The sequence below is a fragment of the Ranitomeya imitator genome, chromosome 6, assembly GCF_032444005.1.
Source record: "Ranitomeya imitator isolate aRanImi1 chromosome 6, aRanImi1.pri, whole genome shotgun sequence".
In the NCBI taxonomy this organism is placed as follows: Eukaryota; Metazoa; Chordata; class Amphibia; order Anura; family Dendrobatidae; genus Ranitomeya; species Ranitomeya imitator.
The window spans coordinates 147,728,154-147,799,115 of NC_091287.1; the positions used below are offsets into that span (position 1 = coordinate 147,728,154).

The 70,962-nt window shown below is 46.1% G+C and overlaps 4 protein-coding genes across 11 annotated transcripts; 3 read left to right on the plus strand and 1 right to left on the minus strand.

Annotated features, from left to right (window-relative positions):
* The first annotated feature begins 899 nt into the window (after window positions 1–899).
* Window positions 900–4,870, plus strand: LOC138642191 (uncharacterized). 6 transcript variants are annotated; one of them, XM_069730196.1, is made up of 5 exons: window positions 903–1,141; window positions 2,301–2,386; window positions 2,857–2,977; window positions 3,101–3,211; window positions 3,658–4,870. In XM_069730196.1, exons 1-5 carry the CDS (start codon window positions 991–993, stop codon window positions 4,041–4,043), a joined length of 855 nt encoding a protein of 284 aa, XP_069586297.1. In that variant the 5' UTR covers window positions 903–990; the 3' UTR covers window positions 4,044–4,870. The 6 variants fall into 6 exon arrangements, with proteins under 6 accessions (XP_069586295.1, XP_069586296.1, XP_069586297.1 ...); XM_069730194.1 differs by having other exon boundaries at window positions 900–1,141; window positions 2,857–3,211; XM_069730197.1 differs by lacking the exon at window positions 2,301–2,386 and having other exon boundaries at window positions 906–1,141.
* Window positions 4,871–11,302: 6,432 nt separating this feature from the next.
* Window positions 11,303–16,484, minus strand: MRPL32 (mitochondrial ribosomal protein L32). Its single transcript, XM_069730198.1, has 3 exons — window positions 16,068–16,484; window positions 15,073–15,242; window positions 11,303–11,733 (listed from the first exon to the last, which is right to left on the minus strand). The coding sequence occupies exons 1-3, from the start codon at window positions 16,177–16,179 to the stop codon at window positions 11,482–11,484; spliced, it is 534 nt and encodes a 177-aa protein (XP_069586299.1). The 5' UTR covers window positions 16,180–16,484; the 3' UTR covers window positions 11,303–11,481.
* Window positions 16,485–16,517: 33 nt separating this feature from the next.
* On the plus strand, window positions 16,518–31,087 carry PSMA2 (proteasome 20S subunit alpha 2). Its single transcript, XM_069730200.1, has 8 exons — window positions 16,518–16,625; window positions 21,015–21,091; window positions 24,052–24,184; window positions 24,287–24,409; window positions 26,536–26,617; window positions 29,737–29,810; window positions 30,641–30,698; window positions 30,782–31,087. The coding sequence occupies exons 1-8, from the start codon at window positions 16,585–16,587 to the stop codon at window positions 30,896–30,898; spliced, it is 705 nt and encodes a 234-aa protein (XP_069586301.1). The 5' UTR covers window positions 16,518–16,584; the 3' UTR covers window positions 30,899–31,087.
* A 26,886-nt stretch (window positions 31,088–57,973) lies between these two features.
* C6H7orf25 (chromosome 6 C7orf25 homolog) lies at window positions 57,974–64,077 on the plus strand. Of its 3 annotated transcripts, none has more exons than XM_069730201.1 (2): window positions 57,974–58,088; window positions 62,629–64,077. In XM_069730201.1, the coding sequence occupies exon 2, from the start codon at window positions 62,645–62,647 to the stop codon at window positions 63,914–63,916; it is 1,272 nt and encodes a 423-aa protein (XP_069586302.1). In that variant the 5' UTR covers window positions 57,974–58,088; window positions 62,629–62,644; the 3' UTR covers window positions 63,917–64,077. The 3 variants fall into 3 exon arrangements, with proteins under 3 accessions (XP_069586302.1, XP_069586304.1, XP_069586303.1); XM_069730203.1 differs by having other exon boundaries at window positions 58,047–58,100; XM_069730202.1 differs by having other exon boundaries at window positions 58,085–58,223.
* Window positions 64,078–70,962: the final 6,885 nt, after the last annotated feature.

The window sequence follows — 70,962 nt, forward strand, 5'->3', positions numbered from 1 at the left end:
AATAATGCAGCAAAAAAAAAAAAATGTTTACTTTACCTCTGACAATAAAAATCGAGCAAAGCTCGAACGGCAGGGATACGGGCCTATTCAGAGGTCACTGATTTTTTTTGCACATAGTGTTTTTGATCAAAATTTCATCAGTGTTTGGTCAGTGTCAGTTTCTACCACCAGAATTGGGACAGTCTGATCAGCTTGTCTCATATGGAAAAAAAAAACGGAGGTTTCTCCAGCTTCTCCTACCCGTCGGTGAAAACGGACAGCACAAACTAAGGCTTGAGGTCTTTATTCTTACAGCAGTCATGAGCAGCCAAAGTCAATTCTAAGATACTTGGTAAGATAAGAATGGATGAGCATGGAGCCTCCTGACCCTGAAGTCTGGGATCTCAGCTGATTTTCAGTCTGGAAGACACAAGTGCTGCATTTTTTCCCTTTCGCCACGACAGCACCCCACTGGAGAGAGGGATCCGCCCCGCAGGTCTGGAAACCTACCGAGAAATAAAAAGGGGGCGATCCGCCTCTCCTCCTCAGTTTAGGTTTCCTGATCCTGCGGGAACATCTAGGAACAAGGACTACACATACCTGGGCTAGCATGCCGCCTGCGCGGTGTCCGTGAGAACGGCAGGGGCTGCAGCTCAGAAGCAGCGTCGGGGGAGTTCCGTTAGACGGCTCCCTCCTCGTCTGGTGGATCGAGCAGACGGCCGGGTCCGGGGAGGGCCGCCCGGCGTTTTCTCCTGCGTGCGGTGCGGCCAGGAGCCGGGTAAGGTGATCTCCATTGCGGTCCGGCGCTAAACCCCGGACCGCGCATGCGCCGACCGCCGCAATACTGGCTACCCCGGAACTGAAGGAGTCACTTCCGGGGCGCCTAGGCCGGATCTGGGGCGGGGGAGCCAGCGACGATCCGCGCATGCGCATTGCGCAGCGGAAGAGAGAGAGAAAAAAAAGGGGCGCACTATTTAAAACGCCAAGAAACAATAATGCGGCGATGCAGAGATGTCATCCCCAGGTGCCATGGACCCCACAGCTGGAGATCCAGTGCCCCCCACCAAAGATCACACCAAAGGATCCTCGGAGACCGCTCGTAAGAGTGACGGTTCCAGAACAGGATCTCGGCCTTCTGATCCGGTACTATTCGCTTCACTGGGTGAGTGTTAAAACTCTGCCTATTAAGCTGACGTTGTCTCCCTATCTCTCTCTCTCGCTACTTATTACGCCCAGTCTAAAAAACGACAAAAATCCAAGCATAAGGAATGTGCCTTGTGTAGCCAGCCATTTCCGGACTCATACCCCAAAAAACTGTGCAAGGACTGTTTTAAGGAAACAACTCAGGGAGCGACAGTGTCCGTTACGGACTTATGGGCCATTATTAGGGAGGAGCTAAAAAATATGACCCAGGAAAAACCGCGTAAAGCTAAGTCCAAAACACCAACACTTATGTCAGACTCCGAAAGTGACCAGACTGTACTGTCAGAAGCCTCCCTATCATCATCATCTTCCTCATCAGAAATTGAGGGGCATTCTTGTTTCCCCTTAGACAGTGTGGACAACTTGGTAAAGTCAATCCGCAATACCATGGGGTGTGAGGAGGTAAAGGGTGCGCAAACCACGCAGGAAATTATGTTTGCGGGTTTGGCAGAGAGAAAGAGGAGATGTTTTCCGGTTATACCAGCGGTGAAAGCATTAATTAAAAGAGAGTGGGAGAAGCAGGATCAAAGAAGCTTTTTGCCCTCCGCGTCTAAACGTAAATATCCGTTTAGTGATGAGGAGCTTCTTACATGGACCAAAGTTCCTAAGGTCGATGCAGCCGTAGCTTCTACCTCCAAGCAATCCACTCTGCCTGTGGAGGATGCGGGACTTCTGGTCGATCCATTAGATCGTAAAGCTGAATCATCCCTTAAACGATCTTGGGAAGCGGCTACAGGAATTTTTAAACCTGCAGTAGCCAGCACCTGCGCTGCCCGGTCAATGATCATTTGGATTGATCAGTTGGACCAGCAGATCGAAAATAAAATTTCAAGAGAGAAACTACGAGCGGCCATCCCCTTAATACGTGGAGCAGCAGCTTTTATGGCGGACGCATCTGCCGACTCTCTTCGGTTAGCAGCGAGATCTGCAGGTCTTGTAAACAATGCAAGACGCGCACTTTGGATGAAAAGTTGGAAATGGAACGCGCAGTCTAAATCTAAAATATGCGCAATCCCATGCGAGGGTGAGTACCTCTTTGGTAAAACCTTAGATGAGATACTCAAAAAGGCAAAGGACAGGAAGAAGGCTTTTCCTGATTCCTCTATTCCCTTTGACAGGAGAGCCTTTAAGAGGAGACCGTTTGGTAAAAGGAGGCAAACGGATAGGTCTACAACATGGACTGCTAAAGAGGACAGGCAAAGAGGTACCATGTTTAGAAGACCCAACCCCCCAAAAGACAATAAATTCTGAGGATATACCAGTAGGGGGCAGACTAAAGTTTTTCGCCACCCAATGGGAAAAAGTCATCCGAGATGGAATTAAACTACAATTCTCTCGTGTTCCCCACGAGTCATATATTATAACATCCCTCAGCTCGCCTGCACAACAGCAGGCTCTAGAGCTGGAAATTCAAACCCTATTATCAAAGCGGTTTTTAGTCCAAGTCCCCGAGGGACAGGAAAGCAGAGGATTCTACTCTCCCTTATTCCTGATTTCTAAACCCGACGGTTCTTTCAGGACCATCATAAACCTTAAAAAACTCAATTCATTTGTTGAAAACCATACATTTAAGATGGAATCCATTAGATCCACTATAAAACTCCTCTTTCCAAACTGTATGATGGGGGCCATTGATTTGAAAGATGCTTATTATCATCTCCCTATCCATGACAGATACCAAAAGTACCTCAGAGTAGCAGTGACAATCAACGGCGAGATTCATCATTTCCAGTATACAGCCATGCCCTTCGGCCTTTCAACAGCACCGAGGATCTTCACCAAGATAATGCTAGAGGTGATGGCCTACCTTCGCCAAAAAGAAACCTTAATTGTTCGCTATCTGGATGACTTTTTGGTCATTGGAAATTCAGTTACTCAATGTGCTGATCGTTTGGCTCATGCAATTTCCTCTCTACAGGATCTAGGCTGGATAATCAATACCAACAAATCCAGACTCACTCCGCTATCCTGTCAGGCGTTCTTGGGGTTCCATCTAGACTCCGTATCTCAAAAGTGTCTCCTGCCTCAGGTAAAAATACTACTGATCAAACACAAAGTCCTAGCGGCAATAAACAATCCACGTATATCCCTAAGACAAGCTATGTCCTTACTAGGATCCCTTATCTCTTGTATACCTGCGGTAAAATGGGCTCAACATCATACCCGTACACTGCAACACCAGATTGTACAAGAAGATAGACGGTTATTTGGTCACCTAAATGTAAAAATAACCTTATCTCAAGAAGTTGTGGCTTCCTTAACGTGGTGGCTGAATTCAGACCATTTGATGAGTGGTGTTCCATGGATATAACGCCATCTCATACCATAACCACGGACGCCAGTCCTCATGGATGGGGCGCTCATATGGGGAATGATTTTTGCCAAGGGTTATGGAACATGGAGGAAAGCTGCTATTCCTCTAATGTTAAAGAATTAAATGCAGTAAAATACGCCTTATGCCATTTTCTCCCACAGCTACGAGGGAAAGACGTCAGAATCCTTTCCGACAACACCACCACAGTGGCGTATCTAAACAGGCAAGGAGGCACGCGATCAGAGACTCTGATGTCTTCTGCTACAGAAATCCTGAATCTAGCAGAAAGTCACCTAACATCCCTTACTGCACTGCACATAAGAGGGGAAAACAACCAGCAGGCAGACTTCTTAAGTCGACACACCTTGAAACAAGGAGAGTGGTGCCTAAACCAGCAGATTTTTCAAGACATAGTATCCCTATGGGGTCGGCCTCAAGTAGATCTCTTCGCCACAAGAAAAAACAAAAAAGTCCGGAAATTTGCCTCCCTATCTCTAGCGGATCATCCGGACATTCTGGACGCTCTCCAAGCCCCTTGGCAGTTTAGTCTAGCATATGCTTTTCCGCCGATCATACTACTACCCCAAGTCATTCGCAAAATCAGAACCGAAGGAGCGAGGGTGATACTAATAGCTCCATTCTGGCCGAAGAGGCCTTGGTTCTCGTGGCTGCAAACCATGTCGGTCTCAGACCCTTGGGTCCTCCCCTCAACACCCAATCTTCTCTTCCAGGGTCCGTTTTTCCACCCTCAAGTGGACAGTCTACATCTCACGGCCTGGAATTTGAGAGGCAGATGCTAAAATCAAGGGGGTTCTCGGAGGGATTGATAAACACACTCCTCCAGAGTAGAAAACCTTCCACTACAAAAATTTACACAAAAATATGGAAGAAATTCCTACAATTCCATACATCTTCAAACACGTCAGAAATTCCGATACAGTCTATCCTGGAATTTCTTCAAAAAGGGAGAGAACTAGGTTTAACTGCAAACACCTTAAAAGTCCATGTTTCAGCACTAGGAGCTCTCTATGGCCATAACATTGCGGGGGATAGATGGGTATCCCGATTTATTACAGCCTGCGAACGGATAAATCCAGTTAATATACCTAGAGTTCCTCCCTGGGATCTAAATTTAGTTTTACAAGCACTAACAGATTCTCCATTCGAACCAATAGATTCAATACCAATCAAAATCCTATCGCTAAAAACGGCCCTCTTGGTAGCACTGACTTCAGCCAGGAGAATCAGTGACATCCAAGCACTCTCTATAGATCCACCTTTCCTGCTAACTTTTCAGGATAAGTTGGTCCTTAAACCAGACCCTTCCTACCTTCCCAAAGTAGCTAAGACATTCCATAGGTCTCAGGAAATAATCTTGCCTACTTTCTTCAGTAATCCTTCCACTCCTGAAGAACAAAAGTACCACACTCTAGATGTTAAAAGAGTAGTGTTAAAGTACATTGAAAGAACCAGTAGCTGGCGACAGTGTAGGGCTCTGTTTATTTCCTTCCAGGGTCACAAGAAGGGTCATGAAATAACAAAAAGCACGTTATCCCGATGGATCAGAGAGTCTATCAGACTGGCCTATTCCGCGAGTAAAGAAAACCCTCCGGAAGGCATAACAGCGCACTCTACCAGAGCTATGGCATCCTCCTGGGCAGAAAGGGGAGAGGTCCCAATTGAGACTATATGTAAGGCGGCAACTTGGTCAAATCCCTCTACATTCTATAATCACTATAGGCTTGACCTATCGTCAACTTCTGACCTAGACTTTGGCAGGACTGTCCTCAGCACGGTGGTCCCCCCCTAGGTGATGGTCTCTGTAAGATCTCCAGCAGTGGGGTGCTGTCGTGGCGAAAGGAAAAAAGCCGGATTACTCACGGTAATACTCTTTTAGTGAGTCCACGACAGCACCCTCTTACATCCCTCCCTATATTAATATAGTACTTACTATTGAGTAAAATTCTTTTAATCATATATGAGCAAATAAGTTTGAAAATGGAATAAATGATATTTGCCTAATACTGGCGGTCCTCCGGGTACTCTGAAATCAAAACTGAGAAGAGGCGGACCGCCCCCTTTTATTTCTCGGTAGGTTTCCTGTTCCTGCGGGGCGGATCCCTCTCTCCAGTGGGGTGCTGTCGTGGACTCACTAAAAGAGTATTACCGGTGAGTAATCCGGCTTTTCAGTACCACTCTACTGACCGGCGCACCACAATTCACATCTACATGTTATTTAATGTCGTGGATAATGGCCACATATTTCACTCTTTGGATTACAGAGGTTGACAAAGGCAGGGTATCCACAGCACGTGAAAAGCAGAAACCTCAGAGATCGCAGCACATTTTAGTATGAATAATACAATTGCAAATTTGCTGCAGAATCTCTGACGGAGAAACAATTGTTAATGAAGTACAATGGTTAATCAGGAAAACTTACCCTTGGCATCTTTCTGCAGAAATATGCTCTCAGTACTAAAGGCAGGCACTCTAAGCTTTTTGAGAAATACTTCAATGAATGTCATCTTCTCCTCTCTAATATTAACCGTAGAGTTGGGTGGATCGATTGGCAGGACTCTGGTCCATAGACCAGATCACTAGCCACTGGCTGATGGCAGGATCCTCTGTGGCAAGAGATTCACGAGTCTCTCATGCAGTGGCTAGAGACTACAGACCTGGATATTGGACTGGTGTTTGGGGAATCAATTCACCCAAATCTAACAGGTTAGAATTATTGGGCACATTTTCCATTAAAAGCAGGGGCCTCAACAATTTCAGATAAGGTCATCTACACTGGACAATACTTTGTGAGAAGATTTCCCAATGACATTTTCATCGCTTTGTAATGCAATTTTTTAAGGAAGTGTGGTGACTGAAAAACAGCAATTATGACGCTTCATTTGTCTTTTCACCATTTATTGTGAATACTTTTATTTTTTGACAGATCTGCCACTTTTGTACACATAAAAAATAAATAAAAACACTTTGTATCTAAGTTATTTTTGAATGGAGAAAGGGGGCAATTTAAAATGTAATTTTGTTAAAACTTTTCTTTTTCTTCCTTTTAGGGGATATGAACAGATCATTTACACTATATACTGCAAGTATACACCATGTCCCAAATTATTATGCAAATTACATATTTCTCGGATTTTCCTAAATGGTCGGTGCAAATGGCAATCAGTCTAATAAAAGTCATCACCCGTTAGAGTATACATTGAATTTTATTTTAGAAACCTCCCAATGATAACAGTATAATCTCCAAAATTAATAAAACCTCAAAATGCATTGTTCCAAATTATGAGGCACAGTAAAATTTCAAAACATTTGATATGTTTTAACCCCTTTACCCCCAAGGGTGGTTTGCACATCAATGAACAGGCCAATTTTTACAATTCTGACCACTGTCCCTTTATGAGGTTATAACTCTGGAACGCTTCAACGGATCCCAGTGATTCTGACATTGTTTTCTCGAGACATATTGTACTTCATGATAGTGGTAAAATTTATTTGATATTACCTGCGTTTATTTGTGAAAAAAACAGAAATTTGGCGAAAATTTCGAACATTTATTCCCATTAGGGAATAAAATCGTCAACTCGTCCCGCAAAAAACAAGACCTCACATGACTCTGTGGACTCAAATATGGAAAAATTATAGCTCTCAAAATGTGGTAACGCAAAAAATATTTTTTGCAATAAAAAGCGTCTTTCAGTGTGTGACGGCTGCCAATCATAAAAATCCGCTAAAAAACCCGCTATAAAAGTAAATCAAACCTCCCTTCATCACCCCCTTAGTGAAAAATTAAATTTTTTTATTTATTTCCATTTTCCCAATAGGGCTTGGGTTAGGGCTAGGGTTAGGGTTGGGGCTAGGGTCAGGGTTGGAGCTAGGGTTAAGGCTACAGTTAGGGTTGGGGCTAAATTTAGGGTTAGGGTTGGGGCTAAAGTTAGGGTTAGGATTACATTTACGGTTGGGAATAGGGTTGGGATTAGGGTTAGGGGTGTGTCTGGGTTAGAGGTGTGGTTAGGGTTACCGTTGGGATTAGGGTTAGGGGTGTGTTTGGATTAAGGTTTCAGTTATAATTGGGGGTTTCCACTGTTTAAGCACATCAGGAGCTCTCCAAACGCGACATGGCGTCCGATCTCAATTCCAGCCAATTCTGCGTTGAAAAAGTAAAACAGTGCTCCATCCCTTCCCGAGCTCTCCCGTGTGCCCAAACAGGGGTTTACCCCAACATATGGGGTATCAGCGTACTCAGGACAAATTGGACAACAACTTTTGGGGTCCAATTTCTCCTGTTACCCTTGGGAAAATACAAAACTGGGGGCTAAAAAATAGTTTTTGTGGGAAAAAAAAAAGATTTTCTATTTTCACGGCTCTGCGTTATAAACTGTAGTGAAACACTTGGGGGTTCAAAGTTCTCACAACACATCTAGATAAGTTCCTTGGGGGGTCTAGTTTCCAATATGGGGTCAATTGTGGGGGGTTTCTACTGTTTAGGTACATTAGGTGCTCTGCAAACGCAATGTGACGCCTGCAGACCAATCCATCCAAGTCTGCATTCCAAATGATGCTCCTTCCCTTCCGAGCTCTGCCATGCGCTCAAACGGTGGTTCCCCCCCACATATCGGGTATCAGCGTACTCAGGACAAATTAGACAACAACTTTTAGGGTCCAATTTCTCCTGTTACCCTTGGAAAAATACAAAACTGGGGGCTAAAAAATAATTTTTGTGGAAAAAAAAATATTTTTTATTTGCACGGCTCTGCGTTATAAACTGTAGTGAAACACTTGGGGGTTCAAAGCTCTCACAACACATCTAGATGAGTTCCTTAGGGGGTCTACTTTCCAAAATGGTGTCACTTGTGGGGGGTTTCTACTGTTTAGGTACATTAGGGGCTCCGCAAATGCAATTTGACGCCTGCAGACCATTCCATCTAAGGCCGGCCTCACACTAGCGAGTTTTACGGACGTAAGAGTGCAGAAAATACGTCCGTAAAACTCGCAAAACAAACGGCAGTTATTCTCTATGCCCCTGCTCCTATCTGCCGTATTTTACTGATCAGTATTATACGGCTTTCTACGGCCGTAGAAAATCGCAGCATGCTGCGTTTGTCAGCGTATTACGGCCGTAATATACGGACCGTATTTTTCAACGCTGAGTGTGAGGCCGGCCTAAGTCTGCATTCCAAATGGCGCTCCTTCCCTTCCGAGCCCTCCCATGCGCCCAAACGGTGGTTCCTTCCCACATATGGGGTATCATTGTACTCAGGACAAATTGGACAACAACTTTTGGGGTCGAATTTCTCCTCTTACCCTCGGGAAAATACAAAACTGAGGGCTAAAAAATAATTTTTTGGGGAAAGTTTTTTTTTTTTTTTTACGGCTCTGCATTATAAACTTCTGTGAAGCCCTTGGTGGGTCAAAGTGCTCACCACACATCTAGATAAGTTCCTTAGGTGGTCTACTTTCCAAAATGGTGTCACTTGTGGGGGGTTTCTACTGTTTAGGTACATAAGGGGCTCTGCAAACGCAATGTGACACCTGCAGACCCATTCCATCTAAGTCTGCATTCCAAATGGCGCTCCTTCCCTTCCAAGCCCTCCCATGCGCCCAAACAGTGGTTCCCCCCACATATGGTGTATCATCACACTCAGGACAAATTGGGCAACAAATTTTGGGGTACAATTTCTCCTGTTACCCTCGGGAAAATGCAAAACTGGGGGCTAAATAATAATTTTTGTGGGAAAAAATGTTTGTTTTATTTTTACGGCTCTGCATTATAAACTTCTGTGAAGCCCTTGGTGGGTCAAAGCGCTCAAAACACATCTAGATAAGTTCCTTAGGAAGTCTACTTTCCAAAATGGTGTCACTTGTGGGGGGTTTCAATGTTTAGGCACATCAGTGGCTCTCCAAACGCAACATGGCGTCCCATCTCAATTCCTGTCAATTTTGCATTGAAAAGTCACACGGCGCTCCTTCCCTTCCGAGCTCTGTCATGCGCCCAAACAGTGGTTTACCCCCACATATGGGGTATCAGCGTACTCAGGACAAATTGTACAACAACTTTTGGGGTCCATTTTCTCCTGTTACCCTTGGTAAAATAAAACAAATTGGAGCTGAAGTAAATTTTTTGTGAAAAAAAGTTAAATGTTCATTTTTATTTAAACATTCCAAAAATTCCTGTGAAGCACCAGAAGGGTTAATAAACTTCTTGAATGTGGTTTTGAGCACCTTGAGGGGTGCAGTTTTTAGAATAGTGTCCCACTTGGGTATTTTCTATCATATAGACCCCTCAAAATGACTTCAAATGAGATGTGGTCCCTAAAAAAAAATGGTGTTGTAAAAATGAGAAATTGCTGGTCAACTTTTAACCCTTATAACTCCCTAACAAAAAAATATTTTGGTTCCAAAATTGGGCTGATGTAAAGTAGACATGTGGGAAATGTTACTTATTAAGTATTTTGTGTGACATATCTCTGTGATTTAATTGCATAAAAATTCAAAGTTGGAAAATTGTGAAATTTTCATAATTTTCGCCAAATTTCCGTTTTTTTCACAAATAAACCCAGGTACTATCAAATAATTTTTACCACTATCATGAAGTACAATATGTCACAAGAAAATAATGTCAGAATCACTGGGATCCGTTGAAGCGTTCCAGAGTTATAACCTCATAAGTGGACAGTGGTCAGAATTGTAAAAATTGGCCGGTCATTAACGTGCAAACCACCCTTGGGGGTAAAAGGGTTAAGATTGATTTCAGTGATCCATTGAGCCTTGAGACACAATACCATCCAAGAGTTTATTTGAAAAACAAAACAATTGAATCTTTTTGACACTTAAATCCATTTTGCATAATAATTTGGAACATGGTGTATATGTAGCATATCGTGTAATTAGGTTTCTCCTATGAAGCCAAGCCCCTGGTTGAGCTTCACCGGAGGACTAACATAACAGACATGGGGGCCTTCAGCAGGCCTCTGGCTGCTATGGATACTCATAGGCTCTCCGTAATCAAATATTGATAGCAGCAATCAGATGTGACTTTGACTGCTGTTAGAGGCAGATGTTGGCTATGTAACAGCCGGCATCTACTACGTATGGAACCTGCTCAGCTCCTAAGCCCGCTCAATACAGTACTCTGTGACAAAAATATATAATCAGCTTGCCAAGGGGTTAAAAGTGTGCTCAGCTTTGGGAAATCTTTGTGTTAGAAGTGTCCTGTGACAATAAGCTCATCACAATATTTCCATCAGTTGGAAACCCCAATGTGCAGATGTAATGCATGACAGGTCAGGTCCAGAGCGAGACACACTCCTAATAACTGTTCTCTACGGTGACCGAGAAATGAGGACCCTGAGGCAGGAGACCCAATTTATTCTAAATTCTCTAATAAAATATAGTAAAATGAGTTTGATCCAAGAAGTATCGTTTCTCCTTGCGGAGGACTAGAACTCTAGTGCCACCTATCGGAGTTAGGATTGCTACTTCCAATAGGTGGCACTAGATTTCTAGTCCTCTTCCTCTCTGAAGAGACAATTTGCAAAATGAGTTTGCAAACTTGAAGAGGAGACATATCACTTTTAGTTGGCAAAATGTTTTTATATGACTTTTTAGACAATTGTAATTTTTGGTATAATCTCAAGACCCTTTCCCAACTTCTTGTTACTGGACAGAAGGAGGCTGGGGTTTTGACCTTTACCTTTTGGCTAAAAGGCGTTTCTAGATATTTATAATTTTTTGGAGGAAACAAAAATGAACTATACTCATACAACTAAATAATGCAACCCAACTACAGTCTGACAAAACAGTCACTGGTGCAATTTTAATACATGTAGCACTAAAGACCCAATGTTACATACAACAGCAAACTAAAAATATGACAGTTTGGGGAATGAGAGCACAATCTAAGAGTCTACTGAGGAGTTCATGTTGGAGGCCTTTAAGACACTGTATAGTAGAAAAAAAATAAAACGGTATCAATATGAAAACCATGACGGGCGTTTAGATTTCCGCTCAATAATCCTCTTCCCCGCATCTTCAGGATGAGGCTTTTCACCTTCATAGAGAACTACAGTTTCCACAGTGGGAGCTTTGAAAGGCCCTCCTTCCACGACTTTTATCTCCTTCCTGATGAGATGCGTTTCCTGGCGAACTTTCTCATAGCAGAATCCACATAGTACGTGTTTCAGTTTCAGGTGCCCGCATTTTAGACATGTGTCAATGTTATTCTAAAAATTAAGGGAAAAAATTAATTCTTTCCATCCAAGCGAAGATGCCTTTAATTGTCATGTGAATATTACACTACAAATACTGGGATCTAAGGGGTATCGTTTCTCCTTATGGAGAGTGACATACCATCTCTGGCTTGTCAACGTAAGGAGGTTTATTCGCCATGCAATGCTCCTCTGGGAAATATAATATGCAAATTGCCTCTTCTGAGAAAAAGAGGACTTAAACTCTATAGCGCCACCTGTTGGAAGTAGCGATCCTACAAGTCACAATCAACCCTTTAACGAGTCGTGCAATATGACTTAGGATAAAAGCCAAATCAATATCTCAATTCGCACTGACGAGGGCCAACAGCCCGAAACACTGTGTCTGTGAATTGAGATCACTTTGATCAAATTGAGATTAAATTGAGATCTCTTTTTCTCAGAAGAGGCAATTTGCATACTACAAATACTGCCATCTATATGGCTACGTTCACATTAGCGTTGTGCGCCGCTGCGTCGGCGACGCAACGCACAACGCACGCAAAAACGCACCAAAACGCATGCAAAAACGCTGCATTTTGCGACGCATGCGTCGTTTTTTGCCGAAATTTGGATGCAAGAAAAATGCAACTTGTTGCGTTTTCTTGGTCCGACGCTTGCGGCAAAAAAGACGCATGCATCGCACAACGCAACAAACAAAAACGCATGCGTCCCCCATGTTAAATATAGGGGCGCATGACGCATGCGTCGCCCGACGCAAACTAGCATAACGCTAATGTGAACGTAGCCTATGAGGATGTGCTGCATGCTGTACTGATAAATGACAATTACGAAACCTAGAAGTGGCTTTTATTCAAGGTAGTAGGGCTGAACAAATCCCAGCCAACCAAGGAAGCACTTGGGTTACAGTGGACGGTACATTACATTTGACTTGTTTCTCATTGCTGTCTGAGGAAGTTCTCAGTGATGAATGAAAGAAGCAAACATGGGCCCAGAAAAATAGTTACTGTATATACTTGAGTATAAGCCGAGAATTTCATCCCATTTTTTTAGGCTGAAATTGCTTATATTCGGGCCGGTTTAAACTCGAGTATATACGGTATACTCCTAAGCTCACATTGAGATTTTGGAAGAGTTTTTGGAGAAAAAACTGAGAGGAAACTCTCTAAAATATTCTTCAAAACCTTGGAGTTTCTGTTTAGCGTCTGCTTGAAAAACTCAGTAAAGACCAAGTGTGAACACACCTTAAGGTTCATAGTAATTTGATTATCTCAAGTCATGATAACTCCAGGTGGAGTCCAGAAATGGTCACTGTTGTGAGTTCTCTTGTCGGGCTCCCTCCTGTGGTCATGAATGGTACTTCGGCTGGTTCTGTCCATGGACTTTCTCTGGTGGCTGTGGGTGTTTCTGAGTTTCCTTCCTCAGGTGACGAGGTTAATTCGTTAGCTGGCTGCTCTATTTAACTCCACTTAGATCTTTGCTCCAGGCCACCTGTCTATGTTCCAGTGTTGGTCTAGTTCACTCCTGGATCGTTCTTGTGACCTGTCTTCCCAGCAGAAGCTAAGTGACTGCTTGTTTTTCTCTGGTTTGCTATTTTTCTGTCCAGCTTGCTATTTCGATTGTTCTTGCTTGCTGGAAGCTCTGGGATGCTGCTCTATTTAACTCCACCTAGTTCTTTGTTCCTGGCCTCCAGTCAATGTTCCAGTATTGGTCTTGCTCTCTCCTGGATCGTTCTTTTGGCCAGTCTGCCCTGCATAAGCTAAGTTCTGCTTGTGTTACTTTTTGTTTGCTATTTTTTCTGTCCAGCTTGCTATATTGGTTGTCTTGCTTGCTGGAAGCTCTGGGACGCAGAGGGAGCACCTCCGTACCGTTAGTCGGTGCGGAGGGTCTTTTTGCGCCCTCTGCGTGGTCTTTTTGTAGGTTTTTGTGCTGACCGCAAAGTAACCTTTCCTATCCTCGGTCTGTTCAGTAAGTCGGGCCTCACTTTGCTAAATCTATTTCATCTCTGTGTTTGTATTTTCATCTTTACTCACAGTCATTATATGTGGGGGGCTGCCTTTTCCTTTGGGGAATTTCTCTGAGGCAAGGTAGGCTTTATTTTCTATCTTCAGGGCTAGCTAGTTTCTTAGGCTGTGCCGAGTTGCATAGGGAGCGTTAGGCGCAATCCACGGCTATTTCTAGTGTGGTTGATAGGATTAGGGATTGCGGTCAGCAGAGTTCCCACGTCCCAGAGCTCGTCCTATATTATCAGTAACTATCAGGTCATTCCGTGTGCTCTCATCCACCAGGTCCATTATTGTCCTGACCACCAGGTCATAACAGGTCACTTCATAGTATCAAATTGCCTAAAAAGGTGTGCCGTTACCGATGCAATCCTAGATTACCCCAACGATTAAACCTTCAATACACTTTATGGTCCTGCTCTAGGAGATAGCACGTTTTTAGCTTATGTGGGGCACGGTAGTAGTGGGCAACCCCTTTCAATGCATGTGCAGAGGGGAGTGGAGCAAGGGAACCAGTTACATAGGTAAACCACATGACCACCACCATCTTTGTAGCTGTGGATGCAGCAGCATCATGGGGGAGCTTACAGAGAAAACCAACTGTTGTGTCCTGATCCAAGCATACAAAGGTACTGTTCCTGCAAGGCCTTAGCTGAGAGGGGTTCCTTTTGGCTTACTTAAAAGGGTTATTTCTATCTCATAGATTTACAGAACATCCACTGGATATGCCATAAATATCTGTTAGTTGCAAGTTACAGAAGAGGACCAACATCTATCAATGAAGAGGAGGCCATGACATAGCATGTGTGCTTGGCTATTTTCAGAACTCCCATACAAATGAAGATAAAGAGCCCTCTCTCCATTCACAGAAGGCAGGAGAAGAGGTTTGGGGTCCATAGGTTTTGAGGTATACGAATGTTCCAGAATAAAGTGATGTACGTAGCATTTGAGTAAAGCCAATACATTCTCTTGGTGCCATGATGGCACTGAGTAACACCACTTTGCTAGAACCATTAGTGCCAGACTCATGACTGGCGTTCCACTCTTCCATATGAGAAACAGGAGGATACTATGCTGAGATACACGTCTGTTAGATAATCCTCATCTCATTTCCTCTATAAATGTAAGTCGCATAATGCAATTTGCAGAGGAAAAGAAACAGCTGTCCTTAGTGCAGGTGGCTACCCAACCACACAGAATCTATTGCTAATAAGCATATCCTGGTTTATGGCCATGATCACTTTCTACCAGTGACACACTGCACCCATAAACACCTCGACAATATCTACATGCAAAAAACAAACAAACCCAAAACATACTGGTAAAACTAAAGGTGCAGGTTTTACAATACCTTCTCTTTGAGAAGTTTATTTGGATTTCTTCTTCGGCAGCGATTTACTTCTATTGTTCTTCTGGATTTAGGGGCAGCCATCCAAAAGATACTATCAAGAAAACTGGGCACATTGGCATCTTCATCGGATTTCTCAGAGGGACAGGATACTGGCGCTTGGACCGCTAGAGCTGCAGCAAACATAAAACACACTGATGGTGAAAAGGGAAGATGAAAGGCAGGTTCTGAGCTCCTGCTACAAAGCAAGAGCCAGTCTGGAAGCACAGGGGAATATTTGGGAGCAGCCCAAGATACATCCTGTAGGTGTTATACAAGGTGGAGGATAAAGAGGAAGAACAGACAAGAGAATCTTTTCTTACTGGTAGAGATGCACATGCCCCTTGTATGCAGCCATGCACCCACCTAGGCCTCGCATGCAGCCATGCGCCCCACGTAGCCCTCGCGCGCAGAGGCGCGCCCCGCGTAGCCCTCGCGCGCAGAGGCGCGCCCCGCGTAGCCCTCGCGCGCAGAGGCGCGCCCCGCGTAGCCCTCGCGCGCAGAGGCGCGCCCCGCGTAGCCCTCGCGCGCAGAGGCGCGCCCCGCGTAGCCCTCGCGCGCAGAGGCGCGCCCCGCGTAGCCCTCGCGCGCAGAGGCGCGCCCCGCGTAGCCCTCGCGCGCAGAGGCGCGCCCCGCGTAGCCCTCGCGCGCAGAGGCGCGCCCCGCGTAGCCCTCGCGCGCAGAGGCGCGCCCCGCGTAGCCCTCGCGCGCAGACGCGCCCCGCGTAGCCCTCGCGCGCAGAAACACACCCCGCGTAGCCCTCGCGCGCAGAAACGCGCCCCGCGTAGCCCTCGCGCGCAGAAACGCGCCCCGCGTAGCCCTCGCGCGCAGAAACACGCTCCGCGTAGCCCTCACTGCACCCCATGTAGCTCCCGTATGTAGCAAAGCGCCCCCTGTAGCCCCCACATGCAGCACTAGTTTTTCACCTCATTCACTCCTGTAGTATGGCTTTTTTTTACCTGGATGGAAAGGCTGCACTCCTAAAACCCGCAGAAGACTTTGTTCTGCTCGCAGGCTCCATGTCAGCAACAACCTGACAACTCCTGCAGCCGGTGCCCCGGACAGCGCCATGTTTCTGATGACCTCCTGTCTGTCACCCAGTAGTATTCTGTTATGCGCATGTGCGCTTCAGCCTACTACGTGAGTGACGCCGCCAACCACAATGGGGTGCCGCCGCCCACCGTGGAACACGTGTGTGCAGCACACTATGTGTACCGTGCACTTTCCAGTTATTACACAAATGTCATAGACATCCGTCTAGCGTCTACAATGTATATATACGATATGAATAGTAGCGGAATGACAGCGTTATGTGACGCAGCATGGACGAGGCTAGAGCACACACTAGTTACAGCTCTGTGAGGACTACAGTCCCCAGCATGCAGCGCGCCTCGGGCGGGATGTGACGTGACGTAGTGACGCGTGACGTAGTGACGCTCGCCGTGCTGCTCACACTAGAGGAGGAGCAGAGAGAAGATGGCGGAGCGCGGTTACAGTTTCTCTCTGACCACTTTCAGGTGAGTGGCTGCTGTGTATGGCGGCGCTGCTCTGCGGCTGAGTCCGCGGGGTCAGAGCCGGTCCCGGCAGCCTCCTCCCCGGTACCCGTGCGGCTGAGCCCCGCGGCTCTTTGTGTGCTCGCTCGGACGCACTTTGCACAGTCACTGCCCGGCCTGAGTCCCAGCGTGGGCTGTGCGGCTTCTGTCCGCGGTGTGTGGCTGGGGACGGGGGAGGACGGAGGCATGTGGGGCTGGTACCAGGGTATTGCTGCCTGCCGACCGTGCAGTCGCCCTCCCCTGTGCCCTGCAGGAGGCGGTGTTGTGCCCTCCTCTGGGGCCGCAGGTGACCGGTGGAGGCTCTCTGCACTGGACATCCGTTTTCCATCACTTCTGCCCTTGTCATTAACTGGTTTTCTAGTGGCTGGTCTACTCATCTGGGAGTTTAACTGCTGAAAAGTGTTCATCCTGTGCCTGCAGTGTGTGAACATGGTGTAAAGAAATGACTGTTCTATATCCACCCTGCCGTGCAGCCTTGCTCTGTTCTTTCACACTTCCGTTTTGTGCTGTACGTCGTTGTGCAGTATAATGACGTATCGACAGACATCACGAAAATAGTGAAAACCGTGTGACGCATCCAGTGTAATGACGGATGCGTCGTTTGTGTTGTTGCCACGAGAGAGAGACTGACTTTTTCCCGGACTTGAAAATCCTTCCGGGCATGCTCAGAGGGAAAAACGTGATACGTCGCTGGATTCCAGTGTCTGACGGTCAGCGACGGATCCTGCGCCCATAGGCTTCCATTATAGCCGACGACGGACAGCGCAGGACCCGTCACTGACTGATTTTCCGACATGCAGAAAAAATGTTCTTCTGAACGTTTTCTCTCTACGACGGACCGCTATTTTCCGACGGATCCAGTGCACGACGGATGGCCATCCGTCACTAATACAAGTCTATGGGAAAGTGCAGGATCCTGCATTTTTAAAAATTGCGACGGATTGCGATGTGACACAAAAAACGGAAGTGTGAAAGTAGCCTAAAGGAGATAGATGGGGAATACTGGGAGTTGTAGTTCCTTACAGCTGTTTGGAGGCATAACACCGCCCCACCACCAAAAAAACACATACTTTCCTCAAGGCTGCCCCCTGCATTGTCAGTGCGATATTGCCATGTGACAGATGCAGCCTTAGGCTACTTTCACACTAGCGTTAACTGCAATCCGTCACAATGCGTCGTTTTGCAGAAAAAACGCATCCTGCAAAAAGTGTTTGCAGGATGCGGTTTTTCTCCATTGACTAACATTACGCGACGGATTGCCACACGGCGCAACCGTCGCGCGACGGTTGTGCCGTTTTTCGGCCAACCGTCGGCCGCAAAAAACGTTCCATGTAACATTTTTTGCAGCCGACGGACCGTCTTTTCCGACCGCGCATGCGCGGCCGGAACTCCTCCCCCACCTTCCCGCACCTCACAATGGGGCAGCGGATGCGCTGAAAAGCAGCATCCGCTGCACCCGTTGTGCGGCGGAGGCAACGCTAGCGTCGGTAACCTCGGCCCGACGCACTGCGACGGGCCGGGCCCGATGCTAGTGTGAAAGAAGCCTTAGGGTACCGTCACACAGTGGCATTTTGATCGCTACGACGGCACGATCCGTGACGCTCCAGCATCGTAACAATATCGCTCCAGCGTCGTAGACTGCTGTCACACTTTGCAGTGTACGACGCTGGAGCGATAATTTCATGACGTATGTGCGATGTAGAAGCCGTTGGTTACTATGCGCACATCGTATACAATATCGTGCACACCTTTGTTACACCATGCGATCATGCCGCCACAGCGGGACACTAGACGACGAAAGAAAGTTTCAAACGATCTGCTACGACGTATGATTCTCAGCGGGGTCCCTGATCGCAGGAGCGTGTCAGACACAGCGAGATCGCTGGAACGTCACAAATCGTGCCGTCGTAGTGATCAAAATGCCACTGTGTGACGGTACCCTTACACTATGTGAGGTAGTGTCACATGACCACCAGGAATTGCAGGGCTGGTCAGGGAGGTCAATGAAATTTTGATTTAATTTGTTGGGCTCTTAAAGGAAATCTCCACATTTGATTGATCATGTCCTATTAATATGGGCACACAGGTTATAGACTGAAAAGTGATATCTGTCTCATGTCAGATGCTTTGTTGTTGAGACACCATCTCTTATAACTATGTAAATGAGTTCTTCCAGGGTCTGGGGTGTAAGCTGGCCAGAAGATAACTCTGCCTCCTTCGTTATACTATCTTCTGACTCTCACGTCGTCCCTGTGACATCAAGAGCGTGGCTGGAAACCTTGCACGTTCTGCCTTCTATCCCTTATCTTCTATTAAAATTGGAATGTTGTTTGTAAAAAATCAGACAATTTTCATCTTATTCAAAAGCCTCTCCATTTACAAGAACAAAGGGAATTTGAATTTTGTTTGCTCATTGTCTGTTACCAAGCACCACTACAGCCTAGCAGTGTGGTTGAGCATGTGCACTGCTTACAGGAGATATTAAATAGAGCCCTGTAAGCACTGATCTAAAGCTGGCGGGGTTTCTAGAGTGCACGGTGCGGCCAGCGGTACAACTATACTGCTGATCCGAGCAGTCAGTCTTCAGGAGTGCACCACGCACGGCAAACAGAAGGTCGAAAGGCAGGTGAGAGGTCCACTCCTGAAGCTAAGTGAGAGCATCTGCTATAAATGGATTTATATTTGGCTAATCTGGTGTGGATTTAAAAAGAACACTTGCATTCATAACTTTCTGCCTTGATCTGCACAGGGATTAACTCAGTCCTGAGTACACCAATGTGCAGCATTCCACCATCGAATCTGTAACAAAAACCATGCGATTCTTCAGATGTTGTATTTTAGTCTATTCCTGATGAAGGGGCCTGAGTAGTCTCAAAAGCTTGCAATTTGTCACCATCTTTTCAGTTAGCCATTAAAAGGTATCAACCACTGAGGACTCTCCATTCCAAATATTTTTCTAACAAAAATGTATTCACTTGACACTTATTGTGTTTTTTTTTTTTTTTTTTTTCCTTTTTTCTTCTTCAATCCAACACCTTCTGCCATTCATAAGTGGAAGGGAATTACTACACAGGCATGACACAGCGTTTCAGCTTTCACTTTCACTCTATGCAGGAGGAAGGGGGAGGATGGGTGAGCAGTCGGCGCAGAGCTGTGCTGTAAAATAAAACTGCTGGAAATTATAGTGGTGTGACATTGCATCTAATGACTTCCTGTGGTGTGGCACTGTAACTGCGACAGTCACAAATGTTTCCAAATGTGCTGCATTCTCTGTTGCACATAACCTAACCTCCAGTAATTCACTTTTCTTTTCTTCCAGTTTCTAGTAGATCTACTTTTGCACAATTTTTCACTCTTGCATTGCATACATCCATGTCACAATACTCATAAAGCTGTTTTCTATTCTTCTTCAGGTGAGGCCAGGGTCACACTAGACCGTAATACGGACGAGCGCTATGCAATAAAACGCCTAGCACTTGGACCAATGTTAATCTATTGTGAAGCGCCCATCATCTGTTGTTTTCTCGGCAGTATTATACGTGCGAGAGAAATCGCAGCATGCTGCGATTTTCACTATATATCGGCCGAGAATGAAAGTCTATGGGTGCTAGAAAAACTCACACACCACACTGACCATCAGTGTGAGTAGCGAGAAATATGCACCGGTGTCCTATAGAAAAGCCAGCAATTCAGTGCGGTGTACAGTAAAATCACACTGACGGGTTAAAATAGAATAGATAAAATAAATGTCTACAAAGATGTATAGATCTATTCTATAATTGTCTGCTATTGCTAAATCATTATCAAACCCGACAGGATATGAGACATGGTTTACATACAGTAAACCATTGCATATCCATTAGATTTTTATAGATCCCTCACTAATAATGTTAGAAGTGTTTGTGTGTAAAATTTGGGAGCTGTTAAAAGGTTAATTCACGGAAAAAACTGGCATGGGCTCCTGCGCAATTTTCTCCGCCTGAGTGGGAAAGCCAGTGACTGAGGGCAGATATTAATAGCCTAGAGAGGGTCCATGGATATTGGCCCCCCCTGGCTAAAAACATCTGCCCCCAGCCACCCCAGAAAAATCTGTAAGATGTGTCTATTCCGGCACTTAGCCCCTCTCTTCCCACTGCCCTGTGGCATTGGCATATGTGACTTTATGTGCATAAATCTAAATAAAATCTTGTGATCATTTTTATAACGTTTATCAAATCGTCCATGCATTTACTAGAAGCTAATTGGAGAGATGTAAACTAATCAGTTGGCCATGGAATGACTATGCATTGCACTGTACATCTTCTCTTCCTGAGGTATAGAGTCTTCTCCACTAACGGCCATTTCTTTCCTTAGTCCTTCAGGTAAACTTGTACAGATTGAGTATGCATTGGCTGCGGTAGCTGCAGGAGCGCCTTCTGTTGGGATCAAAGGTATGGTATAATGCTGGTCATCTGTCCTGTAGCTTACAATGCATACAACCTTCTGGAAGGAATCTCATCGTCTGCCTAAAGGCCCCTTCACATTAAGCGACGCTGCAGCGATACCGACAACGATCCGGATCGCTGCAGCGTCGCTGTTTGGTCGCTGGAGAGCTGTCACACAGACCGCTCTCCAGCGACCAACGATGCCGGTAACCAGGGTAAACATCGGGTAACTAAGCGCAGGGCCGCGCTTAGTAACCCGATGTTTACCCTGGTTACCATCCTAAAAGTAAAAAAACAAACACTACATACTTACCTACCGCTGTCTGTCCTCCAGCGCTGTGCTCTGCACTCCTCCTGTACTGTGTGTGAGCACAGCGGCCGGAAAGCAGAGCGGTGACGTCACCGCTCTGCTTTCCGGCTGACCGACGCTCACAGCCAGTACAGGAGGAGTGCAGAGCACAGCGCCGGGGACAGACAGCGGTAGGTAAGTATGTAGTGTTTGTTTTTTTTTACTTTTAGGATGGTAACCAGGGTAAACATCGGGTTACTAAGCGCGGCCCTGCGCTTAGTTACCCGATGTTTACCCTGGTTACCAGCGAAGACATCGCTGAATCGGTGTCACACACGCCGATTCAGCGATGTCAGCGGGAGAGCCAGCGACGAAATAAAGTTCTGGCCCTCTAGCCCCGACCAACGACATCACAGCAGGATTCTGATCGCTGCTGCGTGTCAAACTAAACGATATTGCTAGCGAGGACGCTGCAACGTCACGGATTGCTAGCGATATCGTTTAGTGTGAAGGTACCTTAAGGCTGGCGTTTTAAACGGCCGAGTGCAATGCGATAAAAAATCGCATTGCACTCGGACCAATTTTAAGCTATGGGGCAGCTCCCACCAGCCGACTATTTGTCGGCTGTTTTCCTCGGTCCGAGACAATCGCATCGGATGCAATACGCCAGTGTGACGCCGGCCTTAATGTGGCATTCTGAGATTGACTGATTGAAAAGAGATTTATAGTAAAGTCCTGTTATGCTGCGTTTCAGATAAAATGATCTGCCTGGGAACCATAGCCAAAGACTAGAGTAGTCTACTGCTGACCCCAGTCAGCATTTCCCAGCACCGCTGCAAGTGATTGACAAGTCGCTTGCTATGCTAGGTAAATCACCTGTCAGCACATGGATGAGCCGGGCAGAGCCACATAAGGTCCCCTTTAACACTGACATATGTGGTCATGAAAAATAGCCCACTCTAGTAGTCATATCAAATCGTTTAATAACCTAGATTGTCATTGAGTTTTCATGAATAAATGTGTTTGCCACAGTGGCCGATCACAGGGCGACATTCATTTCTTATAGGTCTCTTAACCTATTCCAGACTGCCTACTGTCTTTTAACAGCAGGTGTCTGAGCTCTTAAGTTTAAAGTTACTTTTACATTGCTGCATTAATGCTCCTACAGGAGGAGCAAATCTGTTCCAGCTGCCAGTCATGGTTCCTAGGAAAAGCGGACTTATTTTTTGTATGATGCAATTACAGAAAAAAAATTATAACCCCCTCTAAAAAGCCCTGAAAACCAGACTATAGCTCTAATATATCTGCTGTGATGTAGGCCTGCACTCCTACATGTGTACATCCCATATAAACCAAAGACCAATATGGCCATTTCAGTGGAAAAATACAGATAGTTTAACCCCTTAGTGACCGAGCCAAATTTTTTAAATCTGACCAGTGTCACTTTATGTGGTAATAACTCTGCAACGCTTCAACAAATCCCAGTGATTTTGAGACAGTTTTTTCGTGACACATTATACTTTATGATAATGGTAAATTTTGTTCAACATTTTTTGTTTATTTATAAAAAATATCAAAAATTTGAGAAAAATGTTAAAAAATTAGCAATTTTCTAAATTTGAATGATTATCCCTTTAATCCAGATAGTCATACAACAGCAAACCATTAATAAATAACATTTCCCACATGTCGGCTTTACATCAGCACCATTTGTAAAATGTTATTTTATTGTGTTAGCATTTTAGGAGGTTTAAAAATGTAGCAGCAATTTTTCATTTTTTCAAAGAAATTTACAAAATTTATTTTTTTAGGGACTTATCCATGTTTGAAGTGACTTTAGGGGTCCCATATATTGGGAAACTCACAAACGTGATACCATTTTAAAAACAGCACCCCCTGACATATTGAAAACTGCTGTCAGGTAGTTTATTAACCCTTCAGGTGCTTTACAGGAATTAATGGAAAGTGACATGACAGAAATGAAAATGTGTATTTTTACCACCTAAATGTTGGTAACTTCTAAACAGATTACTACAGCCGTCAGACTCTAAGACCACTATTTGGTCATGAATTGCCATGGCAAACATCAGGACAACAAAATCATGATCTGAGGGCACCAATTGTGACAAAGAAGAAGCCCCCACACTCTGTTAACCATTTATAATGATGTAGTCACTATTGACAGCAGCATCTAAGGGGTTAAACAGATTTAGATGGTGCAAATACTGATCGTGGCTGGTACAGCAAGTTGTCAGCTATAGTGTACAACCGACAGATGCTGGATTGTCATCTGTATGGGGAGGCTATTCTCTTATATCTCAGGTCAGTTAAAAGACGTATTGGCGGTCATTAAGGGGTTAAATGAAATCTGCACAGTGATAGGGAGATTCATGAAACTCCTCATGTGTTAATGTAAATGCTGCTTTACTATCCTTTCAATTCTTGTATTGAATCCAAATAAGCCATACATATGAAATAACTGGCTAAATGGTAGTTTGGGCAACAGCTATTTCTCCTAACGCCAATGTATACCCTGCCATGGCAGCGGAGAAGAGAAGCAATAAATGTTGTATTACCAGGATGTAGTATCTCATTGAGATGGTATTGCCCCTTTTTATGTGAATATGAGCTTTGTACTATGCTGAAATGTTCACCTTTCTACATCATTTGTTCCTAGCTGCAAATGGAGTCGTTTTGGCAACTGAGAAAAAACAGAAATCCATATTGTATGATGAGCAGAGTGTACATAAAGTGGAACCAATCACCAAACACATAGGCATGGTATATAGCGGCATGGGCCCGGATTACAGGTAACATATTACTTGCATATTCTATTAATATGCTACATCTTGCTGTGTACAGTAGTCCCCATTGTCCTGTTCTAAGGTCTTTTATTTTCATTTTCTTGTTAGAGTCCTTGTTCAGAGAGCCCGAAAGCTCGCCCAGCAGTATTACCTTGTGTATCAGGAACCTATTCCAACAGCACAGTTAGTGCAGAGAGTGGCCTCTGTCATGCAGGAGTATACACAGTCTGGGTAAGAGCATTCATCTTGGAGGACGTTTATTAAAGAGAATCAGCAGGGGTCCTCTATCTCTGCCATGAAAAGCAATTGAAATGCTATGTAGCATTGACTGCAGCAAAGGTGGCTGGCACTGCACCCACTGCCGTGACTTAATTCTTTCTCTACCCTTTTGGGTGTTGGCAAAAGGGGGGGGGGGAGAATAACGTTTGAACTGCATTGCCATTGAGTTGGTCAGCTTTTGTTCAATTTCATACATCGGTCAGGCAATTTTTACTTTTACACATACCACAAATTTAAAGAGGTGGTCCACTACATTGTGTAAATAGCCCATCAATTTACAACCTTTAAATAAGTGTTTTTGTAAATGCATAGTGCTGCTATATTTGCCTTTTGGGTGGCGCTATCGCTGCTTGCTCAGTCCACATCATGTGACCTCGGCTACAGCTGCCGCTGACATCCACTGATATCATGTCAACGTCCAGACTTCTTTGATTCATTGAGGCATGACCCAGTCGCACGCACCCCTTACCCGGATTGTCCACAGCCCAGTCAGTATTTCACCGCACGTCACAGCCCAGTATTCAGCGTGCGCTTGTGTCCAATGAAAGCAGAGGAGAGAGGGAAAGAGTGCTGGATACTGGGCATGTGAATTGCGGTGAAGCGCCAACGGGGGGGGGGTGCGTGCAACCGGGTCACCCCAACCAGCATCATATGGCAGCAGTATGTGGTTACAAAAATACTTATCTAAAAGGTGTAAATTGATGGGCGCATTATACAGTGTAGTGGACCACCTCTTTAACTGTACTAATCCTAACTGCCATGCTCACGTGAGGACAAAACATTAAACGGGATAAAATCACAAAAATAAGTCACTTTCACATTCTGCTGTACCTGCTTCCTAAAACTAAATTTCACTGAAAATATGGATCGTAACTTTTTTGCTGCTTTTGCACTTGCTGCTTTCTATGGGTGATAAGACACTGAAAAAAATGTGCTGCAGCTTTCCAACTGTCAGGAGGAAAAAGTGAGCACAAAATTTCTGAAATCTGGTAGCTTTTGCTGGTACTGAAAAAGCTGCTTTTAGCTCTTCATGTCTGAGCCTCTTTTCACCTACCTGGTCAGGCCAAATTTTACAATTCTGACCACTGTCACTTTATGATAACTCAGATCCCACTGATTCTGAAATTGTTTTTTTTTCAATTCGGTTTGGGGGCAGATATAGAGCATTATAGAATGCTGTATATTGGTCCTGAAAGGTGGTGGCCGTATCTCATATCGGCCTAACCTGGTAACAGGTTCCCTTTTAAATTGGACTTTGAGAAGTCAACCAAACAAAAGGTCATAACACAATCCCCTTTCTACTTACATTTTAGATGCATATCTTACAGGTTTCACTGCATAACATACCGAACATGTGATAACGCTGGAAATCAACAAAAGTGGCTAAAAATCTTTGTTAAAGAGGTTGTCTGGCCTCACTACTCTGTCCCGTGCTGCATGGGGGAGCTCTGCAGTTCCATCCATGCTTTCCTGTGCGGTGGATTCCTTCTGGGAAAATGGCCACTTGGAGGTGGCGCATGCGCAGATGGAGATCTCGGAAGATGAGATTTCAGCGCTGAGATCTCATCTCCCGAGACTTCCCGGCGGCCATTTTCCCAGAAAGAATCCACCGCACAGGAAAGCATGGATGGAACTGCAGAGCCCCCCTACGCAGCACGGGACACAGAGCACATGGTGTAGCTGGGACGCCAGACTGCTTATTGAATTTTACAAGCTGCGGCGTTCGCTATGTCACAAATCTTTTGCCAGCAGTGACTGGAATAAGATTTTTGTTGAGGTGCACACGAGGTGTATAGCTCCTCATTCATGAAGAGGAGTATGTGAACCACTGGTTTTGATGAATTGGGGTTTTTTTTTTTTTTTTCCTCCCTTCGGCCACATTTCTACCTCCACTGTTTCCATGGCCTTTTCACCACAAGTTCAAGTGAGTGGCAGCTGGGAATACTGATATATACTATGGTACTTTGTATAACCTCCTACCTGCCACACAGCAAATGCAAAGGTTCTTATTGGATGCAATATTAGTAACCTGTGTTTTTTTTTTTTTTTTTTTTTTTCTTCCCCCTCCCAATCCTTAGAGGTGTACGTCCGTTTGGAGTCTCATTATTAATTGCTGGTTGGGATGAAGAACGACCATATTTATTTCAGTCCGATCCTTCTGTAAGTAATGTTGTATATTTTCTTGTGTAACACACAGGACTGTATTTACTTAGTATGAAATTCACTATATCTAACTACTCTAATCCCTTGACGACCTACCGTATTTTTCGGACTATAAGACACACTTTTCCCCAAAAAATTTGCCAGGGCTCTGCTGGCATTTTGTGAAAGCCCGGAGCTCCCCTGCACATCCACTTCTGCAATGCGGTGGCCTCCAGGAAAATGGCTAACTGGGGGTGGCACATGCTCGAATTGAGATCTCTGCATTGCGGTAATTGATGTGCGGGGGGGGGGGGGGGGGGGGGGTTCCGGGCTTTCACAAAATGCTGGCGGATCCCCACATACCAAAGAGCACCGCCAAACTTTCTGCACCAACCTGGGATGGGATTTACTGGAGGCCACTGCATCACAGCAATGGATGTGCATTGGGGCTCCCGGCTTTCACAAAATGCCGGTGAAGCCCCGACCTCTGAACACCCACTGTGACCACGCTCCGTAAGCTGAATTAGGACTGTAAGACGGACCTCCATTTGACACTTTCCCCCCATTTTCCTTCTGGAAATTTGGGGTGTCTCTTGTGGTCCGGTGCAGCTTATAGTCCGAAAAATACACTGTTTTTTTTAATTTTTTTTAATTTTTATAGCAACATCATTAGTCGCCTGACTGTCTTTGATGCGGGCTCTTGCCCTGAGCCCACCTTGTTTCAGGCATATGGCGGCTCTATTCATCAGCTGTCATGTGCCCTAACTGGCATTTAACATGCGCGCTGGAAGCCCATCACAAACCCTGCCCATCACAAACCCTGCCCATCGGTGTCCTGTCACATTGTGGGGCACTGATGGGTTGATGTGCTCGCCATTGCAGAGTGCTGCCCTGCGGCCGGTGTTCATACCAACTGATCATTTCTGCTACACATGGCATGCTGAAGCCCTGCGATCAGAAGATCGAGCTTTAAGTCTCCTAAATTCAAATCTACACACGCACGCGCTCAGAATAAAACTCAGGACAAATTACACAACAACGTTGGGGGTCTATTTTCTCCTGTTACTTTTGGGAAAATGAAAATTTGAGGGCGAAAAGATTTTTGTTGAGAAAGATTTTTACATTTTTTTTTTTTTCACTGCTCTGTTACAAACTACTGTGAAGCACTTGAGGGTTCAAAGTGCTCATCACACATCTAGATAAGTTCCATGCGGGGTCTAGTTTCCAAAATGGTGTCACTTGTGGAGCGTTTCCACTGGTTAGGCACATCAGGGGCTCTCCAAACGCGACATGGCGTCCAATCTCAATTTCAGCCAATTCTGCATTGAAAAACTCAAACGGCACCCCTTCTCTTCTGAGCTCTGCCGTGCATCTAAACAGTGGTTTACCCCCACATATGGGGTATTGGTGTATTCAGGAAAAATTGCACAACAACTTTTATGGTTCATTTTCTTATTTTACACTTGTGAAAAAAAAAAAAAAAAAGGTTCTGAAGTAAAATTTTTGTGAGGGGGGGGGGGGGTTTGTGGGAAAAAAAAAAGGTTAAATGTTCGTTATTTTTCCTTCCACATTGCTTCTGTTCCTGTGAAGCACAGAAAGGGTTGATAAACTTGATAAACTTCTTGAATGTCGTTTTGAGCACATTGAGGGGTGCAGTTTTTAGAATGGTGTCACTTTTGGTTATTTTCTGTCATGTACATTCCTCAAAGTGGCTTCAAATGTGAGGTGGTCAACACCACCATGCGGGAAGTAAGCGGATAATGTGGGGTTGCTACCCGTGGTGGAGGAGAGGAGACTCTCCTCCAGGCCCTGGGAACCATATTTGTGGTAAAAAAAAAAAATTAAAATAAAAAATGATCTACTCACCTCCCAGCGCTGTACGTGGCCGTCAGGTCTCAGGGTTGCTATGCGAGCAGGACCTATGGTGACGTCGCGATCACATGACCGTGACGTCACGAAGGTCCTTCTCGCATAGCATCTTTGGAACCGGACCGCCGCCTGCAGCACTGAGATCGGGACGTCAGAGGGTGAGTATAACCATTTTTTATTTTTAACATTACTACTGATGCTGCATATGCAGCATCAATAGTAAAACAAGTGCAGGAGTAAAACCCGCAGCGGAAACTGCAAGACAAACCTGATAAATCTGCAGGGATAACCGCAGCGGTTTTGCCCTGCAGATTTATCAAATCCGCTGCGGGAGAACCCGCAGGGACCCTTCCTACGTGTGCACATAGCCTTATATCGTAGCCCTGTACGGGTTTGCCTCCCTATACTGCATCGGATTTTCTATTCAAGTGAATACTTGGCAGCGGCCACTAGGGCTACATGCCAACGATCAGGAATAGTAGCGTTTTTGGACTCGGCATTCTAATTACTGCACTTGTGTTTAGGTGTATGCAGATTTACCACGTGTAATGACATTCTAGTGATGAAAATACACAGCGGAGAGTAACATCTCCGCTACAGAAATTCCCATGCTGCGGCTCGTAAACCCACACCACAGGTCAGTTTACGCAGTGTTAAATAGAAGCACAGTGGACATGGGATTTCTATAAATCCCATCAACTGTGCTTGTAATGTCCAAAACGCTGCTATTCCGGATTGTGGGCACGCAGCCTAAAACCGTGTATTCAGGTGCTTTGTTTACATTGCTTATACCCCACCACTGCCAGAGCAGATTTCTGCTGATCTGTGGGGATGCCGGGTGTCTTCTCCCACCGATCTCATTATGTTGACCTAGCTTGGGATAGCTCTTCACTTGCTTGGTCCTAGATAAACTCTTAAAGTGTACCTGACAGCAGATGTATGCTGCGAGGGCATCCGCTGCGGAGAAGTTGCCGGGGACACGACTGTCCAACTAGCGTGGCTCTGTCCATGACTGTTTTTAATGTGTGGGGTTTTTTTTCCTCCTTCTGAAAGTGTTTGCATTCAACCAGGTATCTTTGACATACAGCTAGTGACTGATGCATGCTGCCTGATCAACAGGCAGCATGTATCGGCTCCCTTTAAGATGAATATTTGACATGGAATGTGGTTGTATAACATCAAATACCTTGTAGCAGAAAATCCTCTAATAGTGCTTAATTTTCATTGACTGCTTTTTTTAAAAAAAAAATAATTATTTCTCTTTTCAGGGGGCTTATTTTGCATGGAAGGCTACAGCAATGGGAAAGAATTATGTAAATGGAAAGACTTTCCTTGAAAAAAGGTACAAATGATTCTTACTGGTACATCTTTTCACAGTAAAGTGTTAAAGTTGAGAGGATTGGTGGGGGAGGGGAAAGATAAGAGCCTAGTTTAATTAGAATGAATGGGTTTTACTATGAACTCAGTGAATTGCTGCTTGTCTCTCACAAAGGTAAGTTTACAGTGGTGTTCAGAAATCTTTTTCACAGCCATAATTTGCTGACCAGAGTCGGGATGTACTTTGTGGGTGGAGTTTGTACGGCCCCCGAAGGATGGTATATCCAAATGGCCCTTGGCAGAAAAAATATTCCCCTGCTCTAAGGGGTTAACGTAAATGGTGCTGAGATTACAGCAGCTCCACAGTGCCAATACTGGTCCTGCTTAATTAATCCAGGACCCTATATAAGTGGCGCTGTTTTCAGTGGGTGATGTGACATGGTTTCTATATTCTGGATGTTTCCAATAAGTAGTCGCTGTTTGGCTGTGGCCTTTACTACTTTGTTAGCGAGGATGTCCGCACTGACTGAATATTGATGAGCTGCAGCCAAAGAGTAACTGATCATTTGCTACTTCGGGTGCATGGCCAGTGTCCCATCAATCTTTGAGAACCGTGGCACCAATATTGCTGGATTGGCTTAGCTTTTGGAGAATATCTGTTTTTATTTTAATTGGGGTCCTGAAATGAATAAGCAGGGCGTTTCCATTAGTGGACATCTTTATTTATTTTTTTATCGTGTGTTTATTAAATAAAGAAGAGTTCTAATTACTTAATCCAAAGGGTATTTAACACGCTAGACTGCGCACACATGGCGAAAGTAAACTTTCAGCAAAGCATTTGTATTTTCCTTTCAGATATAATGAAGACCTGGAACTTGAAGATGCCATTCACACAGCTATCTTAACACTAAAGGTATTGTCATACAGTGAGTGAAATGGGATTGGATGCAGTGAACATAGCATATTATTGTGATACTACTGTCTGTATTCCAACAGGAAAGCTTTGAGGGCCAGATGACAGAAGACAACATTGAAGTTGGTATCTGTAATGAGGCCGGATTTAAGCGACTCACTCCTGCAGAAGTCAAGGATTACTTGGCAGCTATAGCATAAATGGCTTCCACTTGGGAAGGTCGATTGATGTAGTTTTTTTTTTGTTTGTTTTCTGCCACTAAAGGATACAAAATGATTTTCTTTGCAGATTTTTTTTTTTTTTTGGCATACTTTCTTATTTCTACCTGTTCGACAGATCCTTTTTAAAACTGATATGGATCTAAAAACAATAAACGGTATTAAACAGAATTTCGACTACTGTCTTTTCTTGTTGTCATTTCTCTGATCTGTAAATGGTGAAATTGCAATAAGAAGGGAACAAAACACCATATGTACCCCAAAATGGTATAGTTAAAATCAGCGCAAGGTGCAAAAAAAAAAAAAAAACCCTCACCCCATATTTCACAAAAATGAAAACCAGGGTGGATTTGATTTAAATCTAACTGATTTAAATCACGATTTAAATCACTAGTCAGTAAGGCTTGATTTAAATCAGTGATTTAAATCAAAGTTTCTACCTAACTGAATTTGACTCCGCAGAGGTCCCAGCCTCTTCTTGACGGCAAAAATGTTACAACATGAACAGAGTTGAGGAAAAGACCTTAATCCTATTGTTCTACATACCTATGAATACAGAATCAACCCCTTCAGTGCCAAGTCCAAGAAGTTAGACAATATGTTTCTGATTGTTTGGAGTGGAATAGATCTGCACAACACAAGAAGAATGTGAATCTAAGTGTGAGGAGGAGGAAGGGCAAGCAGACAAGAAAATGAAAGTGAAACTTTGAGCACAATACTGCAGCATAGCCACAGACAGACAAGTCTGGATCTGTTTGTGTGTACGATCTGAGGTTTATTACAGTCTTTCCTTATAATGGCAGCAGGCTGTAAAAGAGACCCAGTTTGGGAATATTTTAATGAAGCTCCTTCGCCTATCGGTAAGGCAGGCATGCGTGCAAAATGCAAACGATGCAACAAAGAGATGCAAGGCCTGGTGGCGCGAATGAGGCAACATCATGAGAAGTGCGGTGATGAAGATGACTCAAACTGGGTCTCTTTTACGGCCTGCTGCCATTTTATAAGGAAAGAATGTAGTAAACCTCAGATCGTACACACAAACAGATCCAGACTTGTCTGTCTGTGGCTATGCTGCAGTATTGTGTTCAAAGTTTCACTTTCATTTTTTTGTCTGCTTGCCCTTCCTCCTCCTCACACTTAGATTCACATTCTTCTTGTGTTGTGCAGATCTATTCCACTCCAAACAATCAGAAACATATTGTCTAACTTCTTGGACTTGGCACTGAAGGGGTTGATTCTGTATTCATAGGTTTGTAGAACAATAGGATTAAGGTCTTTTTCTCAACTCTGTTCATGTTATAACATTTTTGCCGTGAAGAAGAGGCTGGGACCTCTGCGGAGTCAAATTCAGTTTTGAGAACTGCGTAAGTAAAGCGAGCGTCTGTGATAAGAGGAGAGAAACTGCCCACTAATCCTACAGAAACCTCTGGAAGAGCATGGCATTGTGAATGTTACACATATACAGCCTTTATTCTATTGAGTTAAAGGGACACTGTCACCTGAATTTGGAGGGAACAATCTTCAGCCATGGAGGCGGGGTTTTGGGGTTTTTCATTCACCCTTTACCCGCTGGCTTCATGCTGGCTGCAATATTGGATTGAAGTTCACTCTCTGTCCTCCATAGTACACGCCTGCGCAAGGCAAGATTGCCTTGCGCAGGCGTGTACTACGGAGGACAGAGAATGAACTTCAATCCAATATTGCAGCCAGCATGTAACCAGCGGGTAAGGAAAGGGTGAATCAAAAACTCCGCCTCCATGGCTGAAGATTGTTCCCTCCAAATTCAGGTGACAGTGTCCCTTTAAACAACTCGGCTTTATCTCATGATGGAAGAACCTTTGGATGGTAAAATATTTTCCTCAAAAAGCAGTTTATTGAAAAAAATCCGATTTAAATAAAAAAAAATCGATTTAAATCTAAAAAATCCGAATAATTATTATTTTTTTTTTATTTTTTTAAAAAAAACATTGATTTTTATCCACCCTGATGAAAACATTACCGGTCTTAATTTGTAATTTTCTAACTTTTAATTTTATGGCGAGTTAAGAAAAAAAACAAACTGTACATGTTTGGTATCTGCGTGTAGAATCGTATTGCCAGGTCAGTTTTCTTTATCGCCTCTCATTGGGGGACACAGGAACCATGGGTGTATGCTGCTGCCACTAGGAGGCTGACACTATGCAAATAAAAAAGTTAGATCCTCCTCTGCAGTGTACACCCCACCGACTGGCATTATACTCTTCAGTTTAGCTTCGTGTCAGTAGGAGGTGGACACGGGTCTTTCATTAGACCCTTATCTACCTCAATGTGCGTCGTTTCCTTTACAGGTTTCCCGGAGGGATACAGGGTGAGCAGTCACACCTGTAGTCCCACAAAACGGACTATGAGTACGGCGTGTACTGCCACCCCGTATCCTCATAGATCCCTCTCCAGGACCAAGATCCTAGCACAGAAGCGTGCTCAGAAGTCCGGTCCTGGTTCCGTCCCCCACCCACTCGCCCACCAGAGCCTGTCGGTCGGCGGAGACGAGGACGTCCATTAGCCCCTGGACGTCTCACCCCCTTTTAAGGTTAGTACCGGCGTGGGATGTTTTTAGGTGAGTATTCTCTCCCTTCCCATCCCAGATCTTTGTTAGGGGGGTTCTTGTTAGAGGCTCCCTGTCGTTTTCTTACCCGGTCATTGACTGTATCTTCCAGTGACGGCCGGTATTCTTTCTCCTCCCTTTCTGACAGGGGCCTTCTGTCTCAGCGCGGGGCCCCTTTTAGGCCACCGCGCTCTTATCCCCTGTGGCCGGATCCCTAGACCGGAGGGGACACATCCTCAGCAGCCCTGCAGGCGGTCGCGCCGCTTCTCGCTGCGGCGCATTGTTCTGGCGCCGCAGGGGGTTGTTATCTGCAGGCGCTCGCGCCGCTTTCCCCTGCGGCGCATCGCTCTGGCGCCGCAGGAGGGTGTTTTCTGCGGCGCCCTTCAGCGGCGCAGCCTAGCAGGCCGCGGCGCCTGCGGCTCAGCCTTCCTCTCGCCGCATCGTTCCGGTGCGCTATTTCGGCGCCGCGGCTTCTTTTCTCGGCCGCCGGTGCCCATTTCCGCCCCTGCAGGCGGGTTTTTTCCCGCCCGACATTCTGCGCCCTGCCCACCGGTGCCTCTGCGTCTGGCTCCACCCCCTTCCTCGTGGATCTCTCGGCCGGTGTGCACCGCTTCTCTCAGCAGCAGCCCTCGCAGTGCCTCACACAGCGCGCCACGCTCCTTCACTCGCATCTTCTGTGGCTCAGCATCGCAGAATCAGCACCTCAGGGAAGTCCTCCGCCGAGGACAAGTGGGACATCTTCCAGGACCGGGTCCGTGAGTAGCTGCACTGCAGACTGACATCCTTCTCTGCCCCACTGTCCCCTAACCCACTGGCATCTTCAGGGATCTCTCAAAATGTCTTCTAAAGGGGGCCGCTCTCGTCCCCCTACTTCTTCATCTTCTGCCTTAGTCACGTACTTTGCATGTTCGTCCTGTAACCGCAAACTTCCCTCAGGTCAGTCCTCCCCGCTGTGTCAGTCCTGCAGCAACCCAATTGTTCCCACCGCCCAGGATCCTCCGGCTGTTCCGCCCGAGAGTGATCCCCCCCATCCCAGGCTGGGCCGCCTCTCTGTCCCAATCGATGGCCGATTTAACACGGGTATCTCAAACCCTGGTGTCCGCGCTGGATCGGTTACCCCTGCAGACCCCTGCCGTGGCCAGCGGGTCGCAGGAACCGCCGCCCGAGACCTCCTTGCTAAGCTACAAAAGGTCCAGACAGGAACGTCGGTCTGAGTCCTCTTCGCGTTCCATCTCGCCGCACGGCCCTCCCCCGCGGTTGGTGTCCCACCGATCCTCCTCCCCTGAGTCAGGCGAGGCATTATCTGATGCGCCCTCAGAGGATATTTCGGAGCTGGATCCTAACCAGATCGCCACCATGAGTGAGACGGTCCAGAACCTCATTCGGGCTATAAACCAAACCTGTGGCATTCAGGATCCCGCTACGGAACCCGCAGATCAGGCGGTTTCGTTTAGACGGGCCAAACCACCTTCAAAATTTTTCGCTCCTCATCCTGAATTCGAGGAAATCCTGGCCAGAGAGAGAGAATCCAACCAGACGTTTTCAGAGGGGAAAACGCTTGGGGGTGTTATATCCGTTTTCACCAGAACTTACCGCCAATTGGACGGTCTCTCCCTCGGTGGATCCCCCTGTTTCCAGGCTGTCCACCAACACGGTGCTTCCACTGTCCGGCGGAGCGTCTCTGAAGGATTCTAACGACAGAGTTATAGAATCCTTCGCGAAATCTGCCTTTGAAGCGGCTTCAGCAGCGCTATGCCCAGCCTTTGCTTCCACCTGGGCTTCAAAATCCATCTCAAAATGGGCCAAGGATCTACGGCGAGGTATCCTTGACGGGGCACCTCCCGCGCAATTGGCGGAACTTGCCAACCAGATTTCCCACGCTGGTGAATACCTGGTTTCCGCCTCCCTGGATGTCGCGTCGTGTGCGGCTCAGGCTTCCAGCAATGCCGTTGCCATCCGCCGGACCGTTTGGCTCAAGGCCTGGCAGGCGGACTTGTCCTCCAAAAAGTCCCTCACTAGTCTGCCCTTCCAGGGCTCTCGTCTCTTTGGTTCCCAGCTGGACCAAATCATTAAGGACGCCACCGGGGGTACAAGTTCTCTTCTCCCCCAGGCTAAACCTCGTCGCCCTCCTCCTAGACGGCAGTTTCGCTCCTTTCGGCCTTTTCGGCGCTTCGCTGCGTCGAACTCCTTTTCCCAGCAGCAACAGAGGCCACAGGCACGTCAAGAGAGGAAGGCGGTGTCCTTCAGGCCCACTCCGTCCTGGCGTCCTCGCTTTTCCCGGGGTAGATCGTCCAGGCCCAGGACTGGAAGATCCACCTCCGCATGACTCTTGGCAAGACTCCAGCCCAACTCCCAAGTTGGGGGGGGGCCGTCTTCTCCGTTTCAGGGACGTCTGGATTTCCGCAGTAGAGGATGCATGGGTCAGGGAAGTTGTATCCTCGGGATACAAAATAGAGTTCGCCTCCCGACCCAGGGATCGTTTCTTCCAATCCCGTCCTCCAAAAGATCCCGCTCTGGTTCCGGGCTTCTTCGCAGCCATCGCTTCTCTGCTCAAATCCGGGGTAATCGTTCCTGTCCCAGAAAAGGAACGGTACACAGGCTTCTACTCGAACCTCTTTGTGGTACCGAAAAAAGACGGCAAGGTTCGTCCCATTCTGGACCTCAAATTGCTGAACAGGAGGGTTCACCTGAGACACTTCAGGATGGAATCCCTTCGTTCAGTAATTGCTTCCATGGAGGCTCAGGAATTTCTATGCTCTATAGATATCCAGGACGCCTACCTACATGTTCCGATATTTCCCGGACATCACCGTTTCCTGCGCTTCGCAGTTCAACAAGATCATTTTCAGTTCGTCGCCCTGCCGTTCGGCCTCGCAACCGCGCCAAGGGTGTTCACGAAAATCATGGCGGCGCTGATGGCCATCTTAAGAGTCAGAGGCTTGGTTCTGTTTCCATACCTCGACGACATCCTCATCAAGGCTCCGTCCTTTGCTCAGGCCCACGAAAGCCTGTCCATTGTTCTCGACACGTTATCCCGTTTCGGGTGGCTGGTCAACCGGAAAAAGTCCTGCCTTATTCCTTCTCAGCGCATCATCTTTCTGGGTATGCTTTTCGACACTCATCAGTCCAGAGTCTTCCTTCCCAAAGACAAGAGATCCACCCTTTGTCGGGACATACGCTTGCTCCAGGGTCCTCGGCCTCCCTCCCTCCGATCGGCCATGAAGGTTCTGGGGAGGATGGTAGCTACCTTGGAAGCGATTCCCTTCGCACAATTCCATTCTCGACCCCTTCAGCAAGCCATTCTGTCTCAGTGGGACAGGTCGGTCTCCCTGGATCGGCCGATCAGACTCTCCTTTCGGGTCAAGCGGTCTCTCAACTGGTGGCTGACGTCACCTCTCATCTCCCAGGGCAGGTCCTTCCTTCCGGTTCACTGGCAGGTGGTGACAACGGACGCCAGCCTGATCGGCTGGGGTGCGGTTTTTCGCCACCTGACGGTTCAGGGCCGTTGGTCGCCGCAGGAGTCTTCTCTGCCGATCAACGTCCTCGAAATTCCGGCCATCTTTCTGTCCCTCCGCCATTGGGAAAGGATCCTCAGGAGCCTTCCAGTCCGGGTCCAGACGGACAACGCCACGGCTGTGGCATATGTCAACCATCAGGGGGGGACTCGGAGCTCCTTGGCCCTTGCCGAGGTATCCAAGATCCTCCTTTGGGCAGAGGCAATGGTTCCGGTGATATCCGCGGTGCATATCCCCGGCGTGGAAAACTGGGCCGCCGACTTCCTCAGCCGCGAGGGTCTCGCGGCAGGGGAATGGTCCTTGCATCCGGAGGTCTTCCATCAGATTTGTCTTCGATGGGGAACTCCGGATGTGGATCTCACGGCGTCTCGAATCAACAGGAAGGTTCCGCAGTTCGTCTCCAGGTCCCGCGATCCTCTCGCAGTGGGCGTCGATGCTCTGGCCATTCCTTGGTCACAGTTCGAGCTGCCCTACCTGTTCCCACCCCTTCCATTACTTCCCAAACTTTTGAAGAAGATCAAAGCGGAAGGGGTGCCGGTCATTCTGATCGCCCCGGATTGGCCCAGGAGAGCTTGGTTCGCGGAGCTCGTCAACCTTCTCGCGGACGCTCCCTGGCGCCTTCCAGACAGGCCCGATCTGCTGTCCCAGGGTCCGATCTGCCACCCGAATTCTCGGTCGCTCAGTTTAACGGCGTGGCTGTTGAGACCGCGGTTCTAAGAGCGTCCGGCCTTTCGGACCGGGTGATTCACACCATGATTCAGGCTCGGAAGCCTTCTTCTTCCAGGATCTACTACCGCACCTGGAAGGCCTACTTCCGTTGGTGCGAGTCCAACCGCGTTCCGCCTATGGTTTTTTCCCTGCCTTCTCTTTTGGCCTTCCTTCAGGCAGGGCTGGATTCGGGCCTGGCTCTTAGTTCCCTGAAGGGTCAGGTCTCGGCGCTTTCCATCCTCTTTCAGAAGACCTTGGCCTCTCGGCCACAGGTTAAGACCTTCTTTCAGGGGGTAGCCCACGCCGTCCCGCCGTACAGGGCCCCTGTGGAGGCATGGGACCTAAACCTGGTACTGGACGTTTTAAAGGTTTCTCCCTTTGAACCTCTTAGGGAGATTCCTCTATCAGTTTTATCTTGGAAGGTGGCTTTTCTTGTGGCCATCACGTCCATTCGCCGCGTTTCCGAGCTGGCGGCACTGTCTTGCCGCCCTCCGTTTTTGGTCATTCACCATGACAAGGTGGTCTTCCGACCCCCACCTTCTTTTCTTCCTAAGGTGGTTTCCACCTTCCACCTCAACGAGGACATCGTTCTACCTTCCTTTTGTCCAGCTCCGACTCATCCTCTGGAGCGATCGTTGAACAAGCTAGACCTCGTCAGGGCAGTGAGGATTTATCTGGATAGAACATCCTCTTTCCGGAAGACGGATTCCTTTTTCGTCATTCCTGATGGCACGCGCAGAGGCCAGCCGGCTTCTAAAGCGACTATTGCTCGATGGATCAGAATGGCAATTTTGGAGGCTTACCGGGTCAAGAACAGAGTGCCCCCTCCTGGGATTAAGGCTCACTCTACCCGGGCAGTCGGCGCCTCCTGGGCGGTGCACCACAGGGCTTCCGCCCTACAGCTTTGCAAAGCGGCAACTTGGTCTTCCATCCACACGTTCGCCAAATTTTACAAGGTCCATACCTATGCATCGGCGGACGCCAGCCTAGGCAGAAGGATCCTGCAGGCGGCAGTGGTGAGTCCTCTGACCTGATGGAAGTCTGTTTTTCCCGCCCTTGGGACTGCTTTGGGACGTCCCATGGTTCCTGTGTCCCCCAATGAGAGGCGATAAAGAAAACAGGATTTTTGGTTGCTTACCGTAAAATCTGTTTCTTGAAGCCTCCATTGGGGGACACAGCTCCCTCCCAATGTTTTCTGTTGTTATCTGTTCTATGTCTGTTCTCGAGTTACAGTTCTCAAGTTTATGTTTATGGTTTTTCAACCTTGTTTCATTGTCTCCTACTGCTTTCTCACTAACTGAAGAGTATAATGCCAGTCGGTGGGGTGTACACTGCAGAGGAGGAGCTAACTTTTTTATTTGCATAGTGTCAGCCTCCTAGTGGCAGCAGCATACACACATGGTTCCTGTGTCCCCCAATGGAGGCTTCAAGAAACAGATTTTAGGGTAAGCAACCAAAAATCCTGTTTTACCATATAGTGAATATGGTAACAAAGATAAATAAAAATCAGAGGGCATCGCCAGTTTCACCAGGGGAAAGTGTGCTGGAGGCTAGGAAACTGCGGGCGCCGCATTGGAATGCAACCGCACCGTCCTCGGCAGATAGCAGGCGCGAGGAGGGAACTGTGGTCACCTTATATTGGAACACCTCCGGACTCTCCACGAGGAATGTGCTGGCGGTGTGATGCCTGGGAGGCCGCTGGGGGCTGTGCGCACGCGCGATCCGGCGCCCCCTATGATGCAAGCAACCGCATGGCACTCCTGGGGAAATAAGTAGTGCGCATGTGTGGGAACAATGACGCGATTAGCGCTGTGCATCACTGGGAAATCCAGTGATTCTGACACACTGCGTCGTCGGAAGCAAGGGGAGGGGTCGGAAGAGAATTTAAACGTGCAAATCCATGGGAAACAGCGCTTTGAGGCACCATGAGTGATCAGGAGCAGCCAGAAGGGCAGGTCCTGCGAGTTCAGTCCCCTCAACATGGGCAACATCCGCAGCAGCAGTGCGAACAGCAGCAACGCCAGCACCCACAGCGGCAGTGAAGGGCTTTTTCCCAGCAATGCAGTGGTGGCAGCCATTTGGGATCTAAGTGCAGCAGGGGCTCCAGCAGAACCACCAGACAAAAAGTGGACCCATCTGTGGAGATGGGCCAAAGCCGCTATCTACAGTTGGGTAAGTGAACTTCATGAAAGTCCACCCTTGAACTAGGGTCTGTTGTCTTTTAGGGGAAGAAATGTGTAGCAAAGTCCAAACATAGGACGTGTGCGATCTGCACAGAAGAGCTACCCACCACGTGGGGGAAAAAAGGCTCTGTACTACCTTCATAGCACAAACTATCTTTGAAGAGCCTCCAAAGTTTGCATCAGACCTGAGAACGCTAATCAAAAATCAGGTAGAAGATGCCCTCAAAGGCCTTAAGGGCTCAAGGAAAAAACGTAGATCCAAGCACAGGTCCCCTGAATCAAGTGCTAGTGAGGCGGAGAGCGACTTGTCAGATTCAAGCAATTCGTCATCTTCCCTTCCTCAGAAGGGGGTCGCAGCTGCTTACTGATTGAAGAGACAGGCGCCATTGTTAAAGTTGTCAGGACAACCATGGGACTAGTAGCCTCACAACCCAAGAAAACAGTCCCAAGACTTTGTTTAGTGGGCTAGAACAAAAAAAGCGGAGAGCATTCCCAGTAAATGAAAAAATCCAGTCCCTAATTGAAAGGAAGTGGAAGAGACCGGGGAAAAAAACTGTCTTCTAACCCCAATGAGAAAGTACCCCTTCGATGACCCAGTATGCTCTTTTTGGGAAATAGTGCCAAAGCTGGATGTGGCGATAGCAAAAGCCTCAAAGAAACTTGCCCTGGTTTTTCTTTTTATTTTTTAAAGCCATGGGGACATTGAAGGACCCCATGGATAAAAAGGCAGAGGCTTTTCTAAAGGGCCCCTGGGAGGCCGCTGGGGGGGGGGGGTTTAAAACCAGCTATAGCCGCCACATGCACAGCTAGGGCCTTAATTATATGGCTAGACCACTTAAGGTACCTTCACACTAAACGATATCGCTAGCAATCCGTGACGTTGCAGCGTCCTCGCTAGCGATATCGTTTAGTTTGACACGCAGCAGCGATCAGAATCCTGCTGTGATGTCGATGGTCGGGGCTAGAGGGCCAGACCTTTCTTTGGTCGCTGGCTCTCCCGCTGACATCGCTGAATCGGCGTGTGTAACACCGATTCAGCGATGTCTTCGCTGGTAACCAGGGTAAACATCGGGTTACTAAGCGCAGGGCCACGCTTAGTAACCCGATGTTTACCCTGGTTACCATCCTAAAAGTAAAAAAAAAACAAACGCTACATACTTACCTACCGCTGTCTGTCCCCGGCGCTCAGCTTCTCTGCTCTGGCTGTGAGCACAGCGGCCGGAAAGCAGAGCGGTGACGTCACCGCTCTGCTTTCCGGCTGCCCGGCGCTCACAGCCAGAGCAGAGAAGCACAGCGCCGGAGGACAGACAGCGGTAGGTAAGTATGTAGCGTTTGTTTTTTTTACTTTTAGGATGGTAACCAGGGTAAACATCGGGTTACTAAGCGCGGCCCTGCGCTTAGTAACCCGATGTTTACCCTGGTTACCGGCATCGTTGGTCGCTGGAGAGCGGTCTGTGTGACAGCTCTCCAGCGACCAAACCGACGCTGCAGCGATCCGGATTGTTGTCTGGATCGCTGCAGCGTCATTTAGTGTGAAGGTACCTTTAGAGTCACAATTGAAAGAGAGTCCCTAGAGAAACCATTCTAGATTCGGTCCCTGTAATGAGGGGCAGCAGTATTTCTAGCAGATGCATCGACGGACTCGGTCAGGTTAACGGCCAGGTCTGCTTCCTTTTCGAATGATGCAAAGCAAGCCCTATGGCTCAAGTGCTGGCCAGGGGTCCTGCAGACAAAATCAAAATTATGGTCCATTCCCTGCGAGGTGAGTTCCTGTTTGGACCTACGCTAGACAATATTTTGGACAAAGCCGGAGATAAGAAATCTTTTCCTGGGTTCCCCAGCTAGTCCTACAGACGGCCCTTTCTGAACAGAAGGTTCATGAGGAGAAAACCCCCAAAAGGCCACAAGGATGGATGGGAGGATAAAAGAAACAGAAGCAAGGGGTTCATGTTCAATAGGCCCTCCGATAACAAAAAACAACCCCAATGAAGGGGTTCTCTAGGTCGGAGGAAGGCTAGCTTACTTTCTCCCAGCCTGGGAAAAAAATATCCAGAAGTATGTGGATCCTGGATATAATAAAAATAAGTCTAAAGCTAAAATTTCATTCTCCCCCACCCCCTTCCTTCATAGTAACTCCACAAAGGGCAGCAAAAGACAAACAATTAGCCCTTCAGAAAGAAATTCTAGGTCTCATGGAAAAGCACGTGCTCCAAGAAGTCCTCTCCCAAGAAAGAGGCAAAGGGTTTTATTCCCCTCTTTTCCTAGGGAAGAAACCAGATGGGTCATACAGGACAATTATAAATTTAAAAAAAATTTAACAAGTTTCTGGAAACCCAACACTTCAAAATGGAAACAATAAAATCATCTGTGAGAATGCTTTTTCCGTCCTGTTTCATGGCTGTGTTAGACTTGAGGGACGGGTACTACCATGCACCCATGCACAAGGACCATCTCAGAGTGGAAGTCAAAATTCAGGGGAAATTAAAACATTACCAGTTCAGGGCCCTCCCATTCTGCCTGCCCATTACCCTGAGGGTATTTACCAAAATAATGGTGGAAGTTATGGCCCACATAAGAGAACAAAACATTCTGATGGTTTCATATCTGGACTAGCTCCTTGTAATAGGCGATTCCTCTCATCACTCCAAAGAACAGCTAGACAAAGTTATGAGGTCTCTGACGAGTCTGGGATGGCTATTAAATTTATCCAAGCCCTGAATAATAGGTGCAAGAGTACTTGGGAATAATCCTAGACTCAAACAAACAAGAATGTCGTCTTCCACAGGGAAAAATTCAGAACATGATACAGCTGACATAATGTATGAGAGACTCCGCTGTCACCACCTTGCGGAAGGCAATGTCACTGCTGGGATCAATGACAGCTTGTATTCCAGTGGGTTCAAGCCCATACCCGAGATTTACAATGGGAAATATTAGCAGGAACATCTCTTGGTGGAAATTTAGAAGGGCGGATAAACATCTTGTCAGGAACGGCCCGTTCTCTAGCATGGTGGGCGGATTCGAACAATTTAGCCAGAGGCATTCCCGGGGTATGGCCAATATCCCAAACCCTAACCACGGACGCAAGCCCCAGGGGTGCGGAGCGCACCTAGGAGATCAGATAACCCAGGGTCCTTTATCAGAGGAACAAAAGTTCGCTTTGCCAAACATGAAAGAACTGTTAGCGGTAAAACTCGCCCTCGTTCACTTTCTAGGCTCCCTTCAATCCCACTATGTAAGGGTATTCTTGGACGAGTGGTGGTAGCATATCTGAACCACCAGGGGGGCACCAGGTCTTGGTCTCTGATGGACGTAACAAAGTCCGTAACAAAGTCCATCTTTCATCTAGCGGAGGCCAACTAAGGCTTGTTGGCAGCACTCCACATAAAGGGCACAGAAAATCGGATGGCAGATTTCCTAAGTCGAACACGACTGAGAGAAGGGGAGTGGGAGCTAATCCAGACAGTATTCAATCAGATTGCATAACATTGGGGTTGGCCAGAAATAGACCTGTTTGCAAACCGCCGAAATCGGAAAACAGAGGTTTTCTGCTCAATTGACCCCTTGGGGAGCTCAGTTGCTCTAGACGCCTTTACGATACCATGGGATTACCATCTAGCCTACGCCTTCCTGCCAATAGCGCTGATCCCTTAGTGCTGAGGAAAATTTGGAAGGACAATGCGAGAGTGATCGTAATAGCCCCTTTCTGGTCGAGGAGGACTTGGTTTTCATGGCTGAGGATGATGTCCATCTCAGACCCTTGGGTTCTCCCGGACATCCCGGATCTGTTGTCCCATGGGCCAGTGGCTCATCCGCGGGTAGAGAACATGCATATGACAGCTTGGAACTTGAGTGGACTCTTCTAAGCAATATTGGTTTCTCTCCAAACTTAGTCCCCACTTAACTACAAAGTAGGAAACCGGTAACTACCGGGTATGGGAGGATTTGAAAAAAAATTATTGTGGTCTCGGGTGCCAATCTAGTCGGGGAAGTTCCACTAAACAAAATCTTAGAATTTTTACACAAGGGTTTGGAGCAGGGTCTGTCCACAAGTACCTTTTTTAAAAGTTTAGGTTGCAGCACTATGGGCCCTGTACAACCTTGACCTGGCCGGGAACCGTTGGGTAGCAAAGTTTACTAAGGCTTCAAGTAGATCCAGTCCTATTTCCCTTCATACTACTCCACCCTGGGACTTGAATTTAGTCCTTACTGCGTTAACTAAGGCTCCCTTTGAACCCCTGTTAGAAGCCCCGCTAAAAATTATATATCTTAAAACCTCCCTGCTAGTAGCTTTGACATCCACACGTAGAATTAGCAATATCCAGGCTTCGACCAATCAGAGACGCAGGATTTCCATGACAGACAGACAGAAAAACCCTTAGACAATTATATATATACTAGATTGTGGCCCGATTCTAACGCATCGGGTATTCTAGAATATGTCCCCGTAGTATATGGACAATGATGATTCCAGAATTCGCGGCAGATTGTGCCCGTCGCTGATTGGTTGAGGCAACCTTTATGACATCATCGTCGCCATGGCAACCATTATTACATCTACGTCGATACTGTGCCCGTCGCTGAATCAGAAACGTGGGATTTCTACGTCCTTTGACATCATCGTCGCTGTGCCCGTCGCTGATTGCGGCGGCCTCGACCAATCAGAGACGCGGGATTTCTACGTCGATACTGTGCCCGTCGCTGATTGGTCGAGGCCTGGCGGCCTCGACCAATCAGACGCGGGATTTCCAGGACAGACAGACAGACAGAAAAACCCTTAGGCAATTATATATATAGATAGATAGATAATGCAGCCCTCCCTATGCAGAATGTGATATAATGCAGACCCCCACAGGCAGACTCTAATATAATGTACCCCCTTAGGCCTCTATAGTATAATGCACCTCCATGAAAAAATACAATACACTCCTCTCTTCCTCTTGCTTCCTCCACTGCTCTGACCTGTCGTACATCTCTTGACAGCGGGCGCCGAGTAGTGCCATCGTGCCCGCTGTCAGTGTCTGCATCAGGGATGTCAGACGCTGAGAGGGGGATGATGGGAGAGGGAATGTGACTCATCAATGCAGTCAGCTGTACTGGCATCTAACTGATGCATTTGAAAGCGATGACTGATGGGGGGTCCACTGCTAGCACTGGGCCCCATAGCAGCCATGTGGCAGAGCAGGGAGATCGATTCTCCCTGCTATCTGTAGAAGGTAACTAGCCTTACTCCGCGTGGGCCCCCTCAGAGCACGGGGCCCGGTAGCTACACTATTGGTAGTATATTATTCACACAGATTTTTCTTTGTTTCTCTTCAAAAACACTTCATTTTACAGTACCAATAAAAAAGAGATGTGAAAAACTCCTGCACGCTTTTTTTTTTTTTTTTTTTTAAATCCTTGTAGTTTTCTAAATCTGCAGCATGTCAAGGCTTATGGCATTTTTTTTCACCCGTTCTAATAGAAATAAAGCAAGTCAATTTTTTTCCCCTCTTTGTTCCTTTTGCTGCAGTAAAAAACACCACAGGCTAACATACCTTGGCACTGCCGATACTTTGTGGGGTGACTCGAACACCATGGTTTATCAGGGGTACTCTGTCCATTAAAGGGAACCTGGCAAAGGCGTTTGTAACTAAAAGAGCCACCTTGCGCAGCAGTAATACTGCATTCTGACAAGATGGCTCTTTTAGTTTGGGTCCCTGGCACTGCTGCAATATTCGCTTTTGAAATTTGTCCCTCATACCGTGAAAACGCCACGGGGGTAGCTCTTTTCCCCTAATCCAGACGCACCACAGCCATCAATCATGGCCTCTGCACGCCAGGCCATGAGTGACGGCTGTGAGGCATCTGGATTAGGGGGAAAGACCTTGGCAATTTCACGGTATGAGTGACAAATTTCAAAAGCGATTCTGCAGTTCCAGGAACAAGAACTAAGGCTACGTTCACATTAGCGTCATACGACGCAGCGTCGCCGACGCAACGCACGACGCTTTGGAAACGCACGCAAAAACGCACCTTTTTTGACGCAAGCGTCGGACGGATGCGTCGTAAAACGCAGCGTTTTTGGTGCGTTTTTGTTGCGTTTTTACAAAAAACGCAGCGTTTTACGACGCATGCGTTGTCAAACACTGATTAGATCTTTAAACACAATTTAGTGTCTAGACACTAGATAACACCACCAATGAATATACCCCGGCATACATTATTTCCAACCATAGAGCATCAACATGGATCGTCCCATGGAGAGTATCTACCTCACTTTTCAGCTGGAATTAGCCCTTGCTATAGCTTATGCTTTTGCCTGTCATGAACAGAGGAGAAGAGACAAACTACGGAGGAGTCGGCGTTTTTGGCTACACCCTATAGTGGAAGTCCGAGAGAGTCGTGGAGCCTACCATTGTCTGTTTGGCGAATTAAATGAGAACCAGGATAAATACTTCGAATACACCAGGATGTCAAAAGACAGCTTCCGATATCTGCTGCGTCTGGTGGAAGGAACCATTTCCAGGCAGGACACGCAGCTCCGTAAATCGATTTCCCCTGAGGAACGTCTGCTGGTGACTCTACGGTACGTAATGGAATGTGAAGGATTTATATGTTCTTGCCATTTTTTAAAGTAACGTGTTTTGTTTTTGTGGGGTGGGGGATTGTAATTAAAAATGAAAAATTCTTTCATACCAATTTAATTAATTATATTTATTTATTTATCTTGTCAGTTTCCTGGCTATCGGAGAGACATTGAGATCACTGCATTTCCAGTTTCGGATTGGAGTCTCCACACTGTCTGGGATTATTGCCCTTTCATATGGTGCACTACACTTTTCTCATACCCCAAGATCGGACAACAGAGCAGGTGGAGGCGTTGGTCTGCTCCTTTCACCAAAATGTACTTTCCAAGTTATCCCCCAAGTACCCTCACTTGTCTTCCCTTCCTTTGAGGTCCATGTGGTCAGACTCTACGTCCCCTTCTCCATGCGAGTGGTGGTGGTGTATCGTCCTCCCGGCCCCTCTCATCAGTTCCTGGATCATTTTGCCACCTGGCTTCCACACTTTCTTTCCTGTGACACCCCCACCCTTATCATGGGTGATTTCAACATCCCTATTGCCTCTCCCCTCTCCCCATCTGCTTCTCACCTTTTGGCTCTAACCTCCTCTTTCGGCCTCTCGCAGCATACTAACTCGCCAACACATGAAGATGGAAACTCCCTTGACTTGGTCTTCTCCCGGCTTTGCTCAGTGGATGATTTCACAAACTCCCCTCTCCCACTCTCTGACCACCACCTTCTTTCATTCTCTATCAAGAACTGCCATCCCGCTCAGGTCACCCCCACTTTCCACACTTATAGAAACATACAGGCCATTAACACCCAGGAACTTATGAAGAACTTGCAGTCCTCATTGGCCCCAATCTCCTCCATCTCATGTCCTGATTCTGCTCTGAAGCATTACAATGAAACCCTGCAAAGTGCCCTGGATGAAGCTGCTCCTCCTATACATAAAACAACTCGGCACAGACGGCAACAACCGTGGCACACGCTGCAAACACGTTTCCTGCAGCGGTGCTCCAGGTGCGCAGAACGTCTGTGGAGAAAATCTAATCTACCCGAAGATTTCATCCATTATAAGTTCATGCTAAAGACATACAATTCTGCCCTTCACCTCTCCAAACAAACCTACTTCAACACCCTCATCACCTCCCTGTCCAATAACCCTAAACGTCTCTTTGACACGTTCCAGTCCCTACTCAACCCAAGAGCGCAGGCCCCAACCACGGATCTCCGTGCTGACAATCTGGCCAATTACTTCAAAGAAAAAATTGACCATATTCGACAGGAAATCATCTCCCAATCTCTTCATACCATGCACTGTCCTCCCTCCCCCACTGCATCTAGTTCACTCTCTGACTTTGAACCAGTTACAGAAGAAGAAGTAAGCAGGCTCCTTGCATCTTCTCGCCCGACCACTTGCACCAGTGACCCCATTCCGTCACATTTCCTCCAGTCCCTTTCCCCGGCTGTCACCTCTCACCTAACTAAAATATTCAACCTTTCCCTCACTTCCGGTATTTTTCCCTCCTCATTTAAGCATGCCATCATACATCCATTACTTAAAAAACCATCCCTCGACCAAAACTGTGCCGCTAATTATAGACCTGTCTCTAATCTTCCCTTCATCTCTAAACTCCTCGAACGCCTGGTCCACTCCCGTCTTACCCGCTATCTCTCAGATAACTCTCTTCTCGACCCTCTTCAATCTGGTTTCCGCTCTTTACACTCTACTGAAACTGCCCTCACTAAAGTCTCTAATGACCTACTAACAGCTAAATCTAATGGTCACTACTCCATGCTAATCCTCTTGGATCTCTCTGCAGCATTTGATACTGTGGATCATCAGCTCCTCCTCACTATGCTCCGCTCCATCGGCCTCAAGGACACCGTTCTCTCCTGGTTCTCCTCCTATCTCTCTGACCGATCCTTCACTGTATGTTTCGCTGGTTCCTCCTCCTCTCACCTTCCCCTTACTGTTGGGGTTCCTCAAGGATCAGTCCTAGGCCCCCTCCTCTTCTCTTTGTATACTGCCCCTATTGGACAAACAATCAGTAGATTTGGCTTCCAGTACCATCTCTATGCTGACGACACCCAACTATACACTTCTTCTCCTGATCTCACGCCTGCCTTATTAGAAAACACCAGTGATTGTCTTACCGCTGTCTCTAGCATCATGTCCTCCCTCTATCTGAAACTAAACCTGTCAAAAACTGAACTCCTCGTGTTTTCTCCCTCTACTAACCTACCTTTGCCTGACATTGCCATCTCCGTTTGCGGTTCCACCATTACTCCAAAGCAACATGCCCGCTGCCTTGGGGTCATCCTTGATTCTGACCTTTCATTCACCCCCCACATCCGATCACTGGCTCGCTCTTCTTACCTGCATCTCAAAAACATTTCTAGAATTCGCCCTTTTCTTACTTTCGACTCTGCAAAAACTCTTACTGTTTCACTTATTCATTCTCGTCTGGACTATTGTAACTCTCTACTAATCGGCCTCCCTCTTACCAAACTCTCCCCGCTCCAATCTGTCCTGAATGCTGCTGCCAGGATCATATTCCTCACCAACCGTTACACCGATGCCTCTACCTTGTGCCAGTCATTACACTGGTTACCCATCCACTCAAGAATCCAGTACAAAACTACTACCCTCATCCACAAAGCACTCCATGGCTCAGCACCACCCTACATCTCCTCTCTGGTCTCAGTCTACCACCCTACCCGTGCCCTCCGCTCCGCTGATGACCTCAGGTTAGCATCCTCAATAATCAGAACCTCCCACTCCCGTCTCCAAGACTTTACACGTGCTGCGCCGATTCTTTGGAATGCACTACCTAGGATAATACGATTAATCCCCAATCCCCACAGTTTTAAGCGTGCCCTAAAAACTCATTTGTTCAGACTGGCCTACCGCCTCAATGCATTAACCTAACGATCCCTGTGTGGCCTATATTAAAAAAAAAAAAAAAATTAATTAACTGGTTCATGCAGCTTTACATGAACACCCAAGCCTTACACTATGGCTGGTCCGAATAACTATAGCAATTGTTACCATCCACCTCTCGTGTCTCCCCTTTTCCTCATAGTTTGTAAGCTTACGAGCAGGGCCCTCACTCCTCTTGGTATCTGTTTTGAACTGTATTTCTGTTATGCTGTAATGTCTATTGCATGTACAAGTCCCCTCTATAATTTGTAAAGCGCTGCGGAATATGTTGGCGCTATATAAATAAAAATTATTATTATTATTATTATTGCCGACACTTGCCGCGCATTGTGGGACAACCTCCGGGAGGAATTTTTACCCATCCCTACAAGAGAAATCTGGCTTGCCAACGCCCAAAAATTTGAACAAGTGTGTTCTTTCCCTAACTGTATTGGAGCCGTGGACGGGAAGCACATTAGGATTACCAAGCCTTCAAGAAGTGGATCTCTTTTTTTTAATTATAAAAAATACTTTTCCACCGTGCTGATGGCAATTGCAGGTGCGGACTGCAGGTTTATCGCTGTGGACATTGGAGCTTTTGGTCGTGCAAATGATTCACGGACATTTAAGGAGTCTGATATGGGCCGAAGATTGTACAATAACAATTTTAATATCCCCCAGCCACGACCTCTTCCCAACACCGACGGCCCGGCCCTGCCATTTGTTGTTGTTGGTGATGAGGCTTTTCAAATGAGTGGCAACCTACTTAAACCTTACTCAAGTCGTGGGTTGGACCGCACCAAAACTATATTTAATTACAGACTGTCCAGGGCCAGAAGAACTGGAGTGCGCCTTTGGCATCCTGGTCTCCAAATGGCGTATCTTAGGATCCGCCATAAATTTGAAAATTGAGACAGTGGATGAGGTGGTGAAGGCGTGTGTGGTTCTCCACAATTTTATTATTGATAAAGAGAGAGTCAACGTGGAACTTGATGAACCCATTCCAAATCCATTGCCTGATTACCAAGCTCATCCTCTGCGGACAACTGTGGAGATTGCTCATATGAGGGACCAATTTGCTGCACACTTTGTTTCAGATGTTGGCCGTGTTTCATGGCAAGATCAAATGGTTTAATTCTTCGTGTTATGATGTCATGTAAACACCGTGTAGTCCATGTCATTTAACCATCCTATGTTTGGTTATTGTTATAATGTCCCCTGATTTTCTAATGCGTTGTGTTTTGAAATAAAGTTCTTGTGCCTTTCCGTTTTCACCAAACAAATCTCCTATACGTTTTTTCATAGTAATAATAGAATTGTAAAATCCAATATTGAAAGTAATGTGTGTCACACAAAATTTGTGTGTTCCATAGTTTTGACGTATAATAACATGATCGGCTCCCACCTTGTCAAGCATTTTTAATCCTGCAGACTATTTGCATATGGAACCTGGCTTGCAAACTCTACAGAGTTAACACTATTGTACTCAGGATGGTAGAAATCGTCCTGAGTCAAATAGTGGCGACACTGTGAACATTGCTTCCACCTCACCTGACCAATAATCTTAAGGTACATTAATAAAAGTATTATCCAACGATACTGACCAGTGATACGACTGGATCGAGATCGTTGTTGCGTGGTTGCTGGAGAGCTGTCACACAGACAGCTCTCCAGCGACCAAAAAAGAGCAAGTCCCGTGTAATCTGGGTAAAAGCGCTTTGCCACACTCACGATGTTTACCATTGTAAATGTAATTTTAAAAATTACAAAAAAACCTTACACTCCGGTGTGTGAAACGTCCATCGCCGTCAACTTCCCGTACTGTGGCAGCCCTAAAGCACAGCACAGCGTTTATTATTAAGTCAACGGTGTGCTCAGCTTTACGGGCGTTAATCACAGTATCAGTGCGGAAAGATGACGGCGAGGGACGTGGTAGACACCTTTTTATATTTGTGGGGTATTGTTCACTTTTTATTTGAGTGTTTAAAACAGTGCGCTAGTAACCCAATATTCCCTTGTTTAAAACAAAGACATCGCTGGATCGGTCTAAACTCGCCGATCCAACAATGACAGCGTCTGATCAGTTACCCAAAAAAAATTCCAAATCATTCGCTGACACCAAAAAACTCACAGCAGGGGCTCAATCGTTTTACGATTTCAGAAAAGATAACGTTGGTTACACAGAAGAAACCAACTTTATCTATACTGAAATCGTTGTGTGATGGTACATTGTAAAAAACTTGACATATTGAGCAATGCTGTTTGTGTTTGTAACATCTGAGTACAATGAGCGACAGCCCTATAAAAAAGGAAATAACAAAGTGATACAATATTGTCACACATTGCACATCAGGTGTTACAAAGACAAGATTTGTGTGTACGGCGCAAGGTGTGATTTGGTGCAAACTTTATTTGAGACAATAAAAACCAATTTTTTTTTGAAAAAATATAAAATTTATTTAGGGTACAGAAATAAAATTGGGGAAAATGTTTTTATGGGGTACCAATATCCGCAACTAAAGGGGATTCATATCCCACAGTTTTTTGGGGTGTAAAGGAGACCGAGGAGGAGGAGGACGAGGGGGAGGAAGCAGCATACTCTATCACACTAGACGGGATGCCGACATCAATCCAGGAAGTGGATGGTGGTGAGACGTGGAAAGTAGCAGGTGAGGGAGGAGGAGGGACGACCAGTGTCCTTGGCTGGCTACTCCGGCTCCGGGTCGACCCAGGCTGTGTTGATGGTGTACTCCTCGTTGACCCAGGCTGGGTACTGGGTGTGCTCCGTGTAGACCCAGCCTGGGTACTTGGTGTGCTCCGGGTCGACCCGGGGTGTTTTCTGGTGGTACTTAGGGGAGCAGCCATAGCCAAGGACGTACTGGTTGTTGTTGTCGTCGTTCGCTTCTTCTTCTTTTTCCTCCTCTCTCCCTCTGGGTGTGGGTCGGCACCCCGTCTGTGTCCCCTTGAAGGCCTGTCAGGCTCAGAACTTTGGGGCTCTGTTCTGTGGTGGCGGTGGCCCTCAGCACGCGGAGCTCTGTGGTGGTGCTCTGCAGCAGGAGTCGGAGTCATGGCAGCCAGCGATGGTACTGCGGGCATATTTGTCGCTGACTGCATGACCCGAGCCTGCTGCAGAGCACTGACATATAAATTGTTGCAGCCCTGCATGAACGAAATCTGGAGTTCCGGCGTAAGATGTTCAACCATGCCGTTGTGAATGGCACTAAAAAAATGTTTGGCCGGCCTCGAGAGATCCGTTTCGATGTTTTCAAGACGCCGTTCGATATTGCACATTTTATCGCACAGCGCCTTGAAACCATTCTGAAATACGGTGCTCAGATGTAAAAATTCGGACATGGGCGCCCTGTCCGAGGCCCGCTGACGCTGTCGGGAAGACCCGAAGGAAGGAACGCCAGAGGCCTCGGCCAGGGGAACATCTGATGGACCGGCTGCCGGTTCGCCAGATTGTGTTGGTGCAGACCTGCTCTCGCTGTGGGATGGCTGCGACAGTTCAGATGGCGCTTCACAAAGGACCGCTCCAGAGGGTCGGACAGTCTCGCGGGTGCTGCTGTGTGTTCTCTGAAAACATAAGGAAACCATTAGTATACAAAATATCACATTTCACATGCGTCATTAAACTTTACCGCCAGGTATCCATTGCCGCCATAAATATTAAACTATTTTTAATATTGACACTGCATATGCACCATCAATATTAAAAAAAAGGTATTTCTAAATAGTCAACCAAGGTTGTGGTTTGCAACGCCAGACAATTATGCTTACGTTGGAACTGCCATGACGTCACGGTCATGTGACCGAGACGTCATCACAGGTCCTGCGAGCTGAGCAACCATGGGAACATAACCTGCCTTGCAGTAGAATGTATGCCGTATCTATTATATTTTACTTTTTTGTGTATAAAAAATCGTGGATACACCTGGATGGGCAATATACTACTCCACTATGAAATATTGGCTGGGCATGGCCAATCTACTAGCTTTCTGTGTTCTGTATACTTCAGATTTTAGTGAAATTGCTAAAAGTCAAGCTCACCATTGCAGTAATCCCAGAAGGGAGCCGCTGTGTCAAGTGTGAGAAGACCAGAAATGAATTACAAATTCAAGGTCAACGAGGTGTGAAAAGTAAAAACAAAATTCACTTTAATCAAAAGCAGAGGATGAAACATCTGCACAATACAATAAAAACACTATCTACGCGTTTCAGGTCTGATGTTCCCTGTCACCTGAAACGCGTAGATAGTGTCTATTGCATTGTGCTGATGTTTCATCCTCTGCTTATGATTGAAGTGGATAAAAGTATGTATTTTTTACTTTTCACACCTCGGTGAACTTGCCTTTTTTTCTTCATTTCTATACCTGGGACTTGCCAAAATAAATGGCTGGGCAATAAGCTACGTGGCTGGAATGTAGTATGTGAATATGCATGTTGTAAAAACTAGGTGTGTGCATAGGTACTATACTTACTCTCTGCTTTCAAGGACCGGTCACAAGAACTGCAGTATACGGTTATACTTGTACACCGAGGTCCTTGAAGCGGCAGCACCACTACGAGTCTGTCCCTCCTTTTTCAGGCCCCTCCGGAAGCGGTCCTTCATGGAGCGCCATCTGGTCTTCAATTGTTTAACTGTGTATAAAGATAAAAAATAAAAAAGGTTTTAGATAATATATTGAAAACGATTACGCAACCGTGTGCAATCCCAATAGAAGACATCACAGACGGTTGTGTAATCCTGGCATGATGGGTCACAGCAGCATTTTGGAAATACTTACGGAAACTAGCTTTAGCCTTGGAGGAAGCGCTGTCGAAGCCATCCCACAGCAATTGTGCCACCTCCAACCACAGACGCCGCAATATGACCTGGTCCGCGTGCTGGGGGTCACGGCTGTCCCACAACGGGCCCCGTGCTTCTATTGATGCCACCATAAGGTCGATATTAAGTGGCTCATCCAGGGCCCGTTGTGAAACCTAAAAAAAAATAGAAAATATTAATGTTTGAAAGATAAAAAAAATTGTCCCTACCTCCTCCACCTACTACACACAACACCACAACCTCCCACCACCCCCCATACCCGCAAAAAATAAAAAAATAAAAAAATTATAGGTTTGAAAGAAATACTTACGCTCCGTCCTGCAACCACAGCTTGGCCCCGTGGTCCCTGCTGCTGCTCCCTCTCTTCCTCCTGGTTCTCCTCCTCACTTGAAGAAGCCTGCAAAATAGTTTACCAAAAAGTTGTGACCCATCTACAAATGACAGCGAATATAGTAAGCAATAGTAGATCATGTACTCACCGGACTCCTCAGCGGTGGGGTATTGCTGGAATCAGTGCCGCTGGCCATGACTAATAATGCAAATCTGAAATAAAGAACAAAATAACATTGATCCTATGCACAATCCAGCAATATATAAAAAAAAAAAAATATTCATTTAAACCACAAAGAACATTGCACTCCAACTGAACTAACGCTGAGCAAACAACACTGCCACATTGATTAGATTAAAGAAACAATGGCAGAGACAACCCAATGCCAGAGTACAAAAGCCTAAAGATAAGAAAACTAATCTACAACAGACCCAATGTAGTAATCACAAAAAAGTTTTTTTTTTTTTTTTTTAAAGTACAGAATGAACGGAGCAACACAAAAAACACAATATTTTTTTTTTAAGTAACAACACACAAAAAGTAAGGGCATAAACATTAATAACACACCGTACTTTACAATAAAACCGACAGGGACGGAGACAATAAAAGGCCATACAACGCCATACATCACAACCATAAACATACAACGATGTCTTTACACAACCACAGTGCAGAACATAATACACATCTTGCAATAAAAAATTAATAAATGTAATAAAAGGGCGCAGAATCATTCTATACTACCATACTTTAATATAAAACCGACAGGGCCGGAGACTATTAAACGCCATCATATAACGCAAGAATAAAACATCACAACTGAATTCAAAAAACACCACCAAACCAAAAAATGGAAACGAAAAATCTATCCTAGAAAGAACAATAATCTAGGCCGCAGACAATGAAACGCCATCCTATACAACGCCATACATCACAACCAGACTAAAAATACCACAATATCTTTAACCACAGTGCAGAATATGAAACCCAACTTGCAAAAATAATTTTAAAAAACATGTAGAAAATGCAGAGAATCATTCTATACTTACATCTCTGGACAGCGGATTCTGGTGTTCTGGTGTGATGTCTTGCCTCTAGATGCTGCAGTAGAAGTGACCAACAATCCAACATTTTCTTTATATATGGGGGATGTTTTTCTCACTGTTTGCACTGTCTAGACACTGTCTAGACACTTTTTTGTTTCTTTTTATCTAACGACGCATGCGTCGCACAACGCACGCAAAACGCACACCCGCGACGCAATGCGTCGTCAATACGTTTCAATGGGAAATTGTAACGCATTGACGACGCACAAGCGACGCAAGTGCGACGCGCGCGTTTTTTTGACGCTACAAAAATGCTACATGTAGCGTCTCCGACGCCACCTAGGTGCGGTGAAACGACGCATGCGTCGTGCGTTTTACCGAAAACGCACGACAACGCAACGCATGCGTCCCCAATGATAGAGATAGGGGCGCATGACGCATGCGTTGCCGTGCGTCGACGACGCAGCGTCGCATGACGCTAATGTGAACGTAGCCTAAAAGAGCCACCTTGTCAGAATGCAGTATTAGGCTAGTTTCACATTTGTGGTTAAGTCTGCAGTGTATCGTGCGCAAACGCATGCAAAAACGCATGAAAACGTCTGATAACGCAGCTCTTTTTTTTAATCCCCATCAGCTTACACATGATGGTAAAAAAAACCGCAGCGTTTGCATACGTTTTTACATGTGTTTGCGCTTTTTAGGCGCATGCGTTTGATATTTCCAGGAGGGTGTGTCTTTAATGGGCATGTCTAAATCCGTTCCTGGACAGGCGCAGTTCGAAGTACGCAAGCGCATCAAACGCATGCGTACGCAAAGACGTGTACACATGCGTTCCCCTAGACAGTAATGTGTTTTTTGCCGCATTCCTTGCGCTAACAACCGCATACGTTTCTAGGCGGCAAATTGATGCCTCTAAAATTACTACATGTAGCGTTTACCGCGTCAAACCGCAGACGACGAAACGATGCATGTGTCAAACGCTGCAAAACGCAACCAATCGCAGACACCTGCGTCCCTAATGTTAAAGAGAGGAATACACGACGCATGCGGAAAATTGCGGCACAAACGCTGCGGACACAACCGCAAATGTGAAACCAGCCTTAGGCTAGGTTCACATTGCATTAGTGCAGTCCGTTCAACGCATACGTTAAACGGACTGCGCTAACGCAAGTGCCGACTTTGCGCAGTGCTAGCGCAGATGGAGCATCTGCTAGCTCCATCTGCGCTAGCAGTGACGGACCATGAAACGCTGCATCCCGCGTCTAGGGTCGTCACTCAAATGACGGCACATGCGTCCGACATTGCATTCAATGGCGGCGTTAACGGATACGTTACACCGCGTTATAACGTAGTCTGTTTAACAGTGTTGCTGAACGCAATGTGAACCCAGCCTAAGGCTACCGCTAAACGGGTTGCACTAACGCAATGTTTTTAATGTGGCCGCGTCCCGGGGTCCCAGATCCCCGATCTGCGAGAGCGGGGAACGGACCGCGGGCGCGCCTCGGACGCTGCAAGCAGCGTCCGCGGCGCGCCAGGAAACACCGGCGCGTCGCTAGCGCGTGCCGAACATGGCACGCGCTAGTGCTGCGCGTTCCCATTGCCGTGAATGGGCGCGCTAACGGACGCGTCGCACGGCGTTAATTTCGCCGTGCAACGCTGTCCGTTAGCGCTTTCCCATTAACGCAATGGGAACCAAGCCTTACTGCTGCACAAGGTGGCTCTTTTAGTTACAAACGCCTGGGGGGGAGGGTGAGAGGTTCCCTTTAATAGCAATGTGAAGCCTGGTGGATGAATTCCACATACATAGAAGCCCCACTTGTTTCTACGTAATATACTGTACAAGCCAGGAAGAGAGCCGCCGAACTGTCACAGCTGTGACAGGGCGCTGCAGTGGCTGCACTATAAGGCTATGTTCACACTTTGCAGATTCCACTGCGGATTTTTCCGCAGCAGAATTCCAAAATCCGCAGTGAAAACCGCAGCGCGTTTTCACTGCGGATTTATCGCGGTTTTTACTGCGTTTTCTTCTGCGGATTTTCAACTGCAGTTTTCTATTGGAGCAGCTGAAAATCCGCAGAAAAGAAGTGACATGCTGCGGAATGTAATCCGCAGCGTTTCCGCGCGGATTTTTCTGCAGCATGTGCACAGCGTTTTTTGTTTCCCATAGGTTTACATTGAAATGTAAACTCATGGGAAACTGCTGCGGATCCGCAGCGGTCAAATCCGCTGCGGATCCGCAGCAAAATCCGCAAAGTGTGAATATAGCCTAAGCCTGCCTGACACGGGTTCCCGCCCTTTTTATGACGTGCTCATACATATCACGCCGGCAGGGGGCGCATCTACTGCTGAGCACGCAGTCACCGCACACTGCTCCGTAGTGAACTCCGCCCTGTTAATACCTCTCCCTACAGGCAGCGCGGTGGAGGCGCTTGCGCAGTAGGTCTTATTGGCCGGCTGTGTGACCCCTGACCCGGTTGTTGCAGTGCTGCTGTTTGTCCGTGTAATGGTAAGTGCAGAGGTGAGAGCAGTCATTCCGGGCTGTACCGAGCCTGTGTGAGGCCGGGCCTGTCAGCTTCACTGTATGTGCCGTCACACTGAGGGGCAGCCACTGGTGAACGTGTGAGGAAGAGGCCCCGCCGGTGTAAGTGCAGTGTGGCAGAGCTGGGGCTGTGCTGACTTCCTGCTGCTGCTTTTCGTAAAGGGGTCTTCTCATGTTTGGTAGTTGTCGCCTCTTCACAGGATAGGGGATAACTTCCTAACTGTTGGGGGTCCGCAACCTGGAGTGGACACAGACTGCCGAGGGCAATGTGCAGGTATATGGCGTCTTTGCAGGCCAAATCTCATAATTATACAGTGCCCTGGAGGTAGAAGTTGCCCCCTTATCCCTTGAGTGGCTGCCCAGGTGGCACCAAGGTATATGTGCCGCCTGCCGATCCTGAAAATAAGGCTCTTCTGAGTGGACTGATGGTGGATCATGTGCTCCATTCATTCACATGGGACCGCTGGAGACAGCCAAGCACAGCGCTTGTCCGGCCTTTGGCTGGAGCGGCATTGTGGACGACCACCGGAGGCTCCACACATACAGGGCCCTGGTACTCGGAAGCAGTGGGTGTCCCAGCTGCTGGACCCAATGATTGGGAAGTTATTTCCTCTCCCATAAGTAGGGAATACCGCACCAGGCAGCAATTATCACTAATGCAAAACCTTGTGTGAACACCATATGGTAGGTAGTAATACGGTGGTGCGGTGCTTCCTGGATTAGGACTATATATAAAAAAACAGAAATGAAAGAAGAGGCTCTCGCCTGGACCCATAGAAGCTTTGGTATGACACTAAAGCAGCCATCGTCCTTCACTCTTCCTGCACACCACGCTATGTCCCTTGCCATGGAATAAAGGGCGAGTGCCACTTCTTACCTTCCTCTATCTTTTATACATTGTGATAACACGATTTGTAAGAGCTTGCTTTATTGCCAGCTCCTTGCAGATCTCGCTCATGTTTTCGGATCTATTCGGCAGCGTCATTGTGCCTCTGAAGCGGTGTGTACACTTCTCGGCTTCAAAGGCGCATTGCGCATGACCAAAAGTGCAGAAGATGTACATCAGCCATTTTCTGCACTTCCAGTCACTTGAAGAACTTCAATGTCAGAATGATGCTGACAAATAGAGCCAAATGCATTGTGCGAGATGTGCAGGGACATGGAAATGACATTGGCTTTTGCAAGTCACATTATCATGCCCACAGGGGCGTTATTACGTGCGTCGTGCACAGATGGTCAACTAGTGTAGGGAAAATAACACCCCATCGACTAGTCAGTCCTAATTAGCATAAGAAAAAAGGAGCATATAAATATATTTTTTTAAGGTATGGATTTAAGGGGAACCTGTTACCCCAAAAATCGTATCTGAGCTAAGCCCACCGGCATCAGGGGCTTATCTACAGCATTCTGTAATTCTGTAGATAAGCTCCCGATGTAACCTGAAAGATGAGAAATAAAGGTTAGATTATACTCACCTGGGGTGATCCTGTCGCGGTCCGGGTCCAGTGCCTCCTATCTTCATATAATGACGTTCTCTTCTTGCAGCAGCTGCGGCGCAGGCGTACTTTGTCTGCCCTGATGAGGGAATGGTCAGAGAGGCCTGGCGCCTGCGCACTGCAGTACTTTTCCCTTAACAGGGCAGACAAAGTACGCCGGAGCCACTGCAAGAAAACAAGAAGAGGACGACATCATATGAAGATGGGAGGCGCTGGACCCGGACCAGATCGCAGCGGGACCGCCCCTGGGTGAGTATAATCTAACCTCTTTTTTTTCATCTTTCAGGTTACATCGGGGGCTTATCTACAGCATTACAGAGTGCTGTAGATAAGCCCCTGATGCCGGTGGGCTTAGCTCAGATATGATTTTTGGGGTGACAGATTCCTTTTAAGTGACTAACATTATGAAGGTATGTGAACCCGTCAGGATTTTCTAGCAGAAATTTCCTGACAAAAACCGGACATTTTTGCCAGAAATCCGCATGCGTTTTTGACGCATTTTTTCCCAATGCATAGATTATCGGGAAAAACGCGAAAAAACGCAGAATTAATGTACATGCTGCTTTTTTTACCGCAATACGTCTTTTTTTGTGGAAAAAACGCATCATGTGCACAAAAATTGCAGAATGCATTTTAAATGATAGGATGCATATGTCTGCAGTTTCTAATGCTTTTTTATCGTGTTTTTATTGATATACCAATTTGTACTTGACAATCCTTTCAAAGGTTTTTTTTTTTTTTTTTTATCTCTAAAAATGTGTAGCGAAAATGAGAAAACCCAAGCTCAGCACTTGCATTCACTGTCACTATCCCCAGATCTAAATCCCTGTCTACTCATTTGACTGCTGCAATCAGCCTTGTGTGTACACACTGGGGCCAGTGATTGGCTGCAGCAATTATGTGGATCTACAGGACATCATCTCTGCAGATAAATGACTACCTGCTGCTAGCGCCTGTGCATGTAACAGATACTGATTGCCTTCTGATATTTTGTGGTTTCTCACTGAACAAATTTTTATGACCATGGAAAAGCCTTCTATAATACAGTTGCCGTTATAAGACAGGACATGCCATCATCCAGGTGTAGACATCTCATCTTAAGGTACCGTCACACTGAACGATATCGTTTACGATATCGTTGCTTTTTGTGACGTAGCAACGATATCGTTAACTAAATCGTTCTGTGTGACAGCGACCAACGATCAGGCCCCTGCTGGGAGATCGTTGGTCGCTGGGGAAAGTCCAGCACTTTATTTTGTCGCTGGATCTCCCGCTGACATCGCTGAATCGGCGTGTGTGATGCCGATCCAGCGATGTCTTCACTGGTAACCAGGGTAAACATCGGGTTACTAAGCGCAGGGCCGCGCTTAGTAACCCGATGTTTACCCTGGTTACCAGTGTAAATGTAAAAAAACAAACACTACATACTTACATTCCCGGTGTCTGGTCAGGTCCCTCGCCTTCAGCTTCCCGCACTGACTGGTGAGCGCCGGCCAGCAGTAAAGCAAAGCACAGCGGTGACGTCACCGCTGTACTTTACGGCCGGCGCTCAGTCAGTGCGGGAAGCTGATGGCGAGGGACCTGACCAGACACCGGGAATGTAAGTATGTAGTGTTTGTTTTTTTACATTTACAACGGTAACCAGGGTAAACATCGGGTTACTAAGCACGGCCCTGCGCTTAGTAACCTGATGTTTACCCTGGTTACCCGGGGACTTCAGGATCGTTGGTCGCTGGAGAGCTGTCTGTGTGACAGCCCTCCAGCGACCAAACAGCGACGCTGCAGCGATCGGCATTGTTGTCGGTATCGCTGCAGCGTTGCTTAGTGTGACGGTACCTTTACTGTCTCATGTCACTAGCACAATCATCACCATACTATCTGCTTTTCTTTCAAAAACCTGCACGTATGTCGTACTGTATTCACATATTTTATAAGCTAAATCTGGATTAGCAGATAATGTGCTATAGAAAAGGTGCACTTAGGTTCAGCTGTCATTGCCAAAGCCGTGGCCTGCACACCATAGGATATATCCTGCCATTGTGTCTGCACTTTTAAAAAGCAATACTTCTGCATTGTCACTAAATTCCCTATAAAATTCCTACAACTGAGGGGTCTGGTTCTTGTTATCATGCTCTGCTTACATAGCACCATTAATTCCATCGCACTTTACAGACATCATCAACACTCCCCATTGGGGCTCACAATCTACATCCCCTATAAGTCTTTGCAGTGTGGGAGAAAACCGGTGAAGCAGGAGAAAACTCGCGCAAACACGGGGAGAACATAAAAAATCCTTGCAGATGTTGTCTTTGGTTGGATTTGAAGCCAAGACACCAGTGCTGTAAGCAACAGTACTAACCACTGAGCCACCGTGCTTTTTTATTACGGTATGTAAAAATAAACAGGTGCTACTTCCTTCATCACAACTGATGTATTCTTGTTGATCTGGGGAGTATGACCTGGCTGTCACATACTGGAGTTGCCTTCAATCAATGCTTACAGTTTTGGGGCCCTTTTACACGTCCTGATATTTCCGGTACTGGGAAAACCAGTACCTTAGATATCACTTTCCATGTGTTTCATAAGTATGGCAACCATGTGCCGCATCAGTATCCCACGTACCGGCACCTGAGAAAATCTGGCGTAGTTTGCGCTGTCCTCAGGTGTCGGGTGCTTAAGACAGCTCACATCATTGTCCCTTGCTCTTCCTGTGATCAAAGCGGGGACAAAGTTGAGAGTTGTATACAGCTTTTTATCTTGCCTTTCGACCAAGCAACACCAGCACTGAGACGACCTTGTGGCTTTGATTTTGGTGCATTCATGAGCATTGATTAAAAGACAGTAAAAAACAATACAAAGAGCCTGATACTATAAAATCTATAGCAAATACTGAAATGTCTCCATGCACAGCATTTTTGGTTTTATATTTTGTGTTTTTGGTGTCATTGCAATATGTTTTGTAATTTTTTTTTTTTTTTTTTTTTAACATCTGTTCTTTTTATTCTTTTAAGGAATTATGCTGCCAACATGTCCGTGGATTCAATGCTCTGTGATCGTATTGCAGTTGCCAAAGAACTAATAACAAGAGCCGAAGTCCTCTCTAAATCTCGCGCTGGAGGTGTAGAAGGTGGAGCAAAACTATGCAGCAAGCTAAGGGCTGAACTGAGGTTCTTGCAAAAAGTGGAGACTGGGAAAGTAGCCATTAAGGAGTCCCACTTAAAGAGCACTAATCTCACTCATCTACAAGCCATTATCGAGTCAGCTGAGAGTCTAGAAGATGTGGTCAGTGTTCTCCATGTTTTCAGCTACAGTGACCAGTTTGGAGAGAAGCAAACACTAGTTGTTGACGTGGTTGCCAACGGTGGGCACACATGGGTTAAAGCCATAGGGAGAAAGGCAGAGGCTCTTCATAATATATGGATTGGATGTGGCCAATATGGCGATAAAAGCATCATTGAACAGGCAGAGGATTACCTACAAGCGAGCTGCCAGCAACCTGTGCAATATAGCAGTCCTCATATCATATTTGCCTTTTATAACAGTGTCTCCAAACCTATGGCTGAGAAGCTAAAAGAGATGGGAATATCTGTACGTGGAGATATTGTCGCTGTCGCTCTCGGGAATGCGCAAGAAGAAAATGATCTAATCTGTGGTGAATCAGATGGGGAGGATGATGATGATTCTGTGCTTCTACATATTGGCAAGGTAGATAGAGAGAATATAGTTGCCAGTGTGGCTTTCCCTAGAGAGATTAAGGTTGAAGTCTGCAACCGGGTGAACTTAGACATCACAACATTAATTACCTACGTATCTGCTCTTAGCCACGGGGGCTGTCATTTTATCTTTAAAGAGAAGGTATTGACAGAGCAGGCAGCTCAGGAAAGACAAGAAAAAGTGTTACCTTTGCTGGACTCCTTCCTGGAGGGCAAGGAGCTTTTTGCCTGTGAATGTGCTGTGAAAGACTTCCAGTCCATATTGGAGACTTTAGGTGGAGTACATGAGCGAGAACGAGCTGCATCACTCATACAGAGAATTAACATAGTCCCTGATCAACCTTCTCAGCGTGCCTTAAAACTTGCTGCTAGCTCCAAAGTTAACAGCCGTTCAGTCTCCATATTTGGGACTGGGGACACTTTACGTGCGATCACAATGACTGCTAATAGTGGCTTTGTAAGAGCTGCCAATAACCAGGGTGTTAAATTTAGTGTGTTCATTCACCAACCTCGTGCACTTACCGAGAGCAAAGAGTCTTCTGCCACTCCTATACCAAAGAATCACGTGGCTTCTGAAATCCACTGACCTCAGGCAAAGTTGTATGTCAGGATCTCATTAGCCCCTTTTGTCTTTTTCATCAGAGGAAATTCCTAATGTCCTGTGTAATGCATCCCATAATGTAGCATAAGCATGTCATATGCAGAAAGATGTTCAATAAAGACTTGAAGCTATTCACTTTAGCCACACTTGGCCTCTGAGTAGTTTACATTTCTTAAAGGGAAGTGCTGTGTTTTGTCAAGGTTCTTGTTTACAATCAAGGGGCGCTTGTTTATACACTGTGTGAGAAATTTCACTACTTTTTTTTTCTGATTTTCAAGATCACTGCTTTCAACCGACTTTCACTGAATTATTCCCAAGTGGGCAGCACTGTGGCTCAGTGGTTAGCACTGCAGCAATGCAACACTGGGGTCCTGGGTTCAAATCCAACCAAGGACAATATTTGCAAGGATTATGTATGTTATCCATGTGTGTGCGTGGGTTTCCTCCCATACTCCAAAGACCTACTTATAGTGTTTGAGCTCCAATGGGGACAGTGCTGATAATGTCTGTAAAGCGCTGTGGAATTAATGATGTCATATAAGTGAGTAAAATAAAGGATGTGTTATCAAGTGCCCATCAAAACTGAGCTCTGAGTACTGTTGCTGAAATGGGCTGGGTAATTAGATGGGCATCACTGGAGCAGAACAGATTTTCTTACTCTGGAAGGTAGTGTAGGATCCCATTCCTTTTCTGCATGCAGAGATATCGAAAACTAAAATATTGACGCACAGTATAAAAATTGCTGACTTTTCATCAGAAACCTAAACAAAAAAAATTGATTTGTATGGGATTGTGTTATTTTCGTGCCACCTCCAGGAAGATGAAGAGCTGTTCCTATCACCTATTTTCAGTGCATTATAGTGTTGCTCTCTGATAATGAGAGAAGACTGCTGACACAGGCTCTAATATATATATATATATATATATATATATATATATATATATATATATATATATATATATATATATATATAAAATATATCTCTCGCTATATATAGCACAAGCTAAAAAGTGACAGCGCTTGGCCTCTCTGACCTTTGCCTGTGCACTGCAGTACTTTACTCTGCCAGGGATGCCAGGGAACGATGAAGCAGGAGGGCGACATCGCAAGGACTTGTCTGGGGCAAAACATTACAGGACGCCTGACCATGATACAGCTGAACAGGGAAGACTCTGAGAAACCGTGCAGTACGGTATGACCCGGGTACGTGCTGTGTGACAGGAAGAATAGTGCAGGTACATGGTATTAATGCTATAACAGAAATGGATGTGCTGTGTCCTGAAGTCAGTAAAGTTTTTCAGTTGAAAGTTGCAATGGACTGTGGCTCTGTTTGTGTGAAATCGACTGGAGAGGAGACTCTGAAGTAGTTGGACCTGGAGACGCAGGTACACTTACTAAAGGAGCAGCAGGTATGTTGACTGGGAGTCGTGGAGTGTATGTGAGGGGATTCCAGGGTGTGATGGAGCAGAAGTCCTCATCCACCACTACCACCCTGCCCTACCCTTACACCTCAAAGTTTTCAACAGCAAAAGTGTTTCTGCTACAAATCTGCCAAACTTGAAATACTGGCAGAGAAGTGCAGGGGGTGGTACAAGTTGGGGAGAACAGTTCCCATGCTTTTGTGGATAGAAAATCGGAGACTGCTGCATTACATACTGGCTAGGTGGGAAATGGCACACTCCTCAGCATCAGGGGATCCTTCATGGAATGTAGAAGGTGATGGCAAAACAGAAATGAAGCTGTACTGATGCATGAGGGCTGGTGAAGACAGCAGGACACTCAAACCTCGCATCAAGTATGTATTACTGAATGGGACAAACTAAGAGCTGCTTGTAAACTAAGGAGTGTATGAAGATGAGTGTGAAACTTCAAATTAAAGAGGTTATCCACTCTAACATTGATTACATATCTTTAAGATAGATCACCAATGTCTGATCGATGGGGTATCCCAATTTAAATCAATAGGGTGAGGATAGCAGTACCTGGTCGTGGCCACTAACAGTAGATGGAGCAGCTCCTTAAGGGTAAGTTCACACAGGACTTTTTTGCTGCATTTTTTTTATGCTACTTTAGGTGCGTTTTTGGTGCGTTTATTTTTTCTCTTTTTCCAGGCTAATGTCCTTGTATTTTCAGCAGCAAAAACACAGCAAATAATGATACCTGCGTTTTTGCTGCGTTTTTTTAACACCCTTTCAAGTCAATGGGTGAAAAAACGCAGCAAAAATGCTGAAAGAAGTGACATGCTCTATGTAAAAAAAAAAAAAAAACGCAGCAAAGCACAAAATACTGATCAAACAAAAAACCAATGTGTGTGCATGAGATTTCTGAAATCTCATAAGCTTTGCTGGTACTGTAAAAAGCAGCTGAAAATTAGCATAAAAAAACAGCAAAAATACGCAGCAAAAAAGTCCTGTGTGAATGTACCGTATGTGAGCACTTCTGGCCACTGCTGACATAGAACAGCTGATCAGCGGGGGTGCAGGATGTTGCACCCCCGCCTATCAGGCATTGATGACCTACCCCAAGGATGGACCACACATGTTAAATTGGTGGACAACCACTTTATGTACTATGATATGTAAAAATATTTTCCATGTCCAAAAGTGTTTAACTTAACCCCCTTCATGACCTTGGGATTTTTCGTTTTTCCGTGTTCGTTTTTCACTCCCCTCCTTCCCAGAGTTATAACTTTTTTTTGTTTTTCCCTCAATTTGGCCATGTGAGGGCTTATTTTTTGCGGGACAAGTTGTACTTTTGAACGACATCATTGGTTTTAGCATGTCGTGTACTAGAAAACAGGGAAAACATTTCCAAGTGCGGTGAAATTGCAAAAAAAGTGCAATCCCACACTTGTTTTTTGTTTGGCTTTTTTGCTAGGTTCACTAAATGCTAAAACTGACTGGACATTATGATTCTCCAGGTCAGTACGAGTTCATAGACACCTAACATGACTACGTTATTTTTTACCTAAGTGGTGAAAAAAAATTCCAAACTTTGCTAAAAAAAAAAATTGCGCCATTTTCCGATACTCGTAGCGTCTCCTTTTTTATGATCTGGGGTCGGTTGAGGGCTTATTTTTTTTGCGTGCCGAGCTGATGTTTTTAATGATGGCATTTTGGTGCAGATACATTCTTTTGATCGCCCGTTATTGCATTTTAACGCAATGTCCCGGCGACCAAAAAAACGTAATTCTGGCGTTTAGAATTTTTTTCTCGCTACGCTGTTCAGCGATCAGGTTAATGCTTTTTTTTTAATTGATCGGGCGATTCTGAACGCGGCCATACCAAATGTTTTTTTTTATTGATTTATTTTGATTGGGGCGAAAGGGGGGTGATTTAAACTTTTATATATATATATTTTTTTTATTTTTTTCACATTTTTTTTAAAACTTTTTTTACTTTTGCCATGCTTCAATAGCCTCCATGGGAGGCTAGAAGCAGGCACAGCACGATCGCCTCTGCTACATAGCAGCGATCTGCTGTTCACTGCTATGTAGCAGAAAATCAGGTGTGCTGTGAGCGCCGACCACAGGGTGGCGCTCACAGCTGCCGGCGATCAGTAACCATAGAGGTCTCAAGGACCTCTATGGTTACAATACTGAAGCATCGCCGACCTCCGATCATGTGAGGGGGGTCGGCGATGCCGTCATTTCCGGCCGCCCGGCCGGATGCGGTAGTTAAATGCCGCTGTCTGCGTTTGATAGCGGCATTTAACTAGTTAATAGGCGCGGGCAGATCGCGATTCTGCCCATGCTTATTACTAGCACATGTCAGCTGTTCAAAACAGCTGACATGTCCCGGCTTTGGTGCGGGCTCACCGCCGGAGTCCGCATCAAAGCGGGGCTTCTGACCTCGGACGTACTATCCCGTCTGAGGTCAGAAAGGGGTTAAGGTCCTAATGCTTCAATCAAATTTTTATCAGACTAAGATTTCCTCTAAAATGCTTATGATTAAACTTCGTGAAATGGTAACTCCACAAGGCACGATAAAGCTGTAGATTTGTGATGGGTGAAAAAAATGCTACATAAAAGGCTGAAAGAATTAAGGCTGCAGAAAATTTTTTGTAGTTCTCATTCAGTTGGAAAAAAAGCAGCGTGGGCATAATCTTTCTGAAATCTCATAGCTATTGGTGCTACTGTAAAATGAAGCTTCTTTCCAAGAAGATGCGCTGCAAAAAATGCCCCTTTTGCTCATAACCTTGCCATGTTTATTTTACAGTGTGACATGCAGTGGTTTTCGACTCCTGTGTGTATTTTAATACATAGCCAGCAGGTGGCGCACACGCTGCATTCTGTATGGTTACTAAGAATTACCCATTGCTGTTTTTTCTAAATGGAGTACGTGTTACAGCTGGTGTGTGTGTGTAAAATATATACATGAGCTTAAGCTACAAAAGTAAAATGAAGTTATTGTGAATAAAGAGTGCAGCGCCACACTGCTATATATACTGTACAAATAAATCTCACTTCTTTTGGAAAAACAAGCCCAAGATTATAACTGCTTTAGCTTATTCTTTTGGGATGTGACTGCACAATGTTTGGGAAGACTATGCACCCAATCAAGCTGCTTTTATCTGGACCCCAGGTAATTCAAGCTGGACATCCCTGTGCTAGACTAATATTGCACCAAGTTATGAGACTAATTCCACAAATTTGATTTTTTCACATCACAAGCAGGCTTGAGGACTTTATCACACAACCATTGTATTTCAGCACTCTGGACACCAGTGAATGTAAGGATGTGGATTTTGGAAATTGCTGAAGTCAGTCAAGAAAGTTAAGATTTTTTTTCCACTTTTTTGTCTTAAGTGTGACAATGCAGTATGTGACCACTGTGTGGCAGTGTTTTCATAAAGATGACAGCATAAAGGCTCTACCATTCATGATCTATTCAGGAAACACTGAGTTGAATTACTCTCTCTGACAAGAAGCCAAACTTAAACTGGGTTATGTTGACCGTCAGAACATATTTATATTGTGTACATATATTAGCCAGTAAAATTTTATTCCAATCAGCTTCAGTTCTAGGGACTAAAAAATAGAATTACCAGTATTTCGATTTCTAGGAACCCTCCACTACAGCAGGATACTCCCCGCCCTAATAGGGACAGGAAACAAAGAGGTCAAATAGTCTCCCCTAATTCCTCTCTCCAGTGCTTTTATAAAGGCCCACACCGTTATGAATGCTTTAATATTTACATCAACAAATGGTGCAACAAAATATTAGGGTGGGATTACCTGTTCTGTCGTGGAGGGTTCCTAGAAATCTAATTACTGGTAAGGCTACGTTCACACTAGCGTTGTGCGCCGCTGCGTCGGCGACGCGACGCACAACGCACCGAAAAACGCGTGCAAACGCACGCAAAAACACTGCGTTTTTCGACGCGTGCGTCGTTTTTTGACGAACATCGGACGCAAGAAAAATGCAACTTGTTGCGTTTTCTTGGTCCGACGCTAGCGTCAAAAAAGATGCACGTGTCGGAAAACGCAACAAGCAAAAAACGCATGCGTCCCCCATGTTAAACATAGGGGCGCATGACGCGTGCGTCGCCGCTGCGTCGCCCGACGCTAGCGCGACGCACACTAGCCGAACGCTAGTGTGAACGTAGCCTTAGTGTAATTCTTTTTTCTTTAGTCACCCTCCACAACAGCACCACAGGAGGAATGCCAAAGAATCATTCTTGGGGAGGGAAAATGGCCTGGAGAACTTCCCCCAAAGGCCAAATCTGTATTAGGCCGGCGTCACACACAGCGTAAAACAATACGGTCCGTATATTACGGCCGTAATACGCTGAAAAGTCCCGAAAATAGTGGCCCGTAGCTCCTCCGTAGGCAGGGTGTGTCAGCGTTTTTTGCGCATGGCATCCTCCGTATGTCATCTGTATGGCATCCGTACTGCGTGGTTTTCTCGCAGGCTTGCCAAACCAACATACCGCTATAGAAGTGATCCATGTGTCCCAAAAAGAAAAGAAAATATATATATATACTGTCTATATATATATATATATATATGTCAGTAGACACATATATGTATATATATTAATATTTATTCCAGCGCTATACAGCTTGAAAGCCGGTAATTCAATTACCGGCTTTTTCTTTCTCCTTCCTAAACCCGACATGATTTGAGACATGGTTTACATACAGTAAACCATGTCTTCTCTCCATTTTTTTTGCAGATTCCACACTACTAATGTCAGTAGAGTGTATCTGCAAAATTTGGCCGTTCTAGCTCTTAAAGGGTTAAATGGCGGAAAAAATTGGCGTGGGCTCCCGCGCAATTTTCTCCGCCAGAGTAGTAAAGCCAGTGACTGAGGGCAGATATTAATAGCCTGGAGAGGGTCCATGGTTATTGGCCCCCCCGTGGCTAAAAATACCTGCCCCCAGCCACCCCAGAAAAGGCACATCTGGAAGATGCGCCTATTCTGGCACTTGGCCACTCTCTTCCCATTCCCGTGTAGCGGTGGGATATGGGGTAATGAAGGGTTAATGCCACCTTGCTATTGTAAGGTGACATTAAGCCTAATTAATAATGGAGAGGCGTCAATTATGACACCTATCCATTATTAATCCAATTGTAGTAAAGGGTTAAATAAAACACACACACATTATTAAAAATTATTTTAATGAAATAAAAACAATGGTTGTTGGAGTATTTTATTCAACGCCCAATCCACTCACTGAAGACCATCGTTCTGTAAGTAAAAAAACATAATAAACCAACAATATACTTACCCTCCGCAGATCTGTAACGTCCAACGATGTAAATCCTTCTGAAGGGGTTAAAACATTTTGCAGCAAGGAGCTTTGCTAATGCAGGCTGCTCCTCGCTGCAAAACCCCGGGGAATGAGTCTAAATATAGATCAATGATCTATATTTAGCTTCATTTGCGGTGAGGCGCCCTCTGCTGGCTGTTCATAGATCGTGGGAAATTCCTAGAAAGCTCCCAGGCCTATTCTATGTGTACACATTTATTCTACCTATTGGACTGTAAGCTGTCAGTGTGATTTTACTGTACACCGCACTGAATT

Coding starts and splice junctions, on each gene's coding strand:
- LOC138642191 (XM_069730192.1), top strand. CDS start 2,756: ATGGAATCCATTAGATCCACTATAAAACTCCTCTTTCCAAACTGTATG. Junction 3,212..3,657: donor AAAAGTGTCTCCTGCCTCAG/GTAAAAATACTA, acceptor TTTCTCCCACAG/CTACGAGGGAAAGACGTCAG.
- MRPL32 (XM_069730198.1), bottom strand. CDS start 16,179: ATGGCGCTGTCCGGGGCACCGGCTGCAGGAGTTGTCAGGTTGTTGCTG. Junction 15,243..16,067: donor AGTGCAGCCTTTCCATCCAG/GTAAAAAAAAGC, acceptor TGTTTGCTGCAG/CTCTAGCGGTCCAAGCGCCA. Junction 11,734..15,072: donor ATAAACTTCTCAAAGAGAAG/GTATTGTAAAAC, acceptor CTTAATTTTTAG/AATAACATTGACACATGTCT.
- PSMA2 (XM_069730200.1), top strand. CDS start 16,585: ATGGCGGAGCGCGGTTACAGTTTCTCTCTGACCACTTTCAG. Junction 21,092..24,051: donor GCCTTCTGTTGGGATCAAAG/GTATGGTATAAT, acceptor ATTTGTTCCTAG/CTGCAAATGGAGTCGTTTTG. Junction 26,618..29,736: donor TATTTCAGTCCGATCCTTCT/GTAAGTAATGTT, acceptor TTCTCTTTTCAG/GGGGCTTATTTTGCATGGAA.
- C6H7orf25 (XM_069730201.1), top strand. CDS start 62,645: ATGTCCGTGGATTCAATGCTCTGTGATCGTATTGCAGTTGCCAAAGAA.